Source organism: Adiantum capillus-veneris, chromosome 5 (genome assembly GCF_014529385.1).
Source record: "Adiantum capillus-veneris isolate H3 chromosome 5, ASM1452938v2, whole genome shotgun sequence".
Taxonomy (NCBI): Eukaryota; Viridiplantae; Streptophyta; class Polypodiopsida; order Polypodiales; family Pteridaceae; genus Adiantum; species Adiantum capillus-veneris.
In genome coordinates, this window is record NC_140935.1 from 58,606,273 (window position 1) to 58,678,361 (window position 72,089).

Consider the following 72,089-nt stretch of genomic DNA (forward strand, 5'->3'; position numbering starts at 1 on the left):
TGAGCCTGATGTAGGCATATCTGCTTGTTTTACCTTGGAGGGGCTCCTCTCCGAGCCCGACTGTAGGTGTCTTTGCTTGGGGGTCTATGTCACCGTTGGGAGGACATAGCCTTTGGTCATTTGGATCCTTCTTGGTGTTGGATACCTAATGTGGGCCCTTTGCCTCCTCCTAAAAATGATGACTCTTGTCTCTTATTGTAGGGCTGACTCCATGCATGTGCCTCCATTGTAGGAATGCCTCCATGTCATTTTGCTTACATTTAGATCCTGGTCACTTTGGAACGGCTAAATAGCCTTCCAGCTTTGTTTGCAAGTCAAGAAAACCGGTGGCTTCGAAGATAAATGCTTGATTTGACTGAGTGATGAGATAGATCTTGAGCAGGTTGCTGCTAACCAAGAGGGCCTCAATAGTCAGCCGTTTGAAAGGCTACACCCGTTTTGAGGCTCTTAACTACCACGATTACATAGGTAGATAGAGAAGAGTTGGCTCATGACCAGGCAGAAAGCAAGCTTGTTGGTACACACGATTAGGCTCTTAGCCTCTCACATGCTTCATTTTATGTAACATTTAATGGCCTAATAACTTATGTGTAGCGGAAATTAGCATGAACATAGTGGGCATTTCATTAGAATAGATTCCTAATGAGAATTTCAAGAGTGCTTGGGTGGAGAGAGCAACAAAAAGCATAACACCTAGTTAGATAGCATCGACAATACTTTCAAAAGAGAGAGAAATTAAGCTATTGAAAACAGTTGAGGACCGGATTTTCATGGAGCCGGTCCCCCCTCCAAAAGGCTTTGTATTATGGTTTCTCCCATCAAGAGAGACATTGTACAATACAATTCTTTGTGTTCCTTCAAGACTAGCTAGTGCAATGAAGATGGAAACTTCATGCACTAAGCAAAACACTTAACAAACACAACTTGAATTATCCCCGTTCTCAGACCCAAGACCTCACACACCTTTGAAGATGGTGAGAGCTAGTAGGGTATGAGAGTAGATTGAGAGGAAGAAGGAGTATCTTACGAGAAAGATGTACATCTCCTCACATAATCACTCATATGTAGCATAGCTTAGCTTAGTAATTAGCTTGGTAGAGGAGATGAGCATGCATTGAAGCTTGGCTCTTGGTTGGATTTGCATCCACATGCCAAGAGAGTGTTGATGTAGACTTCTATTTCACAAGCTTGGAGTAGGTGATGAGTTCTCCATTAAAGCTTGGGAAGAGATAGTCTTCTCTTTCTTCACACATGAGCTTGTGCCAGTGTGTGTGTGATAATGCCTTGCAAAAAGCAGCCCCCCCTCTCTCTCTTGGGCGAGCCCTCTTGCTAAATGCTCTTGCTGAAGCCTCATTGGCCCTCCCCAAGTCAAGCCAATTACAATTAAGCAGCATAAGTGATAGCCTTCTGACATGTGTCCCCCTTTCCCCTTTTGTGAGAGCTTTAGGTAATTAAATAATTAAACTAAACTCTCATTGGACCCCTTTGCCTCCTAGCCAATAGGAATCAGGCAAGCCATGGGGCTCCTGAATGCTCATTGGACCCCTTGGGAGACTGCCCAATAGTCTTCTAGGAGACTTAATTCTCATTGGTTTCTTTTATTAAATGTTTTTAAATTAATTAAACTAGATTTACTCTAGCATAATTCTCATTGGTCCACTTCAAGGGTCATCCAATAGAAATTGGGTACACCTTGTGGGCATCTGGCCTAGGGAGCTGACATGTGTCCCTCATTCCCTTTGTGTAAAGGGAGCCTGTGTGTGTGTGTGTGTGTGGCTTTCTCTCTCATCCCCTACCTTTAGGGCTCGCCCCCTCCCATGTAGGGATGTGCAAAGACTTTTAGGGCACACACAAAGCATCCAATTTTCCCTAGGGTTGACCTTTGGACACAACCTTTGAATTTTGGAACCTTAGCATTTTGGAAGTCTTAATGGGCTGAACCTTAGGGTCTTTTTAGCCCATTGTTGCACATGGCTCTTTTGTAGATGGCCCCCCCTTTGGATCCCTATTTTCCCTCCTTTGGATCCCTACTGTGGCCGGTTTGCTAGCTTAACCAATATTCTAGCTTTTTCTCCCCTGGCCTTCCCTACATTAAATGATCAGTTTAATATGAGAAAATCATTTAGGAGAATTAGATATTGATTATTATGACATTACCTCTCTCTTGAAATCATAGTCGTCCTCGACTATGGTGTAGAGAAGATAAAGCATGTTCATGAGTCCTTTTCTTAGCGGGTAGAGGATCCCTATGTTACCCTACGACATCATTCCACAATGGATGACTAGTCCATTTGGTGCTTGAGAGCCTGAGGCTGCCGCAAGCATGTCTGCACATTAGTCCTATCAGTCTTCCATAGTAGAGTGACAAGATCTACTTGGTGTTTGGGAGACGTCGTCTCCGCAAACTTGATCTAAGCATGCATACTACTTCATTTTTGTGCACAAATAAAGAAAAAGAGAGTCTTATAAGACAAAAATTTTGTTCATTTTTAACATTTTGTACATTTGCTTACTCTTGGGAAGCATTGTAAGCATTGACAAGGTTTAGGTTATCCTTTAATTGTATGCCTTGCATCCATCTAGCATCTTCAAAAGGATAATTCTTAAACTTAATAAGATATTGTCGGATAGTCTTACCGCCTCTTAGTACCTTGTCTTCATGTCGGAGAATGGACTCGGGCTGCAGCACCTCTTCTTGGTCCTCGATCTCCGGTGGGTCTTCAATAGTTGGTTCTTGAGGTGGCTCTCCTTTGTAAGGCTTTAATAGGCTCACATGAAAAGCATTGTGTATGAGCCAATCATTGGGCAACTTGAGTTGATAGGCCATCTCATTGATTGGCCTAAGAATTTGAAAGGGACCATAGTACCTTTTTGCTAGTTTAGCATAGTACTTTTGGTGACCCGTAGGATTCTTGCCCGTTGTGTGCCTTAATCGAGCCTTGGGAAACTTTAACAAGACCCAATCGTTTTCTTTAAAGGCTTGGGCTCTTCTGTGCTTGTCAATAGCAGCCTTTTGCCTTTGTTGTGAGATAGAGATAGCGTCCTTAATCTTTTGGAAAGATTCTTGTAGGTCTCGGCTATACTCATCTGCAGCGAAGATCTTCCTATGTACCTTAAGTAGCAAGGGACTTTTTGATCTTCCCTCAATTACCTCGAAAGGTGCTTTTCCCGTGGAAGTATGTACAGTGTTATTGTAAGCATACTCCACTAAGGGTAAGTACTTCTCCCATTGGGATCATTGATCTACTTCCGTTACATAGGCTTTTAGTAGATCGAGAATGGTTAGGTTAGCTATTTCACTTTGGCCATCAGTTTGTGGATGATAGGCCGAAGAGAAGTTTAGCCTTGTTCCTAAATTCTCAAAGAGACCCTTCCAGAAATTACTGGTCATTCTAGGATCTCTATCCGACACTATGGACATGGGCAAGCCATGGTACTTGAAAATTTGTGAAATAAAGAGGGTTGCCATTTGATGGGCTTTGATAGTCTTTTTGACAGGTATAAAATGAGCTTGTTTACTAAACCTGTCTACTATCGTCCATATTCCCGTATTCCCATGGATAGACTTAGGCAATACAAAGATAAAATCCATGGATATGCTCTCCCATGGTGAATTAGGGATTGGCAAGGGTTGAAGCAATCCAAGTTGCTTCCCTCTATCAAATTTTGTCTTTTGGCATACCATACATTTGGAAACATACTCTTGTATGTTCACTTTCATGGTAGGCCAATAGAAATATGTTTCAATTCCCTTTAAGGTAGACTGAATCCCTCTATGCCCCGCATAAGGTGGAGCATGAGATTCATACATTACTTTCTCACGTAGTGAGTTAGTAACGCATAGTCTATTGCCATAGAGAAGATAACCATCTTGTAAAGTAAATGGTTCTTCTTTCTTCCCTAATGCAAGGGCTGAAATCACATCTCTAAAATCGGGATCAATAACATACTCATCTATCATTGAAGATAGATCATTGTGAGTTGCTATGGAAACCGCATTCACTCTCGGCCGTCTTGAGAGTGCATCAGCTACTTGATTATGCTTGCCAGCAATGTGAGCAATATGAAAATGAAATTGCAAAAGGAAATTTGCCCACCTCATTTGTTTGTCGGAGAGCTTGGTCTGCGTCATGAAGTACTTAAGACTTTGGTGATCCATTCGCAGAATGAAAGGAGTCCCCAATAAATAGTGCTTCCATGAGTCTAAGGCATGTAGAACTGCAAGGAGTTCCTTTTCGTATATGCCTAGAGCTTGCTCAACAAGGTCGAGCCTTCGACTCTCATAGCCTATGGTGTGCCCTTCTTGGAGCAAAACAGCTCCAAGGCAATCACCACAAGCATCGCATTGGACCTCAAATGGATTTGAGAGATCCGGTAGTGTAAGCACAGGTTGAGAGATAAGCTTTTCTTTAAGCTTTTCGAAAGCATTGTTCTCCTTAGCAGACCATGTATACCTAACGCTTTTCTTTGTTAGGTCATGTAATGGTCCCGCAATTTGTGAGAAATTTTCTATGAAGCGTCTATAGTATGCACACATACCTATGAAGCTTCTTAGTTCATGAAGATTCCTTGGTTTAGGCCATCCTTTTATTACCTCTAACTTGGATGGATCCATTTGGATGCCATCTTGAGAGATAATGTGACCTAAATACTGAATCTCTTGCAAGAAAAATTCACTTTTCTTTCGATTAACATAAAGTTTATTCTCTCTTAAAACTTGAAATATTACCTGGAGGTGTTGTTTGTGTTCCTCCAATGAATTAGAGTAGATGATAATATCATCAAAGAACACTCCAGTGAAGGTTCGATGAGGCATGAACAGCTTCTCCATAAAGCGGTTGAATGTGGCTGGTGCATTGGTCAAGCCAAAAGGCATGACAATGTATTCGTAAAGACCAAATGTAGTACGAAATGCGGTCTTTACAATGTCTTGATCAACTATCCTTATTTGATGATAGCCACTTTTTAGGTCAACCCTACTGAAGTAGGTCGATCCTTGTAGCTTATCAAATAGGTCTTCTACCCGTGGAACGGGAAACCTATTCTTGATAGTGATCCTATTTAGTGCTCTATAGTCGACACACATACGATATGTGCCGTCTTTCTTTTGCACTAATAGCACAGGTGAGCAAAATGGAGATGAGCTTGGCCTAACCATACCCTTCTCAACTAACTCATGCACTTGCCGCATAATCTCCTCTTGTTGAGCTTGAGAAACTCTATAAGGAGGTTTATTAGGCGGTGAACTTCCTGGAAGAAGTTCAATTACATGGTCATCATTACCTCGTTTAGGAGGTAGCTCACAAGGGATGTCGTCAATAAAAACATCTTGAAACCCCTTGAGAAAATTGGATAACTCTAATTCCTTTTGGTTGCTTTTATTTTCTTTTGCTAAAGCATTAGGTTCATTTTGAGAGTCTTTAACAAAAATCATGTACACGGAAATAGAGCTCTTTATTGACTTGTTGAAAGCTGGTGTATGTACAATGGGGATAGTGTTACCCATTTCCTTAGCATCTATATACATGTCTTTTTCCCTGAACTTAAAGGAGATTCTCCTTTCAGGAAATTTAACATCGGCAGCCAGGCGGTCAAACCATGGTGCCCCTAGGATTACATCCTCATGCTTGAGAGGAGAGATAAAGAAGTCCTCTTTGTCCACATAGCCTTGGACATGAAGCCTCAATTTCCCGATTAAGGGAGTGACTGAAGCTTCTTTCCCCTTGAAAGCATTGTCTGCGGGTAGGACATCTCCCATCTCGTAGGATTGTATTCCTAGTTTGGTGGCCAACTCTATAGATATAAAATTGTGAGTAGAACCAGGGTCAAAGAGAATAAAAGCATCATGTTCTCTTACCTTTCCCCAAGCATGGCATAGAGGAGATCCTTTGTGGTGAGTTTGGTGAGTCTCCTCCTCTTGGATTTCAACCAAGGAAGCTCTAGGAGGATCTTGGCGGTTGTTCTTTTGGGGACAAGCGCGATACGCATGCCCTTGTTCGCCGCACTTGAAACACCGGTTATCCTTACGATAACGCTCAAGCTCTTCAGGAGGGAGTTTATTCTTACCTTTGTAAACTCCCTTCTCTTTAGCTTTGATAGAGTTGCCCTTAGGAGACTTTTCGACATTGTCCTTCCCTTTAGGCTCATTGGAACCCTTGTTTTCCGGGGGCTTATTATTCCTTTTTGCCCCCGTTTGGAAATTGATTCGAGAGGCGACCATAGTGTGGTGTATTACCGCCGATATGGTACGTGGTCTTTGGGAATTGACATACTCTCGCCATTTCTTCGGTTAAGCCCGCACAAAATTGTTGCTTTTGCTCTCCAAAATCCAACTTTTTGAAGACAGTGGCTTTGAGTTGTAGGTCCCAAAACTTGTCTACATATTTGTGGATAGATTCATTGGGAGAGAGCTTTAAGCTTCGCCATTCGGTGAGTACTTTGTCTTTGGCATCGGTGGCCAAAAACTGCTTCATAATGGAAGCTCTTAAAGCTTTCCATGTTCGTGGAGCTTCACCGTTGGCTCGTAGGCTAGACCACCATTGTCTGGCGGACTTTTGAAAGTGCATAGCTACATGGCGTAGCTTAGAGGACTCCGTGAAGCCCTCATCTCCAAACGCCGCATCAAATTGTTGGATAAAGGCAAAGCCTTTGTCCGTAGCACCAAAGGTACCATCATAGGTAAGGAAATGTAGAGATGTAGTAGTGTTAGTGTGTATACGCGCTTCACCAGGGGCACTTTTCTCCCACTGGGTTTTTCCCCCTGGACATCCGGTGTGAAAGGACACCTTATCTCTTAGGGTTTCATATAAGCTTTGTTGCTCTGAGTTTGTACACACTATTATTCCAATACAGAGAGAGAGAGAGACTACAGAGATCTCGTACACCAGCTCTGTGTCTTCTCCTTCTCCATCTTCTTCCTACTCTGAGTTGCTGTCTTCCTTCTGTTTCCTGTTTCATCATCTTCAACAATTGGTATCAGAGCAAGGTGATTTCCAGAGCCTCTACTTGCGTTTTCGCGTCCGCGCGCGCAATCGCAGTTTTCAGGCAGTTTTCGGAAAATTTGCTCGTGGGAGCATCCTCGACGTTCCGGGAGTATTCTGAACAGGTGACTTGCGGTTTTTCCCCCCTTTCGAAGCCGTTCGAGCCCTCAGAATTTTGTTCTGAGCAGCGTAGCAGAAGTTACTTTTCGGAGGCGTTTAGATAAAGAGGGTGTGCTTTTTGACAGATTTTCTTCAGGTAAACAGTTCTTTTGGGAAGCAGCTTGTCTTAGCTTTGTGCTGAGATTTTGTGTAGAGTTTTGCTTGGATTGGAGAGGAGATTTGTGAATCTCTTGGAGGTTCTTTTGCTCTCTTGTGTGCATCTACAGTATGGCTCAATCTACGGAGAAAGAGATTTTTGGTGCGTTTACATCCGAAGACAAATTGGATGGTACCAACTATTCTCTTTGGTCTTTTATGGCCAAAAATGTTTTGGTTGGTAAAGGATTGTGGGATTATGTATCTGGAGATGAAGTTCGTCCAGGTAGCATTGCATCTGCCACGCCTGGTCGTGGTGCAGCTGTTGGTGCAGGACCCTCACAAGTCACTCCAGAGCAAAAGAGATGGGATACTAAAGATGCACAGGCTATGGCTGTGATTGCCTTAACCATAAAGAGGACAATCACACCACATATCAGATCTTGCAGAACTTCTGAGGATGCTTGGAACACTCTTCAAGCTATGTTTGGAGGAAGAAATGCTGCCAGAATAGAGTTTTTGAAGAAACAACTTGACAAAATACAGATGGACGAAAGTGACGATATTGTCGAGCATCTTACAAAAATCAGGGATCTTAAAGAGCAATTGCTTAGCATTGATGAAGTGATTCGAGAGAAGGACTTGGTTTCCAAAACACTCAATTCACTACCACCATCTTATTTGACTTTTCAGACTTCTTTGACTCTGTCTTTGCGAGCTAATCCTGACCCTCTTCATTTTGAAGAGTTAGTGGCTTTGCTATTGCAGGAGGATCAATCACGTAAGAACAAGTCTTTACAGGTGGATGGTATGGATCATGCTCTTGTTGTACAGAACAAAAATAGGGGTAAAGAGAGTGCTCATCACTCCAAGTCTGGTGCAGGACAGTCTTCAGAGAAGTCTAAAGGTGATTCCGACAAGTCCAAGAAGAAAGGTAAATGTCACTACTGCAAGAAACCTGGTCACTACATTAGTGAGTGTAAAAAGCGAATCGCTAAAGAAAAGAAGAAAGAGTCAAGTTTGGTTGTTTCAGTTTCTGGTGATTCTTCTACAGCTAAAGAAGAGTCTGCAAACTTTGTGCAGGATTCTTATGCTTTTGTAGTATGTTCAGATTTTTCTGCTTACAGTGTTGACAAGACACAAATGATTTGGTACTTTGATAGTGGTGCATCCAGGCATATTACTTTAAGGAAGGATTTGTTTTGTTCATTGGATGCAGCTCCAGCAGGAAAGAAGGTGACATGTGCAAATAATGCTTCTTATCCAATCAAAGGCGTTGGTAAGATTTTGATTACCATTTCAGATGGTTCAGATTTATGCTTGCCAGATGTCTTATATGTTCCAGGGATCAAGAAGAATTTGTTGTCTGTATCCTCTCTTGCAAAAAATGGTCTTCGGGTCATTTTTGAGGATGACAGATGTGTTGTACGAGATCGAGAGAATGGTTATTCTCTTATCACTACAGGTACGCTGGAAAATGGACTATTTGTGCTAGATCGTTATGAAAAGCAGATTCAGGTATGTATTGCAGAAACAAAGACTCAGGCCATGCAAGATGCTGAGTTGTGGCATGCTAGATTTGGGCATGTTAGTTATGGCAATTTGATGACTTTACAACGTCATAATATGGTGCATGATTTGTCTTTATTGGAGATGCCACCAAGACATGTATGTGAAGGTTGTGTTCTTGGAAAGATGCACAGATTTGCATTTTCGCAGGATGGTTCAGTTAGAGCGACACAAAAGTTGCAACTTGTACACAGTGATGTATGTGGTCCTATGAGGACGCCATCTATAGGAAACAGCCTTTATTTTGTGACCTTCATTGATGACTTTTCCAGGTTTTGTTGGGTGTATCCACTCAAAGCAAAGTCAGATGTGTTTGCAGTTTTTCAACATTATGTCGCCATGGTTGAAAATGAAACAGGTTGCAAAGTACAGACTCTTCGTACCGATCGAGGAGGGGAATACATGTCAGGTGCATTTAAGGATTTTTTGGGAAAGAAAGGCATTAAACACCAATGCACTATGCCATACACACCACAACAGAATGGTGTTGCAGAAAGGAAGAACAGGTCTTTAATGGAGACGGCTAGATGTATGCTCAAGTCTAAGAGTTTTCCTCATAAGCTATGGATGGAGGCAATTGCTTGTGCAGCACATGTTTTGAACAGGTGTCCTACTTGTGCCTTGAAGACCATTACTCCATATGAAGCTTGGTATGACAGAAAACCTTCAGTCAGTTATCTTTGTGTTTTTGGTTGTCTTGCTTATGCTCACATCCCTCAGCAGTTACGTGGGAAGCTTGATGATAAGGCAATCAAATGTATATTTGTGGAGTACAATAGTGGAAGTAAAGGTTATAGACTTTACAATCCTGCTACAAACAAGATTTTTGAAAGTCGTGATGTAATTTTTGTAGAAACTAATGCTCAACCTATGGTTGCTTTTGATGTACCTCATATGCAGACACATGATGTATTTGAAGGTTTGCTTCCTTCTTTTGTGGAGAATCAAGAATTACAACAGGTTGATAATCTTGATCAATCTTTTGATCAGCATGTGACACCTCATGATGTAGAGGAAATTGTGCGTGAAGAGCAAGAAGTTCTCAGGGAAGAAAGAACCTTGCCTAAATGGGTTCAGAAAACTTTGCAGGATAGCAAGTTGGATGCACCGTTGCCACGAAAAACACGTGCTGGTACTACTTTTGGCAGAGAGCAAGTAGATTTGGCTTGCTTTAGCACTCTTTGTGATGCAGATGAGCCCGATTCATTTGAACAAGCTTTAGAGTGTGTTCAGTGGAAAGATGCTATGCAGCAAGAAATTGATTCTATTCATAAGAATCATACATGGGATCTAGTGGACTTGCCTACAGGTAAAAAGCCTATTGGTACAAAGTGGGTTTTTAAGGTAAAAAGGAAACAAGATGGTACTGTTGACAAGTACAAAGCAAGGCTTGTGGCAAAAGGCTATGCGCAACAGAAAGGCATAGATTATGATGAAACCTTTGCTCCTACTTCTCGTGCGTCCACAGTTAGATCACTAGTTGCAATTGCTGCTCATCATGGTTAGAAAGTGCATCAGTTGGATATCAAAACTGCTTTTTTGAATGGTGATTTGCAGGAAGAAGTTTATGTAAGTCAACCAAGTGGTTTTGTTGTAAAAGGTCAAGAGAGAAAGGTATGTAGATTGCGTAAAGCTTTGTATGGTCTCAAACAGGCTCCAAGAGCATGGTATGAGAAGATACATACTTATTTGATTGGCCAGGGATTTCAGAATAGTCCAACAGAAAGTACTTTGTATGTCAAAAAGAGAGATGGAGTTCTCATTATGCTAACACTTTGTGTGGATGATATGCTTCTTACAGGCAATAATGCAAATGAAATTGAAGCATTTAAAGATGCTTTGAGAAAAACCTTTGAGATGTCTGATCTTGGTTTGCTACATTATTACTTGGGTATTCAGTTTGTGCAATCAAAGGATGGCATATACATGTTGCAGGAAAAATATTTGCATAAAATTTTGGACAAGTTTGGTATGCAAAATTGTAAGCCAATCTCTACACCCGTAGAAACTGGATCAAAGTTGAGCATGCATGATGCTGGAGAAACTTTTGATGTACATACTTATGCAGCAGCCGTTGGTTGCTTGATATATTTGGCAGGCAACACTCGTCCAGACATTCAATTTGGGGTTTCACAAGCAAGCAGATTTATGCACAGCCCAGGTATGCATCATTGGCAGGCTGTGAAGCGCATACTTCGTTACCTTTCAGGTACCCCTAATCTTGCCACGTTCTTTCCAAGGGGGGATGTATATGGAAAGCACAGTTCTATGCAGCTTCTTGGCTACAGCGATTCAGATTGGGCTGGTGATTTTGACACACGACATTCCACAAGTGGCAATTGTTTTTTCTTGGGAAATGCATGTATATCTTGGCTAAGCAAGAAGCAGCCCACAGTGGCTACATCAACTTGTGAAGCTGAGTACATGGCAGCTTTCACAGCAACAGTTGATTGTGTATGGATACGCAGGTTATTGGCAGATCTTTGTGAGTGTCAACAGGCACCCACTACCATTTTCACTGACAGTCAGAGTGCTATGGCAGTTGCAAGGAATCCAGTATTTCATGCAAGAACAAAGCACATAGAGGTTCACTACCACTATGTCAGGGAAAGGCTACATGCAGGGGAGATCACACTAACTTACTGTCCTACATAGGATAACATTGCAGATCTATTTACGAAGGCGTTATCACGAGAAAAGTTTGAAGCTTTCCGAAAAGCTTTGGGCTTACTCTCATACACATGATGATCTGCTACCTTGTACGGATTCACACTATCACTACAGGGGGGATTTGTAGACATGTAGTAGTGTTAGTGTGTATACGCGCTTCACCAGGGGCACTTTTCTCCCACTGGGTTTTTCCCCCTGAACATCCGGTGTGAAAGGACACCTTATCTCTTAGGGTTTCATATAAGCTTTGTTGCTCTGAGTTTGTACACACTATTATTCCAATACAGAGAGAGAGACTACAGAGATCTCGTACACAAGCTCTGTGTCTTCTCCTTCTCCATCTTCTTCCTACTCTGAGTTGTTGTCTTCCTTCTGTTTCCTGTTTCATCATCTTCAACAGGAAAGAGATGCTCTTCCCTCCCTCTTTGAATTTCTTCAACTTGGACGACCTCTTCCATGGGGCATAGGATTTCCTATGGCCTCTTCTTTTTGATGGTTCAAAGGTTGCACCATCACTTTCTTCAGAAGGTGAAGAATTTGAAGAATGTGGAGAAGAGGGTGACCTCTTTCTCTCCTTTTTCTTGTTTTGATCTTTGTCGTCTTCACCATAGCTTTCATAAGAGGAAGAGGATGAAGAAGATGGAGAAGAGGGTGTCCTCTTTCTCGCCTTTTTCTTCTCTTGCTTTTTATCATCCCTCTTTGAATTATGGCGTGGAGAAGAGTGTGATGGTCTTCTCCGCTTTGGTGGTGATGGAGAGCATTTAGCCCGCCGTCTTCGTGGAGCCATCTCCGCCGAGGTGGCGGGAGACTCGCTTCTTTCTCGTTCCTTCGGTGGAGGCTCTTGAGTTCTCCTTTGGGAAGGAGATGCATCATCAAAAAGTAAATTCTTGAGCCCTTCATATGGATTCTCTTCTTCTTCCCGAATCGGAGAGAGACCTCTTTTGGTAGTCTCACAAGGAGGCTTCCTAGGTGTTCTCTCGTCATGGTGATGAGCTTGGAGAATCCCGTGAGCACGGAGCTGCCGTTGCACTTCACTTTGGAGAGATGGATTGCCCATGGCTTGTTGAAGCCTAGAAACAAGATAGTTAACAAGCATTGAAGCATCATTAGTAGCTTGCTCATGAGCAAAATCAAAGTTATCAGCATTAATTTCACTCTCTTTACTATTGTTAGCCATTCTAACAACTTTTAGGTGTAAACTTTTTAGGTGTACTTTGGCACTTCAAGCCCTAGTTGCTACTCCTCTTTACCCCTTTAGAAAAAGCACTCAAGCTACTGTACCCGCGGCTCGAATACCATTAATTGCAAGGAATAGAAGAGAGGGTCTTTCGACACCAAAACATCACCGGCTCCTATCAAGCTTCTAATAGCTCAATAGTGGTTAAGCCGTAGGAAAGCCCCGTAGGACTCCACTATTAAGACCATAGATCTCGACGGTGATGCCCCGTTGACTGCACGAAGGCAGGCGCACTGCAAGGCTGAAAAATCCCTATTCTACTTACTCACAGGCAATTAATAATACCAACCATTTGTAGCTAGCTTGAGGACCTCCCTTCTTGAGCAAGAAAAGAGAAACCTTGAGCTCTGATACCAATGTAACATTTAATGGCCTAATAACTTATGTGTAGCGGAAATTAGCATGAACATAGTGGGCATGTCATTAGAATAGATTCCTAATGAGAATTTCAAGAGTGCTTGGGTGGAGAGAGCAACAAAAAGCATAACACCTAGTTAGATAGCATCGACAATACTTTCAAAAGAGAGAGAAATTAAGCTATTGAAAACAGTTGAGGACCGGATTTTCATGGAGCCGGTCCCCCCTCCAAAAGGCTTTGTATTATGGTTTCTCCCATCAAGAGAGACATTGTACAATACAATTCTTTGTGTTCCTTCAAGACTAGCTAGTGCAATGAAGATGGAAACTTCATGCACTAAGCAAAACACTTAACAAACACAACTTGAATTATCCCCGTTCTCAGACCCAAGACCTCACACACCTTTGAAGATGGTGAGAGCTAGTAGGGTATGAGAGTAGATTGAGAGGAAGAAGGAGTATCTTACGAGAAAGATGTACATCTCCTCACATAATCACTCATATGTAGCATAGCTTAGCTTAGTAATTAGCTTGGTAGAGGAGATGAGCATGCATTGAAGCTTGGCTCTTGGTTGGATTTGCATCCACATGCCAAGAGAGTGTTGATGTAGACTTCTATTTCACAAGCTTGGAGTAGGTGATGAGTTCTCCATTAAAGCTTGGGAAGAGATAGTCTTCTCTTTCTTCACACATGAGCTTGTGCCAGTGTGTGTGTGATAATGCCTTGCAAAAATCAGCCCCCCCTCTCTCTCTTGGGCGAGCCCTCTTGCTAAATGCTCTTGCTGAAGCCTCATTGGCCCTCCCCAAGTCAAGCCAATTACAATTAAGCAGCATAAGTGATAGCCTTCTGACATGTGTCCCCCTTTCCCCTTTTGTGAGAGCTTTAGGTAATTAAATAATTAAACTAAACTCTCATTGGACCCCTTTGCCTCCTAGCCAATAGGAATCAGGCAAGCCATGGGGCTCCTGAATGCTCATTGGACCCCTTGGGAGACTGCCCAATAGTCTTCTAGGAGACTTAATTCTCATTGGTTTCTTTCATTAAATGTTTTTAAATTAATTAAACTAGATTTACTCTAGCTTAATTCTCATTGGTCCACTTCAAGAGTCATCCAATAGAAATTGGGCACACCTTGTGGGCATCTGGCCTAGGGAGCTGACATGTGTCCCTCATTCCCTTTGTGTAAAGGGAGCCTGTGTGTGTGTGTGTGGCTTTCTCTCTCATCCCCTACCTTTAGGGCTAGCCCCCTCCCATGTAGGGATGTGCAAAGACTTTTAGGGCACACACAAAGCATCCAATTTTCCCTAAGGTTGACCTTTGGACACAACCTTTGAATTTTGGAACCTTAGCATTTTGGAAGTCTTAATGGGCTGAACCTTAGGGTCTTTTTAGCCCATTGTTGCACATGGCTCTTTTGCAGATGGCCCCCCCTTTGGATCCCTATTTTCCCTCCTTTGGATCCCTACTGTGGCCAGTCTGCTAGCTTAACCAATATTCTAGCTTTTTCTCCCCTGGCCTTCCCCACATTAAATGATCAGTTTAATATGAGAAAATCATTTAGGAGAATTAGATATTGATTATTATGACATTTTAATACTACAAACTAGACATGCAGCCTAAGAGAGAGAGAGAGAGAGAGAGAGAGAGAGAGAGAGAGAGAGAGAGAGAGATCATTCTTAAAGGTCAGATTGACCTATGGACCGAGTACAACATGTAACATGATTAAAGACTATGGATATAAGGGTGGCCATTGACAAGTTGAATCCATGAGGTAACTAGGAGAGAAAGGTATGTAGGCCATGGTATGGGCTAAAATGTGGGTAAAGAAAGTTTGATGTGATCGAAAGCTGAGCACTCATGTAGAATATGATGATCGCACTCTCAAATTGTTAAGGGATATAATTCGCGTACAAAAAGAGACTCTCCTCCATGTAGTGCCACAATGCTCTATCTCACATTTAAGGGAGTGGGAGCTAAGCCAAATGGCTGTTATGGTATAAAATATGGGTAAGGGCAACGATGGTTGAATACATTCTGCTCTCTCAAAGAAGAACATGCATGTGTGTATGCGCGTGTGTATTTTGCAGCATGCCCTTTCTTTTAGCATGATGCCCAGAACTCTTGCAAAGAGAAACGTTTGAGTGAACTTTATGTTTTCATTGCCCTCACATTTTAAGGTGCCATTGGTGCTTAAATGTACACAAACAAACAATATGCACCTTATATTACTGACGTGCTTACTTAGACCTTGTGTGCTATCATACATTGTCATTTAGAAAGTAGTTATAGTGGTGGTTGATGCACAAGTGTGTTAAAGAGCTTTAAAAGCTCACATAAGAATCATAGGCATTTGCCCACATTTGCCCTCCCTGTGAAGGGAAGGAGAACAATGGTAGCTTCAATTGATGCACATGTAGCCGCGGCAATGCGCGGGTCACATACTAGTGAATAATGATGGTGGCTATTGGGGTAATCTCTTCTTTTGGAACAATAATGATGACGGCCCTTGTTAAGTGAAACAAGGGCCACCTCTATTGTGTTTTGCATTGACAATGGTGCCACACATAAAAAGGATTCTAGTTATTTAAGTTGTTATTCGTTGAGAGCAAAAAATAAAACTTAAAAAGTCCACACTTTTGTAGGAAAGTAAGAACTGAGTGCATAAATGAGCACCCTTTTCTTGATGTGGCTTAACCAACAATTCTCCTTTCTCACCTCCCCTTCGAGGTGACAGCATGTGCAAACATCTCTATGCATCTACATCAAGGCAAGAAAAGTATATCTTGCATGCTCTATTATCAACCAATCAGGAACATCCTCCTATGTAGTAAGATGGATGGAGTAGATGACATCTAAAAACTCTTAAAAGAAACCCAATAACAAGAAACCCACTTCAACATATTTTAATTATCCTTATATCCTTGTTGAAATATAAATTGATTGATGTTGTGTTTTGAGTTGCTATAGTGATTCGCTGAACTTGATAATGTTACAAGGTCTTGGCTAAAATTTAAATTTAAAGCTCCTATTTGTGGCCAAACTTACATTTTGTAGTAGATACTATGTATAGCGATGGTATACTTGGTTTATAAGCTATGAGGGTCTTTTAAGGTGCATGTCATACAATATTTCAATCGCAATATTCAAGGAACCTCTGCCTTGAAGTAGGTAGGAAAGGGCTTTGGTGCTAAAAAAAAAAAAAGATGATACATCTATGTCCGTTGAGTTTCTAAAAGTGATGCATGACACAACCTCTTGATAGGTTCTCACAAACATTATGTATCTATGTAAAAGGCAAAATCATTTTGGGACAACAAGCTTGGAAGATTCTCACACACATTATTTATATGTTGCTAGCCCTTGTTCCACACTTGAGAGTGCTCTCCATTTGTGTGTGTGTGTGTGTGTGTGTGTGAGTGTGTGTGTGAGAGAGAGAGAGATCCTTTTGGTCTACGTTGGGCTAGCAATGCTACCAAGCTCGATGGAAAATATCGGGGTAAGTCAGAAGATGAGGGCTCAGAAAAGTCAATGCAATCATACAAGCTTTGCTTGACAATGGAGTGGATTTTAAAATTCGCTTCAACATTGGAAATGTAATTGAACTCAAAGACTCTACTCTTCTAGTTGCTTGTATCTGCAAGGATGTCCCTTGGTTTACCTCGGGTTCCTCAAAAATGCTACTAAGTACAATGTTACAAATTGGATAAGCCAACAGGTTTAAAAAACAAGGGCCAATAACTACGAAACCGTGTTATTGTACATCTTAACATGCCAAATATTGGTTGATGTAATCAAACTGCTTCAACTTCCTAGGATGAAGCTGGCTTTTACTTAGACATCAGCCTTGACTATGCAATCGCGCCCAATTTCCCAATATCTCTATCGCTCTATTTTGCTTACTAACATCTTTGCCTTCCAATATATAGTATAATTGACATGACCACCTTATCTACAATAGCCGAAGAGGTCATCCTCTCCTTGGTCTACCTTGGGGTCACAATGCTAAAAATTATCGATGGTACAAAACACTTACGTCACCACATTGTGGAAAGATAAGGGCTCATTCAATGTAGTCGTAAGGCTTCAAATTCTTAAGAGTTGAGTTGGATTTCTTGTAATATTGGCCCCTCACTTACTTCTATCTCTATCCTTGTTTTGTATTGCGTATGCAAGATATGGTCATAGTCCTAATCATAGTAGAGCATAAGGGTGTCAGTACTATAATGCACATATTGTTTCATGGTGTATTCAAGCGCCATTGGCACCGTCAAAGTCCAGGGGAGGGGGGCCGCCAATCTGGGCCATCCATTTACTGGTGATTAAAATCTGTAATATGAGACCTGCATGCTTCGATGCTTGCCAAATCAGCACCTGGAACGCAAGCTTGCAACAGCCTATACTACATTGACACATCAGCACATCGCCACATAGGGTCGCCCTGATTTCAAAGAAAGGACATTGAGTGTCCTTTCCCTACACCTTAAAACCTAATTGAAATGATTTCCACTCAGATAAACTTCTTTCTTTTGGTCTAACCAGTCTTCACATCAAATATATTGTGCAAGTATATATCATTGTTAATAAAAAATTGGAAGGAAAAAACAATAAAATAGTTCAAAAACAAGTAGCATAGCCACAAACTTTTTAGCACCAACAATGCCTAATTCTTTTTTAAATGTTGAATACAATCTTTACTTTTCTATTATCAATGTAATGCATTCATAATTCTTAGCCTGGCCATCAATTACCATCAATGAGTTCGAAATTGAAATCCTTGCAAGATCCCCTCAATCCATTCTTTGTATTTTCCCTACCTTGACAACATGACATCGCAAGTCCTCACCCTTCTTTTCTGTTGTTAATGCAATGAATTCATAGTTCTTAGTCTGACAATCAATGAGTTCGAAAATGGAATCCTTGCAAGATCCACTCAACCCATTCTTTGTATTTTCCCTACCTTGACAATCACAAGAAGTTTTGGGCAAATTCTCACAATAATTCCCACATTGTAACTTACCTCAACATCATGAGCTTCTCTGAGGGAGGCACCGCATACCTAGCTAGGTACGATTGGGGGCAGGGGACCGCCGGCCCAGTGGCATCGCATACCTAGCTAGGTACGATTGGGGGCACGGGACCGCCGGCCCAGTGGGGGGGCCAGCGGTCCCCTGCCCCCAATCGTACCTAGCTAGGTATGCGATGCCTCTCGAGCAGAAGGTCATGATGTTATGCATTGTATGAAAAACATTGAAAAAGACTTCTACATGAGAAAATTTCTAAATCTTCTTGTGAATAGGCCATCGTGAGTCCCCGCCCTTCTTTAGCAAAGTCCAAAATGATGATGACTTTTTGATTTGAGTTGTTTTCTCAAATTAAAACAATGACTAGTTATACATGAAACGATTGACTTGTTTTGTAGCTACATGATAGGATTTTTAAAATAGATTTTGTATGGATGATGATTTTGGATGTGAGCTTTTTTTTTCATTCTCAACGCATGAAAACAATGGTTGAATTGAAATGAGCCGCGTGATTCATCTTGTTTCTATCAGAAGAAGCAAGATGGGTTTTTCAAACAGATTTCGTATGGATGATGATTTTGGATGTGAGTTTTTTTCTCATTCTCAACTCATGAAAACAATGGTTAAATTGAAATGAGTTGAGTGATTCATCTTGTTTCTATGAAAAGAAGCAAGATGTTTGAAGATTTGACGTTCATTTTCTCTTAGCTCATTAGGTCTCCCCAATCTCGGAAAAATAAAAAACTTTTCAAAACATCTTAAGTGTATAAGTGAAAGGTGGGTTTAGAAGACGAGTCCGTATAAAAAGATGGTCGAGTGCACATTGATACATTTGTATATATTTTTTTGTTTACTTTTTCTTTAACATTTTATTATGTTTAGAGTTTCCTTGCATTTCATTATGTAGGTAGTGAATATATATTTTTTGAAGCCATTAGCTCAAAACATGGGTAAAATCACTTTTGTGTTTTGGGGGTTGTGTGTGTGTGTGTGAGAGAGAGAGAGAGAGAGAGAGAGAGAGAGAGAGCAAATTTATTGTTTAGTATAGATTATGATTTCTAAAAGTTTATATTTTACTTTCTCTTTCTCTTTATAATGTAAAAGGAAGGCCATTTTCAATTTTAATTTAACTTTCCCATTTACCATGAGAAAATTGTAGGTATTTGTAGTATAGGCCTTTGGTCAAAACTATGTATCTTAACTGCTACACCACATATATCATCGTGCATTCTTCAGTACGAAGGCATTGTACCCACAACCTAGGCTGCGACAACTAATGACTCATCCAATTGAGCTGCACCTTATCATAGGGAGGCAATTTTTTTAGCAAGAAACATTGTTATGAGGGACTTCCCGAGTTTTCCAAAATCAACAAATTAGGCTTGTTTGATAATGCGAGTGTTTTGTTAGTTTGGGCCATTGGGCTCGAAAGTTCTGACTTTCCATCACAATAGGTCAATGTTTTTTCTGATACGTTCATTTTCTTTGTAGCACTTGATGATCTTTCTATTTGCACACAACACTTGTCTTGAATCTATTTTCCAAGTTGGTCTTTGAGAGCAAGAAAAATTTTCGTCTACTGGTTGCTTGCGCGAAAGAATGCCATTTGGCCAACCCAATGGTTGTTTTGCACCAAGAGGCCTCTCTTGTTAAATGAAAAGAGGGCAAGCCAATGTAGTGAATGACTAAATATAGGTGGTGAAGTTGGAGGGAGAAACTTGAGAAGGAACCTAGTAAAATGGTGAAGTATGAGGTAGGAAAAAAAGATTTGGCACTACAAAACATTGTTCTTTTTTCAAGGCTCAGCACATATGGTAGAAGAGGCCGTGCGCTCCAAGCTCCATAGCCTCTCTGTGTGGGATATGGCTCTACTTCCTCGAACAGAATCTATAATGCCAAAATGGTGCCAGAGCTAAAAATACCGATTCCAGAATTATAAGCTGAGCAATGGTGAGCATACAGAAATGGGCTTCCCGCCAGATATTTGTGACGTGTATACGTACTCGCAATTTTGGCCTCTGTCCATAGTCTCCCTTTCTATCCCTGGGGCCTGCATTGCTGCAAAAGCACACACCTCTCAAGTGGTCCGACGCTAGACAAGACCTTTCCATACCAACAGAAAAGAAGCACACATTCCTTTTATGGATGGCTTCGACAGCAGTTGTAGGTCTCCTTCCGTTTTCCTGTTCACGGGGGTCGGGGGCTCTTCCGCTTTTCTGTTTAAGTGCGTCCACTTTTCTGTTAACGCACTTAAACCCTCGTGACTTGTGAGTCGTCACGCTTGTTTCGATGATCTCTATGCGCCCAAACACCCCCCCCCCCCCCCCGCCCCCTCCTTCTTGATGATTTGGGTGCCCTTTGCGAGTGCAATTCCGCCCTCTTGGTAGAGTCGGTGCTCCTCGCCATGCAGTCTTTGCCAAAAAAAACCTAGGTTGAAGGCTGTGCGTGGAGAATCTCGCCGCTTACGATTAGAATTCACGTTGCAACTGCCTCACTTTGGGTTCGCCATCTTTGCAGGTGCTGTTATGTTTGCAATGGTCAAGAAATCTTTGCTTACTTTGTCAAGGTTAGCTACTTCTGCTCCGTAAGCTGCTCTTTGTGTTCAGAGCGAGTGAGAACGTGGATAGCAGGGAGCTTTTGCAGCTCCTATGGGTGCACTGCAGGCATGCCTATGGATGGAGTTACGTACCCTTGTTTAAGCTTGCCACTCATTTCCCGCCCTTCTGATGCTACATTCCATCAGACCATAAGCTTTCAACGTCACATACCGTTTTGCATTCATTTGGCTGGTTTACGAGGCTTCCATGCTGTACTGTTGCAGTCAGCTTCATATAGCACGAGCTTAAGCCGTCTGGCTACTTTTGGATATGAGTTCCATTGTGGGGTCAAGAAGCAAGAGATGTGTAAATGGAGGCTCAATTCATATAGATTTGACGAATCTCTGGACCTGGAGTCTCAGATTTTGGACTTCATGAATCAATCTCAAATGCCTGACCTTTTTCCAGCAAGGTCAGAGCTTCTGAGAGCGGGCCGTTCTGATTTAGTGGAGGCAATTCTTGGCAAAGGGGGCTGGATGGTTGCAGGATGGGATTTGGAGCCTGATATGGAGGAACAGGTAGTTTTCTAAATTTTATTGAAAGCACTGGAGATGAATGTTAAAGTATCCAGTAGGTTGAAGAGAAGAGAGACATTTCTGATTCCTGTTACTATTATTCGACCGCATGCAGGCACACCGGCTTGACAGCTTGAGCATAGATGGCACTGTGAAGGCACAGAGAGAAAATGAAGTTCTGGGAGAATTGCAAAAGAGGCAGCCCACACTCCTAGGGTGGGTCATTGACTACTGGCCGCCACCGATTCTGCAACCTGTCTGAAATCAACGAGCAAGCCTGTCTTTTTAGTGCATAGCGGTGCTTGTAACTGTTTATGAGAGAATTTGTGTAAATGCGTACAGCTATGTCTGCATCAAAGGCTCCATACAGCTGAGTAAAGTTATATGCATGTCTGTCATGCATTCATGAGCTCAGATACCTGCCTTCACATATGCAAGCAGTTGGCTTTGTCATAGACAATATTTAGAGACATTTGTTGCTGAAATTAAGAGACGTTAAGAGCTTTAGTTTGCCAAGGGCTGTCTTCTTTTGTTGACATGGGTTGTGTGGCTGCAGTGTGCGCAACAGAACTGTCACTAATCGTTTATGTGCCTTCTGTTCACTAATTCCAGAGAGGCACCTGGTCGTCTTGCTGATATCACTGAAATGAGCCAGTCTCCTCAAACAGTTTTGACGCTAGAAAGGCAGAAGGGGTGGGAGAAAGTATCTGATTTGTTTGGCCTTTCAAGCACTGCAAAGGTATGACGCATTAATATGGGAGTTTTACTCCTGCCAGTGTGTATTTCATTTTTATATTCCAGTTATCGTGTGAATCTTATTAGGTACATTGTATGCCATTCTGGTTTTGTCTTACCTGAGTGTGAAGCCAAGAGCATGACGGAAAACCACTTGTTTTAGCTAACCAGGAAATTCCAAGGAGACGGACAAATGCCATAAATGGAGCTTCTGCACACTCTCAGCTCGGTGAGAGCAGAAGGAATCTTGCCTGTCAATCATTTGCAGGTAATCCATTGTGTAAAACCATATTTACTGGTACTTGCTAATTTGTGCATCCAATTTTAATACACATGGAAATTGTGTGCCTTCTTAGTTAGAGATTAAATATTTTTCTTTTAATCAGGAGGAAATAAAGGCGCAGAAGTCACATCAGAGGTGACAGAGAAGAAGAAGAAAACAAGGCGGAAGTCTTCAAAGATGTCAATTGTAAACTCAAACATCCAGCAACAAGTGAATGGCCAGCAGGCCTCAGTTACACAGAGCAAAAGCAGACACACAAAGTCTGATAACAGGCAGCAGAATAAGGAGAATAACATGCCTATTTCACGCCGCATTCGTGGCTTGGAGGCTGAGTTATCTTCGACCCTTGATGTGTTAAAGTCTGGAAGAAGTGTGCTTACTAATGACATCAAGTTGACGCAGGTAGAAACTATGATATTGGCTTTTTGCACAAGCCTTTACTCACTAATTATTGTTCTGGTAGATGTTATATATTGATTGATTGATTGATAATTTGCCTGTTCGAGGACAGAAACATCTTATTTGCTGCATGGTTAATGACTATACGTTTTTGTGTTCTTTGCACATCTCTATTCATTATCGAGGGTTAAAATTTTCCTTGGAAATACAACCTTTATTATTACAACAGAGAACTTTATTTACTTATTTCAAGTTGAAAATCGAAAGTCTTTGAGAGATAATCTCAACCATACACTTCTCGTAATTACTAGGCTAAAATGCATTATTGACATCCCCAAACAAGAATTATTCTTGAAGTGTTTGTTGTGCACCAGGTAAGATTGAAGTTCTTATGCCATTCTCCATATTTGTTTCACACTTTCATGTTGCTATTAATCAGAATGACCTTTGCCAGCAAAGGCTTGAAAGAGAGGCTAGAGGATTTCTTTACCTAAGAAATTGTAATTTGTCCCCAAGAACAATTCTAGAGAGCTTCATCAACTTTTAAGGACTGTAAAGCATTTCCAAAGCTCAGAAATAATCAAAAGACTTATGAAAGCTAAAGCTAAGGGGGTAGAACTTCATATGGGCTTCACATGCTCTCAGGGGGTTGTGGCTAAGTTGAGGATGGAAATGAAGCCCTAGCCATGCCAGTGGAGTTGCTTGGGGTTGTTTGGAGCTTGCATGCTGCTAAGCAGCTACAAGGTATGTAAGGGGGCCTAGTGTCTTGCAGTAAGAGCCTATTAATAGGCACTTTGTAAGTTTGTGTGCGTGCGCACGCATACACACGGAGAATGTTTACGCTGTTATATTTTTCGCAAAGAGAAGGGCTTCCACAAACCTCTTGCGATCAATAACTCAAGTACAATATTAGGCACTCCTGTAGCTTCACTAGGGCATACTTGTATGGCTAGTGTGCCTTCTGGCTGGCCATCCACTTCATAGCATTAAATTGCTCGCCGGCCACTTGTGGGCTAGCCGCTTGCCTTATGTCCGGTGCCCACTTTGGCCCCATGTATTTCTGTTAGGTTGGTTGGGGTATTATCCCTACCTCCACCTCTGACCATTATACATGTAGGACAAGTGGGAGGCTTAAGGTGTTGATCTATCATAATATCATCTGTGTATTGCCTTTGCAAGTTTGTTGTTCATGATGGTTATGGGGATTGATTGGCCCCTTCTCACACCTTTTTGGTGTCTCTCTCTCTCTCTCTCTCTCTCTCTCTCTCTCTCTCTCTCTCTCTCTCTCTCTCTCTCTCTGTGTATCACAAACAGATGACGTGGCATAACCACCCGGGCAACACCAATGACATTATGAATGTTGACGTGGACAGGCTGTACGGATTTTCCGCATTCTGCATTGATTGCTAATGTGGTTGCCGTACGGCTTTCCGTGTTATGCGCTACAACTGATGATGTGGTAGGCTGTACGGAATTTTGTAATTTGCGATGGTTGCTTTTTGACAGTTTTTGGGACCAAATGCTTTTGGAACAAGTTGCTTTTGAGTTTAAGTGCTGTTGGGGCATCCCTTGTAAGAATAAATAGACCCTTGGGGTCTCACTCTGCAGAGCATCTGGACGCAGACTCTGAGAGCAGAGGTCATGTGGGTGTTGTACTTTGCTCAAGCATTAATATATAAATAAATACCGAAAGGGGCGCTAGATTTTGGGGCCAATAGCGTTGGACATGAAACTATGTCAGGCGGTGCCGACTCAAATTTTTAAAGTTGTAAAGTATTTTAAGTGATTCTCTCGTGTGTCGTGCTAGATTTCTGACTTGGGGTGCCCAAGTCTGTGAGAGAGTTATCAGAGCTTCAGGCGTGTGCTTTTCTCAAAGCATATCGGTCCTACCAAAGAGCAGATAGAGCACTTTGGCACTTTCTCAAAGCATACCGGTCCTACCAAAAATAGACAGAGCACTCAGCCACTTTCTCAAAGCATACCGGTCCTACCAAAGAGCAGACAGAGTACTCTTGCACTTTGGAAATTGTTATCAAAGACTCTTTGTGTCCAGACCCCAGATCTATTAGCCACTATCACCCTTACTTCATCGCGCATCGGGCATGCTCCCGTCTTCATCGCTCTGTCTTACAGGGCATAAGCCATCATATACCCAAGAGTACACATGGGTTTTCATAGAGAATCTGACAGAGAGAACATCTCTCGATGGGCAGGCATAGAAAAGTTGAAACTTGCGCCGGAATTGAAGAACAAAATGAAGAATAAGACAAATTTTCGGCAGGAAAGTTTGCGAGAAGACCTTTAAATACATCTCTTCAATAGTTGAGAATTTGGATATGCGTTAAAAGACTAAAGTTGATCCTCTCAACAAGCTCTACGCATTGACACGAACATATCTTATATCCCACAACTTTGGAAAATTAGGGTTTTTGCAGAAAATTTCAGCATTTGTGGAATTAATGTTTTTGGAAGCTCTTGTTATCTGTTTGCAAATAACTACTAGGAGCGAGGAACATGTATATGAAAGCATTTGAAAGCATGGAGCTGGACATTGATCCTTTTGTAACAAGGTGACCATTTGCTTGAAATTGTACTTGTTCTGCAGGTAAATTGAGGATGACATGGCAAGGAATTTGCATCTGAAAGCAATCGGGAGCAACGGAAGCTGAGGAATGAATCTGTCGATTCAAGATAAAAATGATGAATTTTGTTTTGAAATTTGAATGATGATGATGCATGAGGAATGATGAAACATGTCACAAGACGGGCACCACGTGCCAATAGAAAAGAACAGACTGAACAGACTTTTAGCACTTCATTAACAACTGAACTGAGAGAGAGACAACACGCGACACGGAGTAGCGGAATTCCACCCCAGAGAGTATTGGCCCCAAACCTTGGCGCCTCTTTCGGTATTTCTTTATATTGCATCAACACAGTACAAGCCGAAACTCCTCGCTCTGCACCTTCTCTAGGAAGCATGCCAGAGAATGAGCCCATGGCCTCATATTTAAAGGCCCTAGGCCCCAACAGCAGTTTAGAGTGAAAAGCCTCCAAACTCAAAAGCATCCGGTGCAAAAGCAATGCCAAAAAGGTGCCAGCGTAAATCACGGAATTCTGCACAACTGCCACGTCAACAGTCAGCGCAGAACGCAAAAAGCCGTATAGCCTGCCACGTCAACACTGTCAGCGTAATTTTCGAAAAGTTGCCATGTCATCAGTTCCCGGTCGTGCTTTATTTTAATCCTTTATGTCACTTGGGGCCCCATGGGATGGAGTCTCCATAAGTTGGTAGGACTTCTTCTTCTGTTACTTGAACATTCTTAGGGTTTAGGCCCCTCGGCCGGCATCTGCAAGTTGGCTCAATTCTTCAGGGCTTTGATACGTCAGGAGTTGTGACATCTCCCCTTCTTGAAAGAAAGTAATCGTTCATGATTACAACATATCTGCAAAACAACTCAAGTTAGCTCAAAAATTTCTGAGAGACATTCCGAGGGACAATTAATTTGCTCTTTTTGTTAAGGAGTTAGCTTCTCCTTTCGACTCTTTTGATCAAGGAGCTGGCTTCTCCTTTCGTCCAGATCGAAACTCTTGATATTCTAGCGTAGTAAAATTAGCCATCACACCTAGACCGCACTGATCTTCCACGGGTGTCTTGATGCACTAAAATTACATACCCAGGTAATCTCATCCAATTAGGAATATTCAATGGTTGGCACATCACAATGCAACACAAATGCTCACATATGCATGTTATAAGACATAGAAACATAAAGTCGTCGATAAACACTCCTCCTGCTTAACCTAACAAGGTCTGGGCCGGGAGATATTCAATGACTCCCTCATCACTCCTCCCGCATAACCTAAAAAGGTTCGGGGCGGGAGATTTAGAGGCCTTTTACAACCAAACGCCCCCCAGACCCCAGCTTGCGTTGTTTGGAGGTGGTGAGAGTAACGACTGCTCAGACTTCTTAATACTCCTCCCGCATAACCATCGAGGCCCGGGCCGGGAGTCACAACAACAATACTCTCCCCGTAAATAACCACAAGGGTCCGGGCCATGAGTAAAAACAACACTTTTCAATCATTCAATACTAGCTCCGCAAATAACCACAAGGGTCCGGGCCATGAGTATGAACAAGCATTCTCAAACATCATTTCTCAATACTCCACCCGGGAGTAAAATCACCAATCATTGAAACCACTACTAAAACCAGAATCAAACATTCAAATCGGCACCAAAACAGGTTCAAAACAGATACCATTCATTCCAAACAAGATCACCAAACAAGTTCTCAAACTTGAAAAGCAATCTCGACATCAGTCGAGCTCGAAAAGTCGATCGACTTTCCATCCTGTAACTTGCACCAAAAATTAGGGTTAGATTCCTTCCATCAGCTCTTGGACAGATAGTGTTCTTCTGGCAGCAATGATAGTCCCAAGACAACAATCGCATCGGACCTCCAAGCTTATCTGCTCGTGAAGAGACATCTATTGAGAGATGTCGAGAAATTTCAAGTTATAATCTGCTAGGGTTTCCGTCACAAGACGGGCACCACGTGCCTGTAGAAAAGGACAGACTGAACAGACTTTTAGCACTTCAATAAAAACAGAACTGAGAGAGAGAGAGAGAGAGAGAGAGAGAGAGAGAGAGAGAGAGAGAGAGAGAGAGAGAGAGAGAGAGAGAGAGAGAGAGAGAGAGAGAGAGAGAGAGAGAGAGAGAGAGAGAGAGAGAGAGAGAGAGAGAGAGAGAGAGAGAGAGAGAGAGAGAGAGAGAGAGAGAGAGAGAGAGAGAGAGGCGGAATTTGCACCCGAGAGAGTATTGGCCCCAAAACTTGGTGCCCCTTTCGGTATTTCTTTATACTGCATCAACACGGTAGAAGCCGATACTCCAGACTCTGCACCTTCTCCAGGAAGCATACCAGAGAATGAGCCCTAACCCCATATTTAAAGGCCCTAGGCCCCTAAAAGCAGTTTACATGAAAAGCCTTCAAAACTCAAAAGCTTCTGGTGCAAAACACGGAAATCCGTACAGCGTGCCATGTGTGTGAGTCCTGCTTTATTTTAATCCCTTCATGTCACTGGGGCCCCATCTGACGGGGTCCCCATAAGTTGGTAGGACTTCTTCTTCTGCTACTTGTTCTTCTTAGGGTTTAGGCCCCTCGGCCGGCATGTGTAAGTTGGCTCCATTCTTTAGGCTTTGACACGTCAGCAGTTTGTGACAGTTTCCATGGCAAGCATTTCAAGATTCCCTACTTTGCCAGAAGTTGCACTCCGAAGGAAGATGTCAGAAAACATATAACTTTGGGGAAAATTTTTCTTGAAAGCTTGCCAAGTCCTTGAAGTGTGTGGCTTGGTAGCTGTAGACATCAATATCTGCATGGCACTGCTTTTGAGAAAAACAGTGACTCGAAACAAATTTTGGATCCTTCTCTTGCAAGTGATCTTTTTGGCTTATGCCCTGTAAGACGTGAGCGGTGAAGACCGGAGCGCGTCCGATGCACGATGAAGTAAGGGTGGGAGTGGCTAATAAGTCCGGGGTCGAAGCACGAAGCTAAAATTTCGAGTAAACTTTGGAAGTGCGATCTTGCTTGTCTGCTCTTTGGTGGGACCGTAAGTCCGGGGTCGGAGCACGAAGCTAAAATTTTCAATGAACTTTGGAAGTGTGATCTTGCTCTGTCTGCTCTTTGGTGGGACCGGTATGCTTTCAGAAAAGCACACGCCTGATGCTCTGATATCACTGTCACAAGACAGGCACCACATGCCAATAGAAAAGAACAGACTGAACAGACTTTTAGCACTTCATTAACAACTGAACTGACAGAGAGAGGCGACACGCGACACAGAGTGGCGGAATTCCACCCCAGAGAGTATTGGCCCCAAACCTTGGCGCCCCTTTCGATATTTCTTTATATTGCATCAACATAGTACAAGGCGGAACTCCATGCTCTGCACCTTCTCCAGAAAGCATGCTAGAGAATGAACCCATGGCCTCATATTTAAAGGCCCTAGGTCCCAAAAGCAGTTTACAATGAAAAGCCTTCAAACTCAAAAGCATATGGTGCAACAACAATGCTAAAAAGCTGCCAGCATAAATCATGGAATTCCGTACAATTGCCACGTCAGCAGTCAACGCAAAACGCGAAAATCCGTACAGCCTGCCACGTCAGCACTGTCATCGTAATTTCCGAAAATCTGCCACGTCATCAGTTCCGAGTCTTGCTTTATTTTAATCCTTTATGTCACTTGGGGCCCCATCCGACGGGGTCCCCATAAGTTGATAGGACTTCTTCTTCTGTTACTTGTTCTTCTTATGGTTTAGACCCCTCGGCCGGCATTTTCAAGTTGGCTCCATTCTTCAGGGCTTTGACACGTCAGCAGTTGTGACAAACAAGATTCTAGTACATCAAGATTCCCATATGAATGAGATGACTAGATACTGTGGTGAGGGCATCAAGAGTTCCTGCAGGATGACATGGCTACATAGGGATCTAGGTGCATCAAGATTTCTCAGCAGTTGTGACAAACAAGATTCTAGTACATCAAGATTCCCATATGAATGAGATGACTAGATACTGTGGTGAGGGCATCAAGAGTTCCTGCAGGATGACATGGCTACATAGGGATCTAGGTGCATCAAGATTTCTGGACGGATGAGATGACTAGATGATTGAAACACTGTGTTCAGTATCAAGCAAGTGTGTGATTTGTCAATTGCATGAACAGAGAACCGTGAAATGGAAATTTCTTGAAGATGAAATTGATTTATGTATGAAATTAATGTTTTCTGGAAGATCTTGCTATTTGTGAACAGATGTATGAAATTAATGTTTTCTGGAAGATCTTGCTATTTGTGAACAGATAACAAGTAAAAATCGAGAATGATATGATGACGAATTCGGAGCAATGACAACTCTAGAATAAATCTAATAACGATAAGAATCATGTCTTTTGAATCGTGATGAATGATTGAATGGAAATTGTCGTGAGCGCATGAAGAGTTCCCGAGGGATGAGATGGCGACACATCTAGAACTGAATGTTTGAAACGCTCTGTTCAGTATGAACTGAGTGTCTGATTGATGGATTGGAATTCCCGAAAATGATTACTCATACATGACTGTGGTTGAGTGAAGATGGAATGATTGACGAAATGTGTCACAAAATATTGACATGGCATGACCACCGAACAAAAGTGCTGACATGGCAGTACGAATGCTGATGTGGTAGCGAGACAGTATTGTCGCAGACATGGCAGACTGTACGGAATCCCGAATTATGCGTTGGTTGACGACGTGGCAGCTTGTACTGATTTACACAAGCTTTTGGCAGATTTTTGACCAGGTGCTTTTGGGACTACTTGCTTTTGAGTTGAGTAGCTTTTGGGGCTCTGTGTTTGGGGCATCCCTTGTAAGAAAAAATAGACCCTTGGGGCCTCACTCTACAGAGCATCTAAACGCAGAGTCTGAGAACAGAGGACCCCTTGGGTGTTGTACTTTGCTCAAGTATTAATATAATAAAGAAATACCGAAAGGGGTACCAGGTTTTAGGCCAATACCTCTGGTCATGGAACTACACCGGGCCGTGTCGACTCAAATTTTAAAGTTGTAAAGTATTTTAAGTGATTTTCTCGTGGGTCGTGTCGGATTCTCGACTTGAGGTGCCCACGCCTGTGTCAGTGGTATTAGAGCATGAGGTGTGTGCTTTTCTCAAAGCATGTCAGTTCTACCAAAGAGTAGACAGAGCACTTCGACACTTTGTTATTGAAGAATCTTCGTGTCCACTCCCATCCTTACTTCATCGTGCACGGGCGCACTCCCGTCTTCATCGCTCTGTCTGACATGGCATAAGCAAAGAAATCCAGATTACACATTGATTCAACCGACAAATCCCGTAAGAATTCAATAACTCCTCCTGACACTTTTGAAATGGGAGGCAACACGGGAAATTTGAATGAATCAGCAGATCTAGAGTATGGGCCTGCCTACTTGATATCAATTGATGGAGATGCAGTGTCACAAACCGGTGACGTGGCATGCCCGGACACACTCAGCAAGCTACGGACTTCCAAAATTCATGTTGAAATTGCTGACGCGGCATACCGTACGGACTTCCGTGATTTGCGGTGCTTTTTGCGTTGACCTGCTAACGTGGCAAAGCGTATGGAAAACTGCTTTAACGCAGGGCTGAAAATACGTTGGCTGAAATTGAGAAGCTTCTGGAAACCTTGCTTTATTTTTACAAGCTGTTAAAAGAGAAGCTTTTGGGGCTCTGCTTTTGGGCATCCCTTGTAACTTTTAGATAAGTGGTCAGGGCCCTCACAACTCCGAGCATCTGGACGCAGAGTCTGAGAGTGAAAACCCTCCCACTCTCTTGGTACTTTGAACACAGATTAATACAAAAAGAAATACCGAAAGGGACGCCAGTCTTTGGGGCCAATACCTCTAGGCACGTAACTCCGCTGGGCCGTGTTGAATCAGTTGTGAATTGTGAACTGTTTTGAAGTGAATCTCTGCTGTGTCGCGGTAAAATCTTGACTTGGAGTGTCCAAATTTGTTACAGTGGTATCAGAGCGCGGCCGATTTCTCTTCTATCGGGAAATCAGATCCTTTTCTCGCGACACTTATGGATTTCAACAACGAACAATTAACTTCCTCTGCATGTGGGGATGTGGGAAGAGATTACGAAGAAGTTTCTCACGAAGAGTACGGCCCACCTCGGCCTACTTAGGCGGAGATTGAAGAGATGGAACGTTGACAATTGGTTGACGATGCGACAAAGATGATGATCAACCTTGCGAAGGATCCGAAATTTGCAAAATTTTTGACTCAGACATCCTTCGACAAAGTGCACACCCAGTGGCAAAAGGCCACAGAGCCACCCCTCAAATCGGCACTCAAGAAACCTCCTACTCCTAGGATGTTTATAGAGCAAGAATTGGAAGAGGTGGTTGATACACGGATTACGTAGCTTTTTGACGGGAACAATAAAGCTAAAAAGCACAACAAAAATTAGAAGAAAGGAACTGACTTCTTGGGTTATTTGGGTCGTCAATCTACTTCTGCCTCTGCAAGAAAGCAGAAGAAGCGTGTGTGATTTGAAGGAGTATCTAGTTCTTCTTCTTCTTCTTCTTCTGACAGTTCTTCTAGCTCTTTTGACTCGAGCGAAGAAGACAGGAAAGGAAAAAAGCGAAGCAAAAAGCAAAGCTTTGGAAAGGGCAAGAGAAAGGCAAAGAAGCCTAAGTTTCGCCCAGTTTCCAACAGTTCTACAGAGGACTCTTCTTTAGATAGTTCGGACTCCAACGACCACAGATTTTATGCAAAGAAGAAGCATTTTTATAAAGCCAACCAATATGACTTCCTTGAAGATAAAAGCCAGAAAGTTCGAGAATTTAAAGAAGATGGACAATCAATTAAGTTTGACACTTTTCCTGGATTCCGAGATGCTTCGAGGGCTTTGGCCTTCATACAACAATTTGATATAGTTTTATCTGGAGGGCATTACTCAGAGCACTCCAAGATTCGGAGGGCTACCTCTTTCTTCAAGGGAAATGCTCGAACATGGTGGTCCACCCTTATACTGAACAAGAAAGCGCCAATTAAATAACTGAAATTCAAAAGGCTTTTTTTTTCTTCTTGGTTGACTCGGGAGTACGAACGAGATATACGAACTGCTTGGAATCATCTTCGGATGACCAAGAGAGATTCTTTGGACGCATATTGCGAGAGATTTTGGAGCTCTTTTCTACCCGCTTCTTCATTTAAGAAAATCTCATTTAAAGAACAGATTGAGCGGTTTTGCTGCGGACTTCCTACACATCCAAGATCATTGCTTAGAACAAAAGTCAGATTCTATTCAAGAATTGATGGGCATGCGAAAAGGGGTTTTGCCATACATTTAGGCAGTTTGACTTACCCCATAGATGAGATCATGACTCAAAGAACTGAACAGACTTCTAATAATGAAAGTAGAAAGAAGAAGAGCCCCCAAGAAAAGAAAGATAAGGATGTACGACCTCGGCTCACTCTTCGGGAGAGGGCCAACTATATCAAAGAGGGGAAGTGTTTTGGATGCGGGGAACATGGGCACATCTCCGTGAAGTGCCCTAAACAGGCATAGAAAGAACAAGATGAAGAAAGGCCAGAGAGTTCGAAAGCAACTAAGGAACATGGACGAAAAGGCAAGATGAAAGCAGGACTGGTTCCAGATTGCATGGGTACTGACCCAAGCACTTTAATGAAAGTACAGAACTTTGCCGAGCTTGGGGCAAAGCGAAAGATCAAGAAGCCCTGATTTTCTTTGATGGAGGAGCCAAGGCCAACTTCATTTCACCTGAATTGGCTGCGCGGCTCGAGATTACATCCGATTATATCGGACCACAAGCAGAGGCAGTTCTAGCGGCACCTGGTAGGGACGTGGCCATTACATCTATCATTGGCAAACTTCGGTTGCATTGTCAGGGGTATTTGGGGCACGAGGACTTCTACGTAATTCTCTTGGAAGGTTGTGATGGTCCCTTGGTACCATAAGAACAACGCCGTGGTCGATTATCGGGCAAAGAAAGCGACATTGACTACTGAAAAGGGCTTGACAATTGCTAGCCTTTATCATGGCTGAGTATGCCCATCACCTCCGGAGGGTGATGAAAACTCAGCTCGTTGGTTTTGTAGAGTACGTTCAAAGCATGAATGACCTCTATATAAACCTGCACCTACTCTTGGGCACTGACGACGTGAGTAGGGATGTCATAGCTGTTGTCCAAGGTATGCATGATAAAGGTGATAATCTTATTCTTCCTGTTTGGACAAGCAGTGAAGTTGAGATCACATATTGTCAAGTTTGGTTCTTTGCTCTTCGTAGGTTTGTAGTAGTATTCATTTTTCGATTTCATATTTAGCTTACCTGAGGACTTAAGAATGTGTTCCGTTATAGGTTGTTGTGTGAAGTTTGATTTCGAGGATTAAGTTTTTAAGATGTCTTATCCTTTTTTTTTTTGCTTAAAGTTGAGTACTTGTTTTAAGCCAAGTAAGTTGCGTCAACTTATTTTACACATACCTTTTTTGAAAACATTTTTAAGTTAATAATGTTTTGTTTTATCTAGTTTTGTTTCGAAGCAATCAAAGTGATTTAGTTAGTTAGTTTGTTTGTTTTTGTTTTTCTTTTCTTTTCGTGTGTCCCTTGCTTTTATAGTTTTATGAGTGCTTTATTCCCTCTTATAATTCGTGAGTTCAGACTATTCTGAACTTATGAAGGTATATTTTTCAGTCATCTAGCGGACATGCAAATCTTTTTGATTTTCGTCCGAGTGGTGACCAGCTGTTGAGCTTCATGAAGATATATTGGGAGGGTGTGTATACCCCAACAGCTACCGATCTTATACTCATGTGTGTGTCGATGTAATTTTATGTGTGTATTACTTTTATTCCTTGGTTTAAATAAACTTTTTTTTTATATAATAATAATAATAAGTAATGGGTCTTTTTGTAATTTTGGTTGTATCCTAATTTATTGTGTAGAGCTTCTTTTCGTCTTGATTTTGGTTTGTTTGAGTGTTATGTCTTTTATTTCTTAATTTGTCTTGATTTATCTATTTGTTGTTTTTTGCTTTTGATTGTGTGTGTGTGTGTTTGGTTGTTGTAGTGAGAAAGTTATAAATCTAACTTTGTAGATTGCATGTTTTTAATAAATAATGTTTTTCTCTTAAATCTCTTAAAAAATAAAAATAACTTCTTAATTAGGGTCCTTTGGATAAGGGTTTCTTGTGCGGTTTCATGAATATCTCTTGTGAGAGGAGAGGTTGAGTAGTGATTCTAGCAAGGGATCGCGGGCACTCGATTGCACGCTATTGTCGATGATCTTTTGAGTGTAGCAAGCAACCTTATTTAAGGACCTCACTGCTTGGCAGCAGCCCTGCTATACAAATGAGGGGTGTGGCTAGCACCAATCTAGCCTTAGGATCTTTAGCCTTGAGGCGGGCGTTGATCTGAAACACTGACCTTACTACAAAAATGAAAAACACTTTTACTTCTTCTTCAGCTTCAACCAGCAATGTTGATGACTCTCAGGTACGTCTTTTCGACCCTTCTTTCTTTTTAGTAGCTAGAAGTAGTCATAGTCTGTATCAAGAAAGATTTAAGTTTTTAGCTAAGTCTAATTTGAAGAATTTGCATGTTTTTGGTGATGGTCCTATTCGTTGGGCTTCTTTTAAGAATGTCTTAGTTAGTACTCATTACACAAGTTCTTCCATAAAAGCCCTCAATCGTTTGAGGCGTTTAAGGAAAAAACATCTTGCGGTAGATCGTCCTCTAAGTCCGGTTCATACCTCTCAAGTTATTTATGTTATTTATAATATTCACGATAGTTCTATGATGTATGTTGGCCAAACCTTTCGAACAACTTTTGTTCGTTTTCAGGAACATGTAAGAGAAGCGAGAAAAGTTCAAAGTAAGAGCACCGTACGTGAAAGTAAGAGCACCGTACGTGAAAGTAAGAGCACCGTACGTGAAAGTTCAAAGTAAGAGCACCGTACGTAAAGGTTGGTAGGACTTCTTCTTCTATTACTTGTTCTTCTTAGGGTTTAGGCCCCTTGGCCATGATCCGAAGGTTGGCTTAGGTCTTCAGACGCTTGACACGTAAGCAGTTTGTGACATCTCCCCTTCTTGAAAGAGAGTAATCGTTCGCGATTACAGCATATCTGCAAAACAACTCAAGTTAGCTCAAAAATTTCCTAGGGTCAATTCGAGGGACAATCAGTTTGCTCTTTTTGTTAAGGAGTCAGCTTTTCCTTTCGGCTCTTTTGATAAGGAGTTGGCTTCTCCTTTCGTCCAGATCGGAACTCTTGATATTCTGGCGTAGTAAAATTAGCTATCACACCCAGACCGCACTGATCTTCCACGGGTATCTTGATGCACTAAAATTACATACCTAGGCAGTCTCATCCAATTAGGAATATTCAATGGTTGGCACATCACAATGCAACATAAATACTCACATATGTATGTTACAAGAGATAGAAACATAAGCCGCCGATGAACACTTCTCCCACAAATAACCATCCAGGTCCATGCCATGAGCTGTTCAACGACTCCCTCATCACTCCTCCCACAAATAACCTAAAAAGGTTCGGGCCATGAGATATAGAGGCCTTTTACAACCAAACGCCCCCCAGACCGCAGCCTGCGTCGTTTGGAGGTGCTGAGAGTAACCACTGCTCAGACTTCTTAATACTCCCCCCGTAAATAACCGTGCAGGTCTGGGCCATGAGTAACAAAAACAACAATACTCCCCCCGTAAATAACCACAAGGGTCTGGGCCATGAGTTAAAAAAACACTTTTCAATCATTCAATACTCCCCCCGCAAATAACCACAAGGGTCCGGGCCATGAATAAAAATAACACTTTTCAATCATTCGATACCCCCCCCCCCCCCGCAAATAACCACAAGGGTCAGGGCCATGAGTATGAACAAGCATTCTCAAACATCATTTCTCACTACTCCACCCGGGAGTAAAATCACCAATCATTGAAACCAGTATTAAAGCCAGAGTCAAACAAATTCAAATCAGCACCAAGACAGGTTCAAAATAGATACCATCCATTTCAAACGAATTCCAAACAGGATCAGAAAACAAGCTCTTAAACATAACTCAAACTTCAAAAGCAATCTCGACATCAGCCGAGTTCGAAAAGTCGACTGACTTTCCATCCTAAAACCTGCACCAAAAATTAGGGTTAGGTTCCTTCCATAAGGTCGTAGCCGACCGCAGCATGGTCCATCAGCTCTCGGACAGACAACGTTTTCTTTGGCGGCAAACAAATTCAAATCAGCACCAAGACAGGTCAAAATAGATACCATCCATTTCAAACGAATTCCAAACAGGATCAGAAAACAAGCTCTTAAACATAACTCAAACTTCAAAAGCAATCTCGACATCAGCCGAGTTCGAAAAGTCGACTGACTTTCCATCCTAAAACCTGCACCAAAAATTAGGGTTAGGTTCCTTCCATAAGGTCGTAGCCGACCGCAGCATGGTCCATCAGCTCTTGGACAGACAACGTTTTCTTTGGCGGCGATGGTAGTCCCAAGATAGCAATCGCACTGGACCTCCAAAGTCATTTGCTCGTGAAGAGACATCTACTGAGAGATGTCGAGAAATTTCAAGTTATAATTTGCTAGGGTTTCCATGGCAACCATTTCAGGATAGCCCACTCTGCCAGAAGTTGCACCCTGAAGGAAGATGTCAGAAACCATCTAACTTCGGGCAAATTTTTTTCTTGAGAGCTTGTCAAGTCCTTGAACTGTGCGGCTTGGTAGCTATAGACATCAACATTTGCATGGCACTGCTTCTGAGAAAAACAGTGACTTCAAACAAATTTGGAGCCTGGGAGATTGTCCTCTAGATGGTGCATACACTGGCGTACTAGGAGGGAAATAACAAATAGCAATGTAGAGGTATCTGCCTGTCTTTGCCCTCAGTCTCACCCACATGTACCTAGCATGCTCATCCCTGCGGGCTATATGTATCAATGGCTGCAACTCCTCCCTAAATAAAACTGCCACTCCTCCAGAGCCCCGTCCTCTATGCTCGGATTGAGTCTTTTGTCTGCAAGCTATCTCCCATCTTTATCCTCTAACATGTCGCATGGACTGCCCAAGGGCTTGATGTGTCTCGGAGTAGAAGATGATGTCCCTTCCATTAAAACTGTCCTCCAAGGCACCTACATCAAGGCGTAGAGATCCATCACAATTCCAAGTAGCAACTTTGAGTGTGATCCCATAGGTTTCACGCCATCATGCGGAGCGCCTCTTTGTAAAAGGTCACTTTTCCTTTCTCTCGAGCTGTTCTTATCTCGGGCATAACTTCTTTCATATGGGCAAGCTGTGAGAGTGTGAGGTCGTCTCCAAGAAATATCCCCGTTGTCTATAGTGTGGGACGCCTTTTCAAGAAATCCTTCTTGGCCTCCATGGAGGGGAAGCGAATGATCAATGTGCTCTCCTTTGAAGTCTCCCTTTTCCTTCTCTCTTTTTCCCCACTTTCCATGCCTTTGTGTGAGTAGCCTCATTGCCCATCATGGGGGTAAGTTCCTTCACTTCCCCTTCCACATCATCACGGTCTTTTAGACCGGTTTCTTGTACATGTAAAGCTCTAGTCTTCCTTCTCTGCTCTTCTTCTAGGTCATGTTGATGATTGTGGGAGTGGGGATGGCTATTGTTTCTTTCCCTTTCCCTTGCTTGGTGACTTCTATCCATTTCTCGGCCTCATCCACCTTCTGTGTCTTCGTGATCACATCCACCCACGAGGACGTCTTTGCCTCAGGTTGCTTCTGGTCCTCGATCTTCCGTACTTGTTTTTTTATGACTTTGAGTTCCTCTATCATCTAGGGCTGGATTTCTCCTTCTTCAAGTCCAGTTTTTGCTTTAGTTTCGGCAAGCTCTTGCTTGAGGGCTGAAATCTCCTCTTTAAGTGCTTGTTAGTCCGCCTTAAGTGATTGGATTTCCCCATGAAGGTCCTCTTTCTCCTTTTTCTATTGCTTGCTTTCATTGAAAAACATTTGGATAAGGTTGGCCTGCTTCTTCCACCATCCCTCTTGTTCCTGTTTTCCATTCCTTCATCTTTTTTTCCATCTACGTTATCTGTTTGTTTGTGACCATGAATGTTGCCTTTGTTATTGTCGAAGGAGACTTGCATAATGGTGATCTACTCTTGGTCTCCATTGCTGATTCTGAGAGTGGTTTAATGAATAAAGAAGCAGAGGGCGAGTAGCCAGCAAGTGCTGGGAACGGCGGGCAGGCAGCAGCAGGGATGAAGCATGAACAGCAGGGCAGCGAGCAGGTGTGCCACAGGCAGCGCGAGCCTAGCAAGAGTAGGCGACCAACAGGCAGGTGGCAACCAGGTTGCTGGCGACTAGGGCGCGCGCACACACACAGAGCACACACACACACACATATATAGAGAGAGAGAGAGAGAGAGAGAGAGAGAGAGAGAGAGAGAGAGAGAGAGAGAGAGAGAGAGAGAGAGAGAGATATTAACGTCTCGAAAGAGCCAAAATGGCCCATGAGACAAGAAACTATACATCTGGTAATACATCTCTTGTCTACTGAAACAGAAAAAAGATCTACTCAACATCATAGTGATTCGATGGGGAGAGAGAGAGAGAGAGAGAGAGAGAGAGAGAGAGAGAGAGAGAGAGAGAGAGAGAGAGAGAGAGAGAGTCGATGGGGTCCCAACCAACCATCTCAAGGGCGCCCCACACGGTTGCCGATGTGGGATTTGTTGTTGATTGCGTAAATGGAATGTACACGCATGCAATACCTGAATGCAGACTCTACAGACTCGAATGGGGAATGTTGTTGCAGTAACTCTTTAAAATGAAGCACCTCCGACCTTTGAATCCATCTGGATGAAGGTTGTTGATGGCCACCAAGAGGTAAATTTGGAGTTGATTTGTGCTCCCGATGTGAGAGGAATGAAGGGCTAGAGGCTCGCTACAAAAACGCAGCCGATCTGTCGCTTAATGCAGGGTTGAAAATGCATATGATGATGGAGCCAATGATGGACATCAATGGGAGCACTCGATGCAGAGAGGGAATGGTCGAGAAGAGGTTCGATGGGTTGCCGAAGGTCCAGGCTGCCACAGAGAGAGTAACTCTAGGAGATCCACTAAATTCCGGTGAGGAAAGGGGCTGAAAACTGAAAACGCTGGGCTGATTTGCCGATCCAGGCACTTGTTCACAAAGAAGGACCAAAACGCTAGGGCTGAATTTTGGCGGTGGCTAAATATGTGTCACAAAGTGATGACATGGCGTGACCACCCTGACGGACACTAATAAAATGTCATAAGTTGTTCCAACTTATGGGGTCCCGTCCAATGGGGACCAGGGGACACAGAGAACTTAAAATAAAGCACGAACCCCAAACTGCATAGGAGCTGTTGATGTGGCAAGATGTACGGAAACCCGTGAATCCGGTTGACTGCTGATGTGGCATAGTTGTACGGAATTTCCGCGTTTTGCAGCGCTAGTGCTTTTGGAACTTGAAGCTTTTCATGCAGTGCTTTTTAGGTATGAGAGCCTTTATAAGAAAGCCTTTCCTCAGGGACCACTAAAGGCTCTGAGGGAGAGAGGCCTTAGCAATTTCTTATGAAGGCTCTCAGGCCTAAAGCAATACATGAAAATCTTGAAGTTCCAAAGCACCAGCACTGCCAATGCAAACAATGCCGCAAAACGCGAAAATTCCGTACAATTGTACCACGTCAGCAGTCAACGGGATTCATGGGTTTTCGTATAGCTTGCCACGTCAGCAACTCCTGCGCACTCTGGGGTTCATACTTTATGTTAAGTTCTTTGTGTCCCTTAGGCCCCATCGGATAGGACCCCATAAGTTGGAACAACTGTTCCAACTTATGACATTTTATTAGTGTTCGTCCAGGTGGTCACTCCACGTCATCACTTTGTGACAATATGGCTTAAAACATTTTTTGATTTGCTCCCTTGATAGGGCAAAATATTGCTTAGGAACTTTTTAGGACTTAAGTAGGGTTAACTTGGAAGACAAAGTTATAAAAATAAATCATTTGAAATGATATTTTAATAAACTTGTCCAGGAAAAGTTTCTTGGTGAAACCGTCGCACATCTGCCGACCTAGGAATCCGATTGACGCGGGGAATGGTTCGTTAGATTCCTCTAACCTAAAACTACATGCACGTAACAAAACATCTGTAAAAACACTTGTACAAACATTTATGCAAGAGGGTTCCAAAACGGGAAAACCTAATCTATTGGACTGGTCCGGATATGCGAGTCCTACGAACAGGCTTACAAAATTGCAGGTACTAATCCTCCTAGGATTCTAGACATTCCTATCTAGGGATAGGTGCAAATTTGGCTCTGGAAGTCGATGAAGCATGTCCACATGACACACACAACCATTTGCACGTGACAGGCTTTGCCTTGCGAGAAGAAGACTTTGGCAAAGCTTTCTCCTTCCTGCAAGGAGGGATTGACTGCCATGATATGAAAGTGATGTGTGTAAACACACTTAAGGACTATAGGGGCACCTTTTAAGGAACAACACCCCCCCCCCGCGGTCCAAAACCCAAACGCGCGTATATATACACCCATAGCCTTAGGGCATCACTTATCTTTGCACACTTAGTAATACTACTTCCTACATTGGGTGCCCTTGAGCTTCAAGCTGTGTGTGTATTTCTGCAACCCTAAATCCAACAATTAGCAGTTGTTTTCCACGGTTGAAATCTAGTCTCTTCTTTCCCCATACTGCTATAGATAATAGAGGTGATCTTAGTAGAGGCTCTTTGCACACCCAATGTTTAACTTCTTTATAGGAGTGCAACAATTAAATCATCCCCAAATAGATAGTTTGTAAAGAAACAGGTGCTTAAGTCAAATTATATTGTGGACATGGTCCCTCATGGTTTTGGACTTTCGAGAATCAAGAGTTTGCAACTAATACCCCAAGGGGAGCCTTCTTCATGAGCCTAATATTTGTTCTCTCCACAAAAGAGCAACTCTATTTCCCTGCTTTACGTGATGAAGACATTGAGAGTTTAGGTTAAATTCTCCCAAATGAAGACATTGATCGCATTTTGTGACTAATGGCCAGAAAACTTGAGATGCTTCTTGTCACCACAAAGTGTCCGTGGCTGCTTTATTTGATTTATTTGTCTTTTACTTCTTTTCCCCCAAAGCTCTTGAAATAAGCAAGCAGACAAGAACTAGAGGTCCCAAGACAATGAATGGCTAGTGTGAAACGGGCAGGGCCAATGGGCCACAACTGTGGCTTGTGTGAGGGCCGAGGCAATGGGCATTGAAATCTGGGCGTGTATGCCAGCTTATGAGGTTTGAACAACCTTTTAAAACTGGACAATGTCAGTTATAAGGTTATGTGTGAAATGAACTAATGAGAGGACACATTTAAATTGACCTGGACAATTACAAATCACCTTCCCAAAGAGTTAGAGATGCCATTTAATTGGAAAATTGGACACATGGCAAGAGGAAGAAAGGGGGCAGAGCGTGAATCAGTTCTTGGCTGATTTGAGGGTTGATTTTTTAGATTTTATACAGCTATGGAGCTTACCTAGGTCATACTACAGGTATTGGTAGTAATTGAAATGCGCTGCCACACCCGTACTCAACTTAGCATGGTGTTCCAACAACTGCAAACTCTCTAAAACCTGATGTTTAGCTTGTAATACCCATCCATCCATGCGTCTTTGCATATGTGATGTAAAATGTTGTGGATAATGTTTATGTGCTTGAATTTACCATGAAATTCTGCAAAACTCTGCATTGATGGGGGCTTTTGAGCTATGTTCGATTCATTCATGCAAAACCTTATTAAACTCAAGGAGATGACGTCTTAAGAAATTTTGCACATCCCATGAAAAACATTATGTATGGGCCATAAGCTTTGAAGGTGTGATTTTCTAGAATTTTGATGACACTTGTAATGGGGAGCGGTCTGAAGCTTCAAAATCATGGTCTTGGACAAAGTTTACCTACACGCACACAAGATAATTGTGTGTAAACACTTGAATCTAAAAACCTTTGACAGCTTACAGTTTACATTGGATCAAAGTTCTCGACAATAGGAGCTTGTCTCTTGCCAACAAAATGTATCACAATTTCTCGTCTTGAATAACAATTGTAGAGATGAAGCATGGGCAAGCCTTTAACTTTCACGAATGATGAGCAAACTGCTACGGGGCTGTCTTTGGAAAAAAGGTGGGGAATCCCACATTGAAAACATTGGAGGAAAAGTTTTGTGCTTTTTAGGATCACTCCTAAGCATCCAAACATGTAGCTCACAGAAGTATTTCAGTAAGCAATGTAGCTTGCAAAAGCTTCTCAAGAATTATCACTCGATAACTGTATAGAGGTTTGTTTCAATGGAAAATCTGGCGTTTTGGGTCATTCCAAATATGTAATGTTGGACTAAGATTGTTAGGGAAGTGCTTTGTAAGTGATGACATGAAAAAGATAACGTGACTCCTGGTCATCGGCAACTTAATAAAAGTTTGTTCACTGACTTATTTTGGCAGAAGCACAGGTTGCATAAGGCGGAGCTTGAAGAGGTTTCAGATGCCTTGGAGTTTTGTGAGACAGAGATTATGAACAAGAAAAGAGAACTTCGTACAGCACGAGCACAACAAACTGCATTCGAGGGAAAGCTTGCTCTTGAATTGATGTATGGGCCAGATTTTCCCAATTTGTAACAGCTGTTTCATCTTGTAGCTTAATTTTTTACTTTGTATAAACCTACTGTAGGGAATTCAGAAAAAACATGGAGGAAAAGGATGCACAACTTGAGCGAGCGAGAGAAGTGTTGAAGACATTGCGTACTGCCCGCCTTGTTTGGCCAAATCCAGGACGTGAGGTGTTTCTGGCTGGTTCCTATGATGGATGGGCAAGCTGGGTAGTGTTTTATGAAGCTCGGCTTACTGTTGCTTTCTTTGGTCTTATTTATTTAATAAGCCTGCAGTGACAAGCATTCAGTGTTGAAGCACTTAGCTTGTTGTCTAAATAGATGTAGCTAGTCACGGTGTTTGAAATTAATGCGGAAGGAGGTGGCGTCTTGGGATGTTTTTGCCTGCCTATATCACGTGAGCCTCATTGAGTTTTGTGGCTAATCTTTACCTGTAGGAGCTCATATCCGAAGTCAAAACATGCTGATTAGGTTGCTGATATTGAAAAGGTCTCACGGCATATTAGAGGTTATATGCTGAGAAGTTTCTGTTAGCGACACGTTTCACAGCATAGTAGCCCTTACATGCTGAGTAGGTTCCCATTACCGAAAACATTCCACAGCATATTAGTAGGGGGCGTGTTATCTTTTTATTTTTGGATGCATTTGAGCCATTCAGCTGCTGCAAGCCTTCTGTGTTTAAAGTTTTGTCTACCCATCTTTGACTGACTTGTATGTTTTTGGTTTTACAGACTAGGATGGAGAAATCCAGTGCTGGCGTCTTTGTGACAACTCTGCAGCTGTACCCTGGACAATATGAGGTTGAATAAATTTTGCTTTTGCATTAGCTGGGTATTATCTGATGAGTAGTCTGAAGCAGACTTTACTACTGGCAGATCAAATTTATTGTTGATGGATTCTGGACTGCGGACCCCAACCGGCCAAGAACATGGGAGAACGGTTATGAGAATAATGTGCTCACAATAGTTTGAGGGGCAGAATGCAACATTCTGCCACGCTTATGCAGGAAAATGCCCCCCAAAATTCGTAAAGTAATTTTTCAAACCTTAGAGAAGTAGAACTCTGTGTGGTCTAGTTTTTTGCACATGGATTACAGGATCACTTTCTTATACAAACGCTAGTGTTTAAAGCAAAACCCAAATTTTGGAAACCTAACAAGAAGCAAGAATTCAACGAAAAACTTCACAAAGACAAAACAGAGACAACATGGGCATGATTTAGGGAGGCCCAATACGATAAACCTTTGTACAGTGCTTTGATTGGGAGAATGAGCTTCATTCAGATCTTAGACATGTTGACACCTGGTTGACTTGGGCATCGACAAGAATTGAATCTATTCTACATCAGTTTGATGGGTCAGTGTTCGATTACAAATTGGTCAAAACGGTGCTGACTTAGGCATCCTGACACCTGGTTGACTCTGGCATCGCAAGAATTGAATCTGTTCTACGTCAGTTTGATGGGTCAGTGTTCGATTACCAATTGGTCAAAACGGTACTGACTTAGGTATCCTGTTCAAAGTTAATTGGTGAGCATGACTCTGAGATTACTTGACCATGTGGAGAAAATTGTTTGTAATTGTATGGTAATTTTCATCCAGCTGTAATAAATCCGACCCCATACTTGCTTCACAACCATAAACCTGATATACTACTGTCACTTCTTTACCTTTAGATACTTTCAGGAACCGCGAACAAAGCTCTCGCTTTTTGACACTCTAGTGACTCCAGCTATGCTCTATGGAGTTTAGGTATGGGGACCCTCAGTAGACCACCATGGGAGATCTGGCAACACAAATGGATGGAGATGTATGGAGAGGCCTTTGGTCTCTATGATCGCTCGGATGATTCGGGCTAAGGCCTCAGTGTCGCATGAGATTATCGGAGCCGAGCTATATAACCCCCCACCCCCGTGCGCGCCCGTGGTGGAGGCATTGACTACATCAGTATCCTTTATGCACGGTCTATAGGATCTCCCCAGGGACAGATACGTTCGGCTTGCCCTCAAGTCATCTCGACAACTAGCTCTACAAGGCGATACAGCATGTTGGTATGGACAGATGACAGCATGGTTTTAGTCGCATGGTTTCAACATGGATAGATTGCCTCCGTTTCAATACTCCCTGGATGCACCCTCCCTGTCTCTCACACGGACAAAGATCACCAAACTCATTCATACGCCAGGATCTGATTCAGCTAGATACCAGGAGCACATGGATACAGCCAACACAGGAGTTGGGCACGAAGATAGCCAACACAGGAGTTGGGCACGAAGATGGCCTTCTACAGAGAGCATCTTCTCCAACTCACGGAGGACGGCTTTGTGACTAGGCTTGCATACATAGATACGCACTTATCTCATGGAATAAGATGCGCTATTAGGCAGATATGCACATCCTCACATCAGCTCCAGATCGAGACTCGCCGTTTTTGAGGGGTGCCAGCAGGGGCCAGGATATGTCACCTATGTAACTTAGAGCCAAAGATAGAGCTGCACTACACATGTCATTGCCCAACGTACTATGAGATACGCGGCCGTTTCCACTACTTGTTCAGAGAAGGTTTCAAACCTTTTTCTAGAGTCATGAGATACAAGGATTAGAGATGTCTCAGATTGTTCCTGCTAGAGTTGTGCAGACTTGGGGAGAGCTCACCAATTGTTAATATAAGTTAATATAACATTTCATTTCGTTTCTCGTGCACGCGTGCACACAGAGTGGGATTATGCTTCTTTACGATATTACCAAGAGTTTGCCAAAAAAAGGTCTTACGCAAGTGACCCGAGTGTAATGCCTCCATCTTTGATGCTTGCTCCATGTGCACCAGATAGTATCCACAATATTCTAAGGGGTTGTGGCTTGCTATGTGAACATTGTCAATGTTGTTCGAGATGTTTTAGTCTACCATATCTTTGCATGAAGTTCCTAAGAGTCTCTCTTCTAGGATGAATTACCACATGCCATGCACACAAATAAAGTGCCTCAAGGTGTATGCATAAATTTTTAAAGGATAATTCTCAATCATTGAAATCTTTAAGTATGGTGTGAGTTGGATTCCCTCACCTATGATGAATTCTTAAAATGTGTTTGTGAAGCAGGCATAATTCATTGAGAGTGTAGCTTGCAATGTAGAGAGGGTCTTCAACAACCAATCACGAATGGAGAATATGGGGAGTCCATAGAATCATGTATCCCTTTAATTTTGAGCTCCTTAGTGTAGGCATAGATCATTGAAAAGTGGAGTCTTTTTATCTCAAAGCTTGAAGTTCGGTGCATTGCAAATTCCTTAAGTTGATGGAACTAACAAATCTCCTAATTATTACCAAGTGTGTACCCAATACATGAGACATGGAAGCTTCTCCTTGTTCCTTGGAAAAAAGATAGACTTCCAATTTATGACAGGAAATTGACAATGAATCACAGATAAATGATTGAAAGCCACATTTTGAGTGTTAAGTCAGTATGGAATGAAGATAGTACTCACATCAAACTTCCTTTGTAGCTTGGTTTCAATGCTTGGATTCATAGCTTCTAGAGTCCTTATGTTCAAAAAGGCAGAAATCTCCAACTCTCTTTTGATACATCCTTCACCCAAATTGGATTAGAGATGAATGAGTTGCAAGAAAAAGGATTGACCTTTCCCGTTTGTAGCATTGGACTTCAACAAGAGTGTAGCATCAGTTGATCCAAGGAAATAGTTATAGTAGACGAACAACCTCAAAAGAGTAATCTCTTTTGCAAAGAGTAAAATCACCTGATGTGGTGATTATCTTTGGGTGAAAACCATTAATATAATTGTATGGTGATGTCCATAGGTTTTAGAGGTGTTTTGTGGCTACAAACAACAATGGTGCTCCTTTAATGTGTCAAATGAGAACTTTCCCTTGACTGTGGATATGAAAAGCTATCAAATGCAATCTACTTTGTAAGCTTGTCTTCCAATGCATAATCAATGTAGGTACATTACATCTTGCAATTGAAAAATGCACCCATTCTCATTTATACTGTCTGGAATTTATGATGAGAGAGCAATCCTCTTGTATCTAGCTTTCAAACTAGATACAACTTGTGTTTTTCAACCTACAACCGCAACACCACATCCTCTTGCCAAGCCACACTCCCTTCTCTTTTCGATTGATGAGATTGACTGTTGCTTTTGTGAGAGGGAATTTGTACACGATCATTGCAAACTTATAATTGAGAATGTTTCACTTAGAGACATGAGTATCTAGAGTACCACTCAAAGGGATGCTTTGGCTTTGAAATTTGGTGCCATTTGAGTGCATAAGAGTGCTCACAAGGTTTCACCCAAAGTGTGCATGTGAGTGCTTTGTCAATACAACACTAACAAGGCCAGAGTCGCATGCAAGCTTTCCACACAAGCAAGTACAAATTTTGATGACATTTACCCCTTGAGAGAAGTCAATTTTCGTCGATTTACATAGACTAATGTTAAAAGGTGAGAAAATATTATGACTTGCATAGAACAAATAAACCTAGATAGAGGAAACATGAGGCCCTGGTGCATCTCGTGTATAAGACCCATAACCTTAGGAAACTATTTCAAACTTTCTTTAGAAACTTTGATAGCAATGCTAGAGACTATTGCTTGGTCCTTGCTCTAAGGAGAGTCATAACCTAACCAGGTTATTTCCAACTCCCTTTCCTAAACACTCAAATAGCACTTTGAGATCACAAGAAAATGCATGAGTTGTAATGCATGTCACATGCATCACAAGCAAGTCCTGCAGTTCCTAGGGCTTTGAGCAGAGGTACTTGGTTGTTGTTATGCCCAAATCAAGTTGGCGAAATGGGTCTCTCAAGGGATTAGTCATGGCCCTAAGAGTGTAGATAATTCTGGACTCTTGTAGTCCAGGGGAAACTAGTGACAAAATCGTCTGCCTTCGGTTTCTGGGTGCATAGTCCTGGTTGTTCTTCTTGTATGCTTTTTTGGTGTATGAGGGAGCGGCCGGGCGTGCCCTACCCGACTCCGAAAACAAAGCTAATTATCCTTTTGTATATGTTAGTCCTCCTTGCTTAAATATGACATAACTTCATCTAGACTAATATATGACGTAGGTAGTTCGTGGAAAACTAAGCCGGAAGTAATATAATCAAAAATATGGAAATAACATTTTCTTACTTTAATTGTACTTAAATTACTCCTATATTACATCTTGAGATTGACAAGTAAGGCCTCTCAAACATAATTTGTGGAAGGCCAAGTTAACATTCCATGATCCATCACAAAAGTCTTGGGTGGTATCCGACTACTCAAATAACATAGAACACATTGTGAATAATCAATGAAGATGGAAACCTCAAGTAGTGGTAACATCACTAGATAAGGCCATAATAGCTAAAGTTGAGAGACTAAAGTAGACATACTCTCTATCTTTCGAATTCTTGAGTCTTTATGCTCAAGCTATAAGAGCACACAATATCCTAACATGAAATGCTTAGATGATGATGCACATTAGTAACTCTTTTTCTCCTTCTTATAGCACTTTGAAGCCCTCTTCCCTTGTTCCCCACAAACCTATCAGCTTTAAAGATCAAAATCCCAAACTGTATATTGGATTATGAGGAAGATTTTTCGAGAGGTGCCTCATGAGTGGCTCTATGAACGATATTATTTTGAATGAACTCTACAAGTGGCAATTTTAGGTTTGAAACAATCGACGTGACAAGCACAAATTGTCCATGTATCTTACACAATACTCTCAGAAAAATTCAAAGTGGTGTGTATGCTTCCGAAGAAATTGTACAATAGAAGCTAGCTGTTCTCATTTGTTTCTAAAGATTGAGGTAACCCATGATGTGTAAAGATGCTTGTAACAAAAAGTAGCCATTTTCCACTATGATCTTCTCTTGAATTCTAAATGGATTTCATGCTTCATAGATCTACGCAGAGGAGTAGAGAGTGCTCTAAGCACCCCATATGATATGCATCATATCAAGATAACACCTTAAGACTTGGCTATAGTGGTGGCCTATGGACGGTCCCCATGGGTACTCTTAACCTTTGTCGTCCTCACCCTTGCACCCCATGTACTCATTGCATTCACGTGCCGCTAGCCTCCTCTAATGTCCAAACTATTTCTACCACCACTACAGGCACTCCTTGCTATCATGATATTTTTTTCACATAAACTTTGCCACACTTGATGTTGTACTTTTGCCCTAAAATAAAAAAGGGAAATTCTTGGTAATAACACAACAACCTTTCCAAGTAGATGCCTCTTTTCCTATATTCTTTTGCAAAAAACTTGAACCTTTTATATACATCATGCTTGGCATGAGGTATCTCTATATGCAAGGATCCAAGGACCTTCAAAGAAACTATGCTCTCCTCATGATGATGTTAACTTGCACATATGAAAAACTTAATGCACTTGATATCTCTACAATAAAAGTTTGTCAGGCACCACACCCGATCTTTAAAGCATTTTCAACCTTACATGTCATAGCTACATAGGATCTTTGAGAAATGATCTTGTGCACCTTGTAGTTTCCTCTTACTTTATGGTTCATCTTTATGGCAAAGAAGGAATTGTGTTGTGAGCATACAAGCCATGAATTCTCTCTAAATAAGTATCAAATGGTACCAATACATCATAACTCATCACTGATCTTTAAACTATGATGATCTGCACAAGCATTACGTATAAATATTTTTTTTTTGAATATTACGCTAGTCCCATCAATCCATTAACTCAAATCTTTATCTCATTTTCCACATCTATGGGCAGGCCATGTAGAATATAGAGATGTCCCATGAAAATCTTATGTCATAATAACTAATATCTAATTCTCCTAAATGATTTTCTCATGTTAAACTAACCATTTAATATGGGGAAGTGCAAGGGGAGAAAAAGCTAGAACATTGGTTAAGCTGGTAGACCGGCCATAGTAGGGATCCAAAGGTTGGGCCATCTGCAAAAGAGCAATGTGCACTAATGGGCTTTAAAGACCCTAAGGTTCAGCCCATTAAGACTTCCAAAATGCTAAGGTTTCAAAATTCAAAGGTTGTGTCCAATACCTCAAGCTTAGTAAAATTGGATGCTTGTGAGTCTGCCAAAAAAGTCTTCAAGGCTCCTACATAGGAGGGGGCGAGCCCTGTAAGTAGGAGATGAGAGAGAAACACACACACACACACACACACACACACACACACACACACACACACACACACACACACACACACACACACACACACACACACACACACACACACACAGGCTCCCTTTACACAAAGGGAATGAGGGACACATGTCAGCTCCCTAGTCCAGATGCCCTCAAGGTGCACTCAAATCCTATTGCATGGCCATGGAGGTGGACCAAAGAGAATTAGGCTAGAGTAAATCTAGTTTAATTAATTTAAAAACACTTAATAAAAGAACCAATAAGAATTAAGCTCACTAGAAGACTATTGGACAGTCTCCCAAGGGGTCCAATGAGCATTCAGTAGCCCAATGGCTTGCCTGATTCCTATTGGCCAGGAGACAAAGGGGTCCAATGAGAGTTTAGTTGCATTAATTAATTACCTAAAGCTCTCACAAAAGGGGAAAGGGGGACACATGTCAGAAGGCTATCACTTATGCTTCTTAAATCCTATTGGCTAAGCCTGGAGAGGTCCAATGAGGTGCCAGCAAGAGCATTTAGCAAGAGGGGTCGACCAAGAGAGAGAGAGGGGGGGGCTGATTTTTCAAAGGCATTATTCCACACACACTCACATTAGCTCATGTGTAAAGCAAGAAGACTCTCTCTCTCTCTCTCTCTCTCTCTCTCTCTCTCTCTCTCTCTCTCTCTCCTTCTCAAGCTTTAATGGAAAGCTTATCACCTACTCCAAGCTTGTGACAAGGGAGGCCTACACCAACAACTCTTGGCTTTGTGATGCAAATCCAACCAAGAGCCAAGCTTCAATGCATGCTCATCTCCTCTACCATGCTAATTACTAAGCTATGCTATGCTAATATGAGTGATTATGTGAGGAGATATACATCTTTCGCGTAAGACTACTCCTTCTTCCTCTCAATCTACTCTCATACCCCGCTAGCTCTCACCATCTTCGAAGGTGTGTGAGGTCTTGGGTCTCAGACCGTGAGGGAATTTATGTTGTGTTTTAAAGTGTTTGCTAGTGCTTGAAGCTTCCATCTTCATTGCACTAGCTAGTTATTGAAGGAACACGAAGAATTGTATTGTAAAATGTCTCCCTTGATGGGGGAAACCTATAATATAAAACCTTTTGGAGGGGGGACCGGCTCCATATAAATCCGGTCCTCAACTGTTGTCAATAGCTTAATTTCTCTCTCTTTTGAAGTATTGTTCATGCCTATCTAACTAGGTGTTATGCTTTTTGTTGCTCTTTCCATCCAAGCACTCTTGCTATGCTCATTAGGAATCTATTCTGATGAAATGCTCACCATGTCTATGTTTTTTTTTGCTACACACAAGTTACTAGGCCATTAAATGCTACATCTTACACGATTATCTATGAAGATTTTTACACCAATGTAGGTTTTCCTTTCAATGGGGAAGATATCTTGCAGTGTTTTCTTCTCTGTTTCATGAAGGGGTTTTGTCCTCAAAACTTTTACTCTAGCAATCTACGTACTATGACACATGTCCAAGTTTAAAATCTTGTACCAAGCTATGCATAACAAGATGCTAGTTTCTTGTATCCTTTTAAGAAACTAGCATACAACTCATGATAAAGTGGCATCACCTAGTGTCACTCTTTTTAGTAGATATACATAACATATCTACACATCATCTATGCAACTTCTTAACTTCTTTTGCTAGTTACACACTTGTAGGATATCAAAATGGCCCTCCATATCCTAAAGGTAGAGTACACACTACTAACCACAACTCATTATCACTCTATGAATAATGAGATGGCTTATTACCAAAGCTATAAGTCGCTCCAAAAAATTGATGGTAATCAATGAATCTAGTTCCTTAGCCACATTCATCCTATAGATGAGTGGTCTCAACATAGTATTTATTGTTGGAAATACAAATTCTTTAATGCATGCAAAATTGAGAAGATGAAGAAGAAGCTCAAGGGAACACGATACAAGAATTTATTACCAAATGTGCTAATACAAAGATAAGATTTGCTCTAGAATGATGAGTGTATATACAAGGTAGGTTAGAAAAAACTCTTAGCAAGGAAAAACAGTGCATGGAGCGTCCTAAGTGTGTTTATACACAACATTGCTAACATAACATGGTAGCAAGTTCCCCTTAGGAGTAATTTAGAGAAGATGATGTGGTACTCATATATTTGGGAAGTGCTAAAATATGTGTACACATCTAGAAAAGGGAGTAAGCCCAAAAAAATTCAGAAAGCTTTGATTTTTTTTGAGGCAAAGCCTTGATGAAAAGTTTAGTAGCTTGTTCTGCATTGACACATGAGCCAAACTATGCTCTGTTGTAGAGAGTCTCTCCCTAACATAATGATATTGCACCTCAATGTGCTTTGTGAAAGCATGGAACGCTAGGTTCCTCGTAATTTCCAAAGCCCCTTTGCTATTAGCGAAGATAGTGGTGGCTCATGTCTAACACATAAGGCATCCATAAGGTGTGTGAGATAAATGCACCAAACTGTACCTGTGAAAGATGCCCATACTCTGCTAACTGTTAGGAAATAAGACGTAGCTAAATAGATAATTGAGTAGATTACTTAATGGAGAGAGACAGATTTATATACACGAGATTATAGAGTAGAGAGAGAGAGAGAGAGAGTACACACGATATACGTGGTTCACCCAATGTGGGCTACGTCCACGGGAAAGCAGCCACTCAATGGCTTTAGTACTTCAAAACAAGAAGTAGTTTACAAAGGGATTATACCCTTAATGGAGCTCCCGCCTTGCTTCACTCTCACCACCTCACACTCACCTTGTTACATCAACTTCACACTATGAAATGTGTGTAGAAATGGCCTCCTTTTATAGGCCAAAAGGGCTGCCCTCTCTTATGAGAGACAGCCATGTGTAGCCGCCCTTGTGCGAATAAGTCCAAATCAGACCCTCCAATCCGCCCATGTGTGGCCGCCCTTGAGAAGACAAGTCCGCTTTTGAATTCGGCCACCGGCCACCGGCCATTGACTTTCGACCACCGGCCACCGGCCATTGACTTCCAACCACCAGCCATCGGCCATTGACTACCGGCCACCGGCCAACCGATCGGTTGTTTTCCGACCACTTTCCGGCCGCCGTCTGACCATAATATTCCGGCGAAAAAAAAAGTATCGGGGGCCTCTGCCCCCGAGGCTTTTAAAGTTGCCCCTGATTCTTGTCCGTGAAAATTTTGGTTTCCGGTGAGTGATTTTCCTTCACGCACGATGGCTTCTCCTCATAATGGAGGCCTTACAAATGTGCGCTTTTACCACAAAAAATTACAAGGGTAAATCAGGCTCCATACTTAACACTAACAACTAGAAGTAGCCACTCTAGGATGCTTCAATGTGGGTTGTTTTCTAACACCCAAGCTAGTGATAAGGCTTTTGAACCATATGCACTAAATTGTAGCTAACCAAAGGTGCCATGTACTCTGTTCACAACTAGAAGTAGCTACTCTAGGATGCGTCTTGATCAACCAAGATATGCACAAGCTATTGAGCATAAGAATAAAACACTAGTGGACAACCATCCCAATTTGAGTCCAAAAAAGCATGTAAATCTGGTAGCAATGATCCCCTCTTGGAATAAAACAAGTCAAGATGTATATTGCCAATCAAGTAGCAAAAGATCCATTTAACTCCTTAATGCTTAGACCTAAACTAGATGTTGTAAACTATAGTTAACAAAAGGTGCCATGTTCTCCGCTCACAACTAGAAGAAGTAGCTCCTCTAGAATGCTTCTTGCTCAACCAAGATATGCACAAGCTATTGAGCATGAGAATAAACCACTAGTGGACAACCATCCCAATTTGAGTTCCAAAAATCATGTAAATCTGGTAGCAATAAAGACAAGAATTGGATCGTGATCTGGTCGGCACCTCGACTCAGCCCTCACTCCATAGCACCTATCCTTCGAAGAAATTGGGACCAAGTGAAACAAGTAGAAAAAGATCCATTTAACTCCTTAATGCTTAGACCTTGGGCGTGCAACCAAAGTACTGCCGCCACCATCACAATCATTGACATGTATGCTCAAAAAATGATGCAAAAGCCCCAAGTTGGACTTTAAAAGAGGCATTAAATCAACATTAAAATCAGCAATATGTCCCTTATTTGGTATAGTGAACAACATGTCATCAACATAAAGAACAATGCTCAAAGGTGTATAATCCCTTGTGTGCTTTACACACCAAGTGCTCTTAAGTGCTCTTAGTTGGGCTATATTGAAAGCCATGCAACCAAGTAAACATATATCTTCTTGTGCTAAGCATGTGGAGCTTGCGTTAAACCATACATAGTCTTTTTTAACCTACATATCTTGTTTTCTTGCCCTTTTTACACAAAATCATGAGGTTGCACTACGTACACTATTGCTTGTAAAACCATTTAAAAATGTAGTTTTTAACAACCATATGATATACATTGTAACCATTATGAGTTGCCAATGCACAAATGTGTTAAATGGTAGTCATACAAGAAGTAGAGCAAGATTCTCACTAAAATCAATGTCCTTCTCTTGAGCATAACCGTTTGCTACATGCGTCTAGCCTTCGAATGAGATTAACACTATCATCGAGCTTACATTTCAACTTGAAAAAAATACAAATGGCCTTTTTGTCATGGGGAAAACTTATAGGATTCACCTATAAATGTTTTTCAATATCACTTGCATTCATGTTGCCCTGCATATGATGGTAGTGATGTATGTGAACACACTTAAGACCGTTGGAGCACTTTTTTCCCTCACTAGGAGGTTTTTGGTCCCCCGTGCTTTATATATGTGCCCATCCTTCTAGGGATATCTTATCTTGTATTTGTACGTAATACATTCTCTAGTGTGTGCCTTGAGCTTCTTCTCCATCTCCAAGCTATGCGTGCATTCGTGCAACCTTGACTTGAATAATTGGTATCATAGCAAGTTGCACCCTCTCAGACACAATCGCTAGCACCCCCTGCACACTTTCTTAGATTTTGATTAGCTTTAGCGAGCGTCAGTGGGTTGATAAATACTTTGGGAAGGGTAGAAGATCCATGCTTAGAATTTTGAATCATACTTGTTTTGGCCTTCGTTTCCACTATTATAGGTATTGTGCATGCAATTTTGTCCTTTTGTGTAGAATGTGCTTTAATTTTGTTGTCTGTCAAGCGCACCATAACTCCTCACATTTGTTCAGCCAAAATAGTCAAATAAACTTAGGACATTCTAGTTGAATTGTATACAGGTCTTTTTGAGATACAAATGGCATATTTGTGCAAACAATTAGAATCAAATATCGTGCATAAGAACAATGAAATGGACATATTTATTGCTAAAATAAAAGATATTAATGACAAACTTATTGATGTAGGTGAAGTCATTCCCAACCATTCACTTGTGCAGATTGTCTTGGATGCATTACCGTATTTGAATTTTGCCTTTACTTCAAGGTTTGTTGCATAGAGTAACGATAATGCTGTTAAGTTTGATGGGTTAACCACTTTGCTATTACAAGAGGCTATTGTTGCCATATACATGTGGTAAAGATGCATAGAGCAACAATAATGATGTTAAGTTTGGTGGGTTAACAACTTTGCTATTTTACAAGAGGCTATTGTTACCATATACATGTGATAGTGAAGTGTGTGAACACACTTAGGAGCGTCAGGGTATTTTTCCCTCACTAGGAGGTTTTTTCCCTCGTGCATTGTATATACGCCCATCACTCTAGGGCTATCTTATCTTTCCATTGCACACTAAGTAATACACTCTCTGTTGTGTGCCTTGATCTTCCTTCGTCTTCTCCAAGATATGTGTATTTTTCTACAACCCCAATTTCAACAATTGGTATCATAGCATTCTATGTCCTCTCGGGCTTAGTCGCCAGTAGCTCCAGCACACGCCTGCTCACTTTCTTTGATTTTTTTGAGCTTTAGCAAGCATCAACAAGTCGACAAAAACTTTGGGTAAGCTCGCAAAGCTAAGTCAGCTCAAATTTTTTATTCCGGCTCATTTCGGCCTTCGTTTCCACTGCACGCACTACTCCGCACGCAATTTTGTCATTTTATGCAAAATTTTACCAGTGTCGTTTTTTGCATAGCAGGTCCCGTATAGTCTTCTACAGTTTTTGTTATATAGCACGAGTTGTTCTTGCCTCGTTTCTCCTCTTTTTGGGCAATTTTCACATCAGGTGCAACATTCGCCATGAATGACAACAACACAGACGTGTTCAAGATGTTTGTTGTTGAGGACAGATTGGATGGGGATGATTGCCCTATGGGCTTACATAATGCAACATGTCCTTGTGTCAAAGGGAATTTGGAACATTGTGCAAGGCATTGATGTACGTCCATGTTCTGAGGATGTAGGCGATGTTGAGGATGTTGCAGGTTTTGGTGCCTACATCTGGAGCAAGCTCCTTGGGATGTAAAAGATGCATAGACTCATGCATCATATTGATCGTGCAAACCTTATCTATTTGTTTGATCATATAGAACAATAAGGAGTAGTGAGGAATTCTCATCCTCATTAAGGTCTCCACCAAAACTTTGCATTTACTCTTCTTCTCGCTCTCACTCATCTACATGCACCATGCACTCTTCAAGTGGTATCACAGCCAAAGATTGTGGTGGTACTCCTCTCCCGACCTTTCCCTCTTCTCAACGAGCTTCACATCGGCAATATATCAAAACTCGGAGCTTCCATGAAGGCATTGTGAGCTCAACACATAGAGCTCATGCATGAAGGTGGCAAGGGGCTGAACTCCACAAGCCATAAGGAGAGAGAGAATGAGCTTTTTGTGAGCTCAAAGAGAGAGAGAAGCAGGTTGCTTAGTTTAAGACAGATTGACAACAAGTCACTATTTTCCTCATAACTTGAGCTACAAAACTCAAATTCAAAAACTTTATTTTATCAAAACGGAGATCTCTTTGAGCTCTACTACTTTGTAGAATAATACATCAGCTGGTTCAGAGTGCACATGTGTTTAAAGTTAAATTCATAAAAACTATTTTCTCACAATAGATTATGCATTTGAGTTGAGTAAAAGAGGAGAGAGAGAGAGAGAGAGAGAGAGAGAGAGAGAGAGAGAGAGAGAGAGAGAGAGAGAGAGAGAGAGACATTCATCTCAACTTCAACATTGAAGGCCTTGAGGACACACATAGCGGAGCAGTGAGAAAGAGATAAAGAGTTGGATTGTATGCATAGTATGACACAAATACACATAAACACATGTTTTACTTTTGATTTTGGCTCCCCACATCGACGACATCATCTTTTTGGATTGCGAGATTGGCATAGTGAGTCACAGAGAGAGAACATAGGCTTCCTTGGCACTTGGCATCGATGAGATGTTTCTGTCCGCGGTGGCAAAAATCGGCATCGACTTTGACAAAATCGCCTACAGATTTTCACATGCCCTCTAGCATTGTAAAGAGTGTGATAGGGAGATAGTTTACAAATTGTTGTTAGCAGTAGTTCTATGTGTTTTTGAGAACAATTTTGGTTTGCCGTATGTGTTCTTGGTATTGATGCATGTTTATTTGTGGCTTAAGAGATTGTTTTCCTCTAATCATCTATGCATACACGTTGATGGCCTCTCAGAGAGAGTTCTCAGACACAATTTTACATGCATAGGGACAATCATAGGTTCTCTTGATACAACATATCTATACGTGACTAACACTTGAGAGCGCTTACGGTTTATTGAGAGTGTTTTACTCTCTGCAAGTAGCTGGTTTTGTGCTTTTTTTAATACTCATTGATTCCTATTTAAGTGTGTGTCCTACGGTTTTGTAGTGACAGTTTCATGTTTTGGATGTTCGTTGTGTTTCACATACTACCATCGTAACTCATTGTGGAGCCGACTTTGGCTTGTTTTGGCAGTCCCGATCGTTTTTGAGTCGAGTCTCTTTCGGATTGTTGTTACCATATACATGTGGTAGTGATGTGTGTGAACACACTAGGACCGCCGGGGCATTTTTTCCCTCTTTAGGAGGTTTTTTCCCCCGTGCATGGTATATACGCCCATCATTCTAGGGCTATCTATCTTTCCAAAGCACACTAAGTAATACACTCTCTATTGTGTGCCTTGAGCTTCCTTCGTCTTCTCCAAGCTGTGTGCGTTTCTCTGCAACCCTAATTCCAACAATTGGTATCAGAGCAGGTTGTGTCCTCCCGGGCTTAGTCGCCAACAGCTCCAGTACACGCCTGCTCACTTTATCCAATTTCTGTGAGCTTTGGCTAGCATTCGCAGGTCGACAAAATTTTGAGAGAGCTCCTAGAGCATAGTCTGGTCAGATTTTTGATTTGGGCTCATTTCGGCCTTCGTTTCCACTACAGGCAGTACTGCACATGCTATTTTGTCATTTTGTGTAAAATTTTTGTCAGTGCAGTTTTCTGCATAACAGGTGCCTTACAGTCTTCTACAGTTGTGTTATATAATATGTGTTGTTCCCGCTTCATTTCTCCTCTTTTCGAGCAGTTTTCACATCAGGTGGAGCATTTACCATGGCTCACAGCAACACAGATGTGTTCAAGATGTTTGATGCTCAGGACAGATTGGATGGGGACAATTACCCTATGTGGGCTTACATGACGCAACATGTTCTTGTGTCAAAGGGCATCTACAATATTGTGTAAGGCATTGATGTACGTCCTGGTTCTGAGGATGTAGGCGATATTGATGATGTGGCAGGTCTTGCTGCAAGGATTGCTGTTATTAGAGTTGTTTTGCCTACGGTGGAACAATCTAGTTGGGATGTAAAGGATGAATAGACTCATGCATTGATTGTGTTGTCTGTGAAGCGCACCATTGTTCCTCACATTCGTTCAGCAATCTGCAAAACAGGCTTGGGATATTTTGGCTAGTCTTTATGTAAGTCACAATGAGGCTAAAATTGCTTTGCTGCGTAAAGAGCTGGAGTCAAAGATTATGCACGAAGAAGATGATATGGATACTTTCCTTGCTGGTGTCAAGGATATCAATGAGCAACTTATTTCTACAGGTGAAGTCATTTTAGACAGTTCCCTTGTGTAGACTATTTTTGATGCCTTACCAGATTCTTACCAGACTTTGCTACTACTTGGAGACTTATGACCCAAGGAAATCTTGAAGTTGTCAAGTTTGATGCATTATGCACATTCCTGTTGTTGCAAGAGTCACTTTGCAAAAAAATAGGACTAGACAACGTGCAATTGAACATGCTTTTATTGCTTCTCAAAGAAAGGGTGGTAACAACAATGCAGCCACTTCTTAAGGTTCTGCTGTGAGTGGAAAAACTTCTGTTCCAAATGCTTCTGCTGGCAGCACTTCGTCTGGCAATTTTGGTGATAAGGGCAAAAAGAAGATGCGTTGTTATTATTGTAAAGCTAATGATCACTTGATCAAGCACTGTCCTAAGTTGAAGGGCAAAGAGGCTAAGAAGAAAGAGGGTGGTTCCACTGCAAATGCTGTTTCCACTACAAATGCAACCATTTTTGAGTCTTCTGTGAAAGGAGACTATGATGCTGATGTTGATGCGGAATGGGCTTTTAGTGTAGAGTGCACTTACAATCCTGATGTCCATGATGCATGCATGTTAGGTGCTGCAGATTCACATGTGTGGTATTTTGACAGTGGTGCTACAAATTACATTATCTCACATCGTGAATTTTTCACCTCTTTGGAGTCTATCCCTCATGGGAATTCAGTCACTTGTGCCAACAATGCCTCTTATCCGGTTCAAGGAGTTGGAAAAATTGTGCTTACTGCTACAAATGGCAATTCTTTCAAACTTGTTGATGCACTTTATGTACCTGGGATCAAGAAGAATCTTCTGTCTGTATTTGCACTTGCTAGACTTGGACTTGTAGTCAAATTTGTAAATGACAGATGTACAGTTCATGATCTCAGTTTTGGTGATGAAATTGTTGTATTTGGCCTTTTGTGTTGTGGGCTATATAAGCTCATTTTGTATGACAAGTGTGGACAAAATTTTGCAAATGCAGTTGCTAATTCAAGGGCTATTTCAGATGCTAAACTTTGGCATGCACGTTTTGGTCATCTAAATTTTGCCAGTTTACCGCGTTTGCAGAAATCTGATATGGTTGTTTCTTTGCCGCCTCTTGAAGCACCTGCCAGACATGTTTGTGAAGGCTGTATTTTGGGTAAAATGCAGGCTTGTAAGTTTCCAAAGGATGGTTCAGTTAGGGCCACATGCAAGTTGCAGCTTTTGCATAGTGATGTTTGTGGGCCCATGCAAACTCCGTCCTTGGGCAATTACCTTTACTTCGTGACTTTCATTGATGATTACTCTAGGCATGCATGGGTATTTCCGCTTAAAGCGAAGTTCGAAGTTTTTATGTGCTTCAAACAATTTCTGGCTATGGGTGAAAATTTCTCGAAATGTACTATGGGCACCCTCCGTTCCGATCGAGGGGGGGAGTATATGTCTCATGAATTTAATGCATTTTTGGCTAGTCGTGGGATAAAACTCCAATGTATAGTGCATTATACACCTCAGGAAAATGGTGTTGCTGAGAGGAAAAACAGGTCACTTACGAAAATGGCACGATGTATGGTCAAAAGTCAAGCTTTGCCGCATTCTTCTTGGCTTGAGGCCATCATGTTTGCCACTTATGTACTAAACAGGTGTCCTACAAAAGCTTTGCAATCTACTACTCCATATGAAGCATGGCATGATAGAAAGCCTTCTATTGAGCACATGGATGTTTTTGGCTATTTGGCATATGCTTCGGTGCCACAAACACAACGCAGAAAATTGGATGATAAGGCTGTCAAATGTATTTTTGTTGGTTATAGTGCTGAAAGCAAAAGTTACAGGTTGTATCATCCGCAAACAAAGCGTATGCTAGTTTCATGAGATGTAGTGTTTGTCAAAGATTCTGTTCAATCCTTGCTGTCATGTACTAGAGACAGTAATGTAAGCTCACACTAGACCATTTATGACACTTTGTTGCCTCTTTTCAGTGGTGGAAATACAAATGTAAATTCCAATGAGGCAAATGTACAGCCTATGGGGGTTTCTGAAAATGTTACAGACCAGCCTATTACTGATGCAGATGTACATGATGTACTTGATGAGGAAAGGGTTGAAAATGAGCAGGCTAGAGGTATGCCACAATGGATGGTGCATACATTTCGTGATAGTAAATTGGATGCACCTTTGTCTAGTCGTACTCATTCAGGCTCTTTCCATGCATCTTATGCATCAGATTGTTATGCTTTGGCTGTGTCTAGCTTACATGATGTTGAGGAACCTCCGTCTATTAATGAAGCACAGAATTCAAAAAATTGGATGGCTACCATGCAATCAGAATATGATGCACTTATAGAAAATGACACATAGACTTTATGTGATTTGCCTCCTGGCAAAAAGACCATTGGTACGAAGTGGGTTTACAAGTTGAAACGCAAGCCGGATGGTGAGATCGATCGCCATAAGACTCAACTTGTTGCAAAGGGTTATGCAGAGCAAAAAGGCATAGATTATGAAGAGACTTTTGCTCCCACTTGTCGTATGACTACTGTGCGTTTTCTATGTGCATTTGGTAGCTCATTTTGGTTGGGATGTACATCAATCAGACATTGTTACTGCTTTCTTGAATGGTGACATATTTCAGGAAGTTTATGTAACACAGCCTCGCGGTTTTGTCATAAAAGGACAAGAGGAAAAAGTGTGCAGATGAAAGAAGGCTTTGTATGGGTTGAAGCAATCTCCTCGTGCTTGGTATGAGAAAGCTGACACTCATTTGGTCAAACAAGGCTTTCGTAACAATCCAACAGAAAGCACATTGTATGTAAAGCGTGAGGGTGATGTACTTCTCATTGTGGTTATTTATGTCGATGATTTGTTGATCCCTCACTGGACCAAATGAGAGACATATCGTTGAATTTAAGGCAGATTTGAATGCTACTTTCAAGATGAAATATTTGGGGCTGTTGCATCATTACTTGGGTATACAGTTTAAGCAGTGTGGTGGTGGTATTGCCTTGTGTCAAAAAAGTTACATAGAGACATTGCTATGTAAGTTTGGACTTGAGGATTGCAAACCTATTGCCACTCCCATGGAAACAGGTTTGAAATTGAATCTCCATGATGCTGGTGATCCTGCAGATGTCACTCTTTACCAAACTATTGTTGGATGCCTCATTTATGTATGCAACACAAGGCCAGATATTCAGTTTGCAGTCTCACAGGTCAGCAGATTTATGCATAGCCCAGGGTCTAAGCATTGGAAGGCTGTCAAGAGTATTTTCCACTACCTTAGTGGCACTTTATATCTTGGCTTGTTTTATCACAAGGGGGATCATTGCCGCCAAACTTACATGCTTTTTTGAACTCAGATTGGGCTGGTTGTTTTGAGACACAACTAACTATCCACAAGTGGTTTTTGCTTCATGCTTGGCAGTTCATGTATATCATGGTTGAGTAAGAAGCAACCTATTGTGGCCACTTCCAGTTGTGAGGCTAAGTACAGGGCAGTCTTCACAGCGGGTTGAGTGTGTATGGCTCAGATGCCTTATGGTTGATTTGGGTATTGGACAGGACACTGCCAACACTATCTACACTGACAGTCAGAGCGCATTGGCAGTTGCAAGGAACCCAGTTTTTCATGCTCGCACAAAGCACATTGAGGTGCATTACCACTATGTCAGGGAGAGGCTCTCAGCAGGAGAGATCAGCTTGGCTTATGTGCCAACACAGGACAACCTTGCAGATCTTTTCACAAAGGCATTGTCTTGTGAGAAGCTTGAAGCCTTCCGCAAAGCTTTGGGCTTACTTCCCTTTGTGGACTGATCATGTCCTTAGGGCATGGCACTTTCCTTTACTCATATACATGTGCTAGTGATGTGTATGAACACACTAGGACCGCCGGGGCATTTTTTCCCTCTTTAAGAGGTTTTTCCCCCCGTGCATGGTATATATGCCCATCACTCTAGGGCTATCTATCTTTCCAAATCACACGAAGTAATACACTCTCTATTGTGTGCCTTGAGCTTCCTTCATCTTCTCCAAGCTGTGTGCATTTCTCTGCAACCCTAATTCCAACAATTGTGACTAGCCGTGTCTACATAACTTTTGTGAGGGTTGTTGCGTGAGGTTTTGTGAAACAGAGCACTGGGGTCCACATTACGGAGTGAAGTGGATTAGGTTGCTGGAGATCCCCATTCGTGGCCTCACCATAGGATATGTATAGCCATGTATAGGTACTTTGATGCTTGCCAAGTTGGCAATCGTCGACAGTTTCTTTGAGCAGTATATGCCAGTTTATGCCCAATCTGCACTCTTTGTTGGTTTATGCATTATTTTTGCTCAGTTTTACTTGAGAATTTGATCTCTATAAAGAGGAGACTTTGTCGGATTTTTTTATTATAATAAGTCCTCTAGTTTGCCTATAGTACTCTTTTGCATTGACATTACAATAATTTTGCTAAGTTTCTCGTTGAGATTTTGATCTCTAAATAGAGGAGACTCTGCTAAATTTTTTGTAGAAATTTTGTCATAAAGTCCTAGTCTCACTTTCTTGCATTTTCTCTTGTCAATCATGGCTAGAACTTCTAAGAACGAGGAGCGTAATATCAAGAAGTTTGATGGCACAAACTTCACGATATGGAAGCAGTGTATGCTTGATGTTTTGGTCAATAAGGGACTTGCAATGACATTGAAAGAGCGTAAAGAGGATGTCTATAATGATGATTAGTGGGAGATTGATTCTCGTGCTATGGCGACCATTTGTTCGTATACTCTACAAGGGGTAAGTACTTCTCCCATTGTGAGCGTTAATCTACTTCTATAACATAAGTCTTTAGTAGATCGAGAATCATAAGATTGGCTATCTCACTTTGGCTATCCGTTTTTGGGTGATAGGCCGAAGAGAAATTCAATCTTGTACCTAGATTTTTAAAGAGACCTTTCCAGAAATTACTGATCATTCTAGGATCTCTATCTGACACGATGGATGTTGGTAATCCATGGTGTTTGAAAATATATGATATGAAGAGAGTTTCCACTTGGTGTGCCTTAATAGTATTTTTGACATGAGTAAAATGTGCTTGCTTGCTAAACCTATCGACTATTGTCCATATTCCCGTATTCCCATGGATAGATTTAGGTAATTCAAAGATAAAATCCATGGATATACTCTCCTATGCTGAATTTGGGATTGACAAGGGTTGGAGTAACCCAAGTTGCTTCTCTATCATACTTGGTCTTTTGGCATACCACACATTTTGAAACATACTCTTGTATGTCTACTTTCATGGTAGGCCAATAGAAATACGTTTCTTCTCCTCAAAGAGTAGGTTGAATGCCACTATGCCCCACATAGGGAGGAGCATGGGATTCATATATGACTTTCTCACGAAGGGAATGGGTAACACATAGCCTATTGACATGGAGAAGATAACCATCCTGCAAGGGTATGGTTCTTCTTTTTTTCCCAATGCAAGGGTTGTCATTATGTCTTTAAAGTAAGGGTCAGTAGCATACTCATCTATCATAGAAGATAGATCATTGTGAGTTGATATAGACACTGCATTGACTCTTGGTCGTCGTGAAAGTGCATCAGCCACTTGATTATGCTTACCAACAAAGTGAGCAATATGAAAATAAAATTGCGAAAGAAAATTTTCCCACCTCATTTGTTTGTCAAAAAGCTTGGTTTGCGTCATAAAGTACTTGAGACTTTGATGGTCCATTTGCAAAATAAACGGAGTCCCCAATAGATAGTGCTTCCATGTGTCTTGGGCATGTAGAACAGCTAAAAGCTCTTTTTCGTATGTGCCCAAGATCCGTTCATCGGCATTGAGCCTTCGGCTCTCATATGCTATGGCATACCTTGAAGGAGTACGAGTGGAAGTGCGACGCGAGAGAGAGTGCGAGAAGAAGAGCACGACGATATGGTGAACTCGCTCTACTGTAATGTGTAGAGCATAGTGAGTTCTTATTAGGTTTTAACAAAAGAATATGTGTACATACGTGGCGGCCCGCCCACTTACCTGGGCGACCACATTGGGCTTTATACCCCAACAACCTCCCACTTAAAGTCCAATGTGGTACTTTAAGTGTGAGAGAAGCTACTATACAAGCTAATATACAAGAGATGTAGAGAAGTGATGTACTACCCTACACCTAACTGCTTGCGAAAATGCGCAAAGCTCTCTGAGGGAAGTCCTTTTGTAAGTAGATCAGCAAGATTTTCTGTGGTGTGAACTTTGACAAACTGAAGTTGCTTATCCTTGAGCATTTCCCAGATGAAATGATACTTCACATCCACATGCTTTGTCTTTGAGTGATAAACTGGATTGCGAGCCAATTGTATAGCACTTTGACTATCACAATATAACATAGGCATCTCTTCTTTGATTCCCAAATCTGTTACTAGTCGATTAAGCCAAATTGATTCTTTGCATGCCTCTGATGCTGCAACATATTCAGCCTCTGTAGTAGACCGAGTAACACAATCTTGTAATCTAGAACGCCATGATACTGCTTCACCAGCCAATGTAAAGACATACCCTGACGTAGACCTTCAGTTGTCTAAGTCACCTGCATAATCTGAGTCTATAAAACCCTTTACACTTAGCTCCTGACTCCCATAGCATATACGCATACTCTTTGTAGCTTTCAGGTATCTCAATATTCCTTTCACTGCCTCCCAATGTTTCTTGCCTGGGTTTGACATGTATCAACTTACTACTCCCACTGCAAATGCAATGTCTGGGCGAGTAGCAATCATTGCATACATCAAACTACCCACTGCAGACGCATATGGAATCTTATCCATTTCAACCTGTTCTTCCTCAGACACAGGACAATCTTGTTTGCTAAGTTTCACATATGGTGGCAATGGAACACTCAATGCCTTTCCCTTCTCCATATTGAAACGTTGCAAAACCTTGTCAATATACTCTGTTTGACATAACCAAATCAACTTCTTTGATCTGTCTCTCTCAATGCGCATACCAAGTATATGACTTGCCTCACCCATGTCTTTCATGTCAAACGATTTTGCCATCTTTGACTTCAAAGCTGAAATTTCTTCCAAGTGCTTGCCAACAATCAACATGTCATCCACATACAAAATACGGATCAGCCAACTGCCATCCTTAGCCTTCTTTGTATATAGATAGTGATCGAACTCACTACATTTGTAGCCTTGAGAAATCATAAACTTGTGGAACTTATGGTACCATGCCCTCGATGATTGTTTTAAGCCATAACGACTCTTTAACAACTAGCATACCAAATCTTCCTTGCCTTTCTCAACAAACCCTTCTGGCTGCTGCATGTAAATTTCCACATCTGAATCACCATGCAAGAACGTTGTCTTGACATCCATTTGGTGCAACACCAAATCTAATATGGCAACCAATGCAAGAAAGCATCTCAATGTAGTCATCTTGACCACCGGAGAGAAGACTTCATCAAAGTCAATGCCTTGTTCTTGCTTAAAGCCCTTGGCAACAAGCCTTGCTTTGTACTTTGGCTGACTATCATGAGCGGTGATCTTATACCTGTAAACCCATTTACAAGGTAGAGCCTTTTTGCCTTGTGGTAATTTAACTAGCTTCCATGTCTGGTTTTTATGCAGAGCTGTCATCTCTGACTGCATGGCCAATTGCCAATTCCCGGAGTCCTTCATTTGCACTGCTTCCTTGTAACATGAAGGCTCATTGCAATCAGTCACCATGACATAGTTCATAGATGGAACACCTATCAGGAGGTCACGTGATACGTCCAGATCTACGCAAAATAGGTGGCTCAGGCTCAGCCACAACCTGTGGTTCCACTCTATCCTGTCCTTGCTCCTCTTGAGCCCTGACATTTTGTCTTGCACGTGCAGGTCCATCTTCTTGGAAGACAACTCTTCTAATCTCCTCAACCCTCTCTGGTTTAGAATGATATTTGGCTTCATTAAAGTGAACATCATTGCTGTGGATAACCTTTTTGGATTCAGGATCCCAAAGTCTGTACCCCATCTCACCAGAATTACCATAGCCTAGAAAGATGCACTTTCTACTCTTTGGCTCAAGTTTGTTCCTAAATTCCTTTGGAACATGAGTATATGCCTCACAGCTAAAGACTCTAAGATGCTTGTATGAGGGCATTTTGCCTGACCATACCATCTCTGCCACTGAATCCTTCTGCAAAACCTTGCTAGGAGATCTATTTATAAGATGAACAGCTGTTGATACAACTTTAGCCCAAAACCCATTTGGCAGTTGTGCATTAGACAACAGACTTCTGACCTTCTCTTGTATGGTCCTATTCATCCTCTCAGCAACACCATTTTGAGGAGGATTGTAAGGAGCAGTAAGTTCACGTTTTATACCTTTTGACTCACAAAAGTCCTGAAAGGCCTTTGAAACATACTCTCCACCATTGTCAGTGCGTAAGCATTTAAGCTTCTTGCCACTCTGATTCTCCACAAGTGTCACAAACGTTTTGAAAACACTAAACACTTCATCCTTGTGCTTGAGAAAGTAAACCCATACTTTCCTCGAGTAATCATCTATAAATGTCATAAAGTAAGAAGCTCCCCCTAGAGATATGTTAGGCATAGGTCCACACAAATCACTATGAACAAGTGCCAACTATGTATCTCTTCTACTGCTTCTATGCTTATGTGGCTGCTGTATTTGCTTACCATACAGACAATGTTCACAGAATTCAAAATCATTAAATGACAAGCCAAGCAAGTAACCAGAACGAGACAAGATTTCCATTCCCTTCTTGGACATATGTCCTAACCGGCTATGCCACAAAGAAACGTTCGGCTGCTCGGTTACATTGATTACATTTTTAGAGACATTTGATACATAAATCATGTAAAGTCCTCCAGACTTTACTCCATGTGCTACTGTCATAGAACCCTTGGATATCTTCCACATGTTCTGTCCAAAAGTGGTGGCATAGCCAGCATCATCAAGTAAACCTGTGCTGATCAAGCTCTTTGTAATTGCGGGAACATGTCTCACATTCTTCAGCGTGAAAGAAGAGCCATTCTGAAACTTCAATTGAACATCTCCAACACCTAAGATCTCACATGTCTGCCCATTGCCTAGCCAAACATGATCTTTAGTGGTCACATAAGAGGTAAACCACTCCTTGTTTGGAGACACATGAAGTGATGCCCCTGAGTCTATAATCCAGTCACTCAGTGCATTTCCATCAGATGTTGTAAGAAGAGCTGAGTCCATTGTATTCTTCAAAAAGTAGATGTCTCCTGACACTAGACTGTCATCCTCTGCAACAGTGTTTGTCACATTTATTTCTTGAATCTTCACTGAGGACTTGTTCTTCTCACCATGGTCTTCAGCTTTCTCTTTGCCTTTTTTTGCTTGCCATTCTCTGCAGTCTCTTTTCATGTGACCCTTCTTGCCACAATGGTAGCATTCTATGTCACTCTTGCCTTTAGCACTGCGGGAATTGCTACGAGACTGATCCCTCTTTCCACCTTTGTACTTTTCTTTGGTCCTTACTCTGACAACTAAGGCTGTTCCTTTGCCTTTGTCCATTGTCTTTCTGTTGGTTTCTTCAGTAAGCAGACTGCCTTTTACACCTGCTATGGTCAAACCATCTGGAGGTGCAAAATTACTCAAAGCTGTGCGAAAAGTGTCCCAACTTTCCGGCAATGTGATCAACAGGAACGTAGCTCTAACAGGTTCATCAAACTTGACACCTTGAGCTGACAACTTACTGTAGATGGTGTTGAATTCATTCAGATGATTGGACATAGGGGTCCCTTCTTTCATCTTCAAGTCAACAAGCTTCTTAAGCCAGTATACCTGTGAAGCTGCACTCTGCTTCTCATAAAGATCACTCAGCTTTGTCCATGCTTGATAAGCCGACATCTCATCTGCTACATTGAAGTAAACGCTTTCTGCCAAAGTCAGCATAATGGTAGAAAGTGTCAATTCATCCATTTCGCTCCATTCATCTTCGTCCATATCTTCTGGTTTTATCCCCTTGAGCTTTATAGGTTTTATATGCTTCTTTTGTACCAACACGTGCCAAATCTGCTTCTTCCACAATGGGAAATTGGTTCCATCCAGCTTCTTGATATTGTAAAGAGCAGTGTCCTGTGATTCAGCCATAACTACGCTTCACAGTAGTTTACTTTCCTGGGAAAAATTCGACAGAGTTTCCCCTGTAAACTGTCCTCTGAACCAATATCAACTTGTCAAATGAACCAAGAAAGCTTCACATTCTGCAAAAATTTCGGCAGACTCTCCTTTGTAAAATGGCTCTGGTGTACTCAAAAACAGACCAAAAACAGCTCAAAAAACCACTGTCTCTCTAACACTGTAAGCTGTGGGTGAACCTGTCCTGCACCTGTATTGTCTCTCACTGTCTTGTCACTGTCCTGTAAGCATAGACTGTGACAATGCCTCAACGGCAGTAAAGCAAAGATGCAATCCCAACTGTCTAACTCACAGTCAATACATCCTAGCTGCCTATCTAAGGGTGCTCGAGGGATCGCTCCAAGACCTGTATCACCGAAAAGATCTCAACATTAGAGAATCCCCCAGCTCAATAAAACCTCACTCGACCCTCAACAAAGGCTGCAGTAAATCTGACAGTACGTAGACTTCCCACAAAGTCATACATCCACAAATTTCCCATTGTATGCTGTAACCGCTGCGGCGGTTGTTTGCTGCGTGACTCACAACCAGCAAACCCTCAACACACATACATCATCTCTGACAATACATCCCATGTGGAAGTACCTGCAATGTCAGGATGAAATCTGGAATATCAAGTAGCAAACACAAGCTACCTGATGAACTAGTGGATGTCGCCTACAGTCTGTGTGTAGGTGCGCCCGTGTCGTATGTGACACGCCTCCAAGAACTGTAAGCCGTCCTTCGTTGTGTAGATAGCCACAAATCAGCACTCTGGAAGTGCAGATATCCTCAGCACTTGCAGTTGTAGGCCGAAACTCCAAATTTGCATAGTCGGATCTGCACCCGCCAAGACCACGTAGTGGAAAATGGCCTGCGCAAATCTTTGTCGAAGCCGAACGGTGGCCGAGATGACCTCAGAATGAAATTCTGAGAACACCAAGCCCTTTGGGCACTCCCACAGGTATTGGGGCCATGTCTTCGCCTGTCGAATCTCACTCCAATTTGAGCAGGTGACTTTGGCTACCTGCAAATGCTGCCCCGAGCCTCAATCTGAGCTCTGATACCAGTTGAAGGAGTACGAGCGGAAGTGCGACGCGAGAGAGAGTGCAAGAAGAAGAGCACGACGATATGGTGAACTCACTCTACTGTAATGTGTAGAGCATAGTGAGTTCTTATTAGGTTTTAACAAAAGAATATGTGTACATACGTGGCGGCCCGCCCACTTACCTGGGCGACCACATTGGGCTTTATACCCCAACATACCCTTCTTGAAGCTATACTGCTCCAAGGCAATCACCACAAGAATCACATTGGACTTCAAATGTATTTGAGAGGTCTAAAAGCATAAGCACTGGTTGGGAGGTAAGGTTCTCTTTGAGCTTGTCAAAAGCATTTTGCTCTTTAGCAGTCCATGAGTACTTAACATTTTTCTTTGTTAAGTCATGTAAATGGTCCTGCCATTTTGAGAGAATTTTTCTATGAAGAGTCTATAGTATGTACACATACCAATAAAGCTTTCTAGCTCATGTAGATTCCTTGGACTAGGCTATTTCTTTATTACTCTAACTTAGATGGATCCATACGGATACCATCTTTATGACCTAAGTATTGAATCTCTTAAAGGAAAAATTCACTCTTCTTTTGATGGATAAAAAGCTTGTTCTCCCTCAAGGCTTGAAAAATCACCTGGAGATGTTGCTTGTGCTCCTCCAAGTACTTAGAGTAGATGGTGATATCATCAAATAACACTCCAGTGAATTTGCGGTAGGGTGGTCTAAATATTTTCTCTATTAACCGATTGAACGTGGCTGGAGCATTTGTCAAACCAAAAGGCATGACATGATATTCATAAAGACCAAATGTTGTACGGAACGTGGTCTTTAAGATACATTCATTCACTATCCTTATTTGATGATAGCCACTTTTAAGGTCAATCCTACTAAAGTAGGTCAAACCTTGTAACTTATCATACAAATCTTCTACCCGTGGTACGGGGGATCCGTTTTTTATAGTGATGTGGTTTAGCGCTGGATAGTCCACACACATGCGGTATGTACCATCTTTCTCTTGCACTAAAAGGACTGGAGAACAAAAGGGAGAGGAGCTAGGCCTCACCATCCCTTTGTCCACCAATTCTTGTATGTGCCTCATGGTCTCCTCTTGTTGAGCTTGGGAAACTCGATAAGGAGGCTTGTTAGGCGGTGAGCTTCCTGATAGGATCTCAATTTGATGATCATCATCCCCTCATTTTGGAGGTAAGTCCAAAGGGATATCATCGATAAAAACATCTTGGAAACCATTTAGAAAATTAGACAAGTCTAGTTCTTCTTGATTTCTAACACTTTGTTTTGTTAAAGTATTTAGAATCATTTAGAGACTCTTTGACAAAAATCATTTCTTTGTGGAGCCACATCTTCAGAGGAACTTAGTGATTTGTTTATTTCTCGTTCTTTGGATTCCTCCTCTCTTATGGGAGAGAGTCTTATTCTAGGAGTATCCTTAGGAGGCCTGGTAAGCTCTCTCTCCTCTTGAAGAGGAAGGGAAATCCCATAAGCACAAAGTTTTTGAGTAACTTCGGCTTGCAAAGTAGGGTTTCCCCCATAGCTTGTTACAACCTAGTAACAAGATAATTAACAAACATGGGGGCATCATCATTAGCACCTTCATGTGCAAAACCAAAGTTGTCCTAATTATTTTACTCTCTTGGTTATTGTCAGTCATGCTAATTAAACTTATGTATTAATTACTTTGTGCTTTGGTACCCTCAAAAACCTTAGTCGCTACTCTTCTTTACCTTTGAAAATTAGTTCTCAGGCAGCCACACCCATGGTTTAGACACTGTTGATTGAAAAGACTAGTGGAGAGGGTCTAACATTTCTCGATTGATTATGGTTCCTATTGAGCTTGCTAGTAGCTCAATAATGGTTAAGCCAAAGGCAAGCCCTGAGAGACTCCATTATTAAGACTATAGTTCCCAACGGTGTACCTCGAACTAAGTCCTT

General features: G+C 41.8%; 1 protein-coding gene across 2 annotated transcripts; it reads left to right on the forward strand.

The window, feature by feature from the left end:
• Nucleotides 1–19,932: 19,932 nt before the first annotated feature.
• On the forward strand, nt 19,933–46,703 carry LOC147457363 (5'-AMP-activated protein kinase-like protein). Of its 2 annotated transcripts, XM_086512253.1 has the most exons (11): nt 19,933–20,314; nt 20,501–20,607; nt 20,697–21,205; nt 21,318–21,418; nt 21,815–21,941; nt 22,109–22,205; nt 22,324–22,622; nt 42,684–42,829; nt 42,910–43,057; nt 43,579–43,647; nt 43,723–44,301. In XM_086512253.1, the coding sequence occupies exons 1-11, from the start codon at nt 20,232–20,234 to the stop codon at nt 43,816–43,818; spliced, it is 1,782 nt and encodes a 593-aa protein (XP_086368379.1). In that variant the 5' UTR covers nt 19,933–20,231; the 3' UTR covers nt 43,819–44,301. The 2 variants fall into 2 exon arrangements, 1 of the variants encoding a protein (XP_086368379.1); XR_015188103.1 differs by lacking the exon at nt 19,933–20,314 and adding an exon at nt 45,944–46,703 and having other exon boundaries at nt 20,387–21,205; nt 43,723–43,878.
• Nucleotides 46,704–72,089: the final 25,386 nt, after the last annotated feature.

Coding starts and splice junctions, on each gene's coding strand:
- LOC147457363 (XM_086512253.1), top strand. CDS start 20,232: ATGGATGGCTTCGACAGCAGTTGTAGGTCTCCTTCCGTTTTCCTGTTC. Junction 21,206..21,317: donor AGCCTGATATGGAGGAACAG/GTAGTTTTCTAA, acceptor GACCGCATGCAG/GCACACCGGCTTGACAGCTT. Junction 42,830..42,909: donor AAGCTTGCTCTTGAATTGAT/GTATGGGCCAGA, acceptor AACCTACTGTAG/GGAATTCAGAAAAAACATGG.